This window comes from Odontesthes bonariensis, chromosome 10 (assembly GCF_027942865.1).
Source record: "Odontesthes bonariensis isolate fOdoBon6 chromosome 10, fOdoBon6.hap1, whole genome shotgun sequence".
Lineage (NCBI taxonomy): Eukaryota > Metazoa > Chordata > Actinopteri > Atheriniformes > Atherinopsidae > Odontesthes > Odontesthes bonariensis.
Window position 1 is genome coordinate 34,068,512 of NC_134515.1, and position 72,089 is coordinate 34,140,600.

At 42.8% G+C, this 72,089-nt stretch overlaps 1 long non-coding RNA gene across 1 annotated transcript; it reads left to right on the forward strand.

The window, feature by feature from the left end:
• Window positions 1-10,214: 10,214 nt before the first annotated feature.
• Window positions 10,215-10,590, forward strand: LOC142390398 (uncharacterized). Its single transcript, XR_012770457.1, has 3 exons — window positions 10,215-10,254; window positions 10,336-10,451; window positions 10,540-10,590. It is a non-coding gene; the product is annotated as an uncharacterized LOC142390398 (long non-coding RNA).
• Window positions 10,591-72,089: the final 61,499 nt, after the last annotated feature.

Sequence of the window (72,089 nt, forward strand, 5' to 3'; positions counted from 1 at the left end):
TATTAAATGCAAATAAAGCACTTTTCTTCCCCAAATCAACACATTTTGAAGGAAACATACAATAATTAATCGCAACTTCATGGGGGCCCAGTTATGGGCCCCCCCCCCATTCCTGGGCCCGGGACAAAATATCCGTTTGTCCCCCCCTATAGGCGGGCCTGCATATACAGACACAAAAGCAATTTTTCTGTCACCTATGGTGGTGCATATATAAGATATTCTTCCAGTGGTGTCTTTGCTACATTTATCTATGGTAAGGCCGCATTTCCTTGATATCAGTATAGTGGAGCCCTTGGTCTTAGTATTATCACTAGATGAAGCCGCTACTTTGTAATATTTATTTTGTAGACGATTCACATCTTTCTGGCGCAGGTGTGTTTCTTGTATGAGCGCTGAGTCTATGCGCTTTCTTTTTAGAAAATCCAAAAACTTGTGACGTTTGACTGGGCTATTGAGACCTCTAATATTAACTGACATAACAGAAAGTTCAGCCATTTTCTAAATGTTGCTGTAGATTGACATGTACTCTACCTGACTTTTCTACTAAAAAGATTATCTTACCAGACTGTATAGCTAGAAAAATAAGCAAGGTGTGACAAAAACATAAAATATAAAATCCCCCTTTCTCCTCAAGACCGCAACACCCCCATACAAGAATAAGATACGTGGCCACATCAAACGCAGTTAACGCTATTCCCAGCCCACCCCTCCCTCCACCACGTAACAGAAAAAAACACAAAAGACAGGTTTTGTGGTTTCCACATGTTAAACAAGCAGAGCAGTTAGGTAACATTCTCTGCTATTTAAGTTGCAAAAGTAGGTCTACCATTTACAGAATAGTGTTAAGCCCTCTACGGGGAGTAACTGAAGTGAATAAAGTCTGTAGGCATATTAAAGCATAGCCTGATGATCGCCGTTTACTTGCTATTTGTCCATTCAGCTCGGAACGTTAGTATTACGTCTGTACTTACATAATCCTCTCCAATCACTTCACCACAAACGTTCAGTTCTCATTCCACACTAGGTGAGCCTGGTCGAGATGTTTCTGACGGCTCTTGTTGCAGCATCTCTGATAAGTTCATCTCTCCCTCCGGGCGTCCGCTCACACTCGGCTGATGATCCGGGCACAGTTGCTCCTGCATGTCTGTGTCGCTTGCGTAGTCCTCCTCGCCCAAGTCTACACAGAAGTCTTCAGCTTTTTTGGCCGTCTCGAATAATAGCTGTTGTCCTCTGTGGGTCACTTTTAATGTGGCAGGATAGATGGGAAGTTTGAGATCCCTTTCGCATGCAGCTTACTTTGTACCTCCACAAACTGTTGACGTCTCTGCATGGTGTATGCACTGTAGTCTGCTTTAAAGCGGATCGTTGCCGTTGTATTGTCCTTAATTGGCCCGGTTCTCTGTGCCTGTCTTGCCCCATTAAGAATTGCTTGGCGATCTTGGTATCTCAGGACCCCGAGTTTCTCCCCTTTCCTTTCGCATAAATTCGGTGTGGCCTCTCCAGTTCAATGATGGGTCTGTTCTGTAGAGTGGGTATCCACGCGGGTAGCTGTCGTTGCAGGAATCCGATGGGATCGTTTGCCTCTCGACCTTCCTTGAGCCCTGTGATGCGAATATTATTGCGACGAGACCGGTCTTCCAACTCAGCTAGCTTCTGCTCAAGTTTTTTCTGGTCGCTAACGCAGGCTTTGACAGATGTGTTCATCTCCCTATTTTTTCTCTTAGTGTCATCCACTTGTTGCTTAAGATCCTGCACAGTGGAGTCCTGTCTCTCGAGTTCAGCTCTGATATGTTGCAAAGAGGTGTTAATTCCTTGTAATGCTCCCTTCACTGCATTTTGGACAACAGATTCGAGCATACCCTTTTGCTGCTGCAGGACATGAGCAATGATGGCTTCCATGTTTAGCTCCGCGTTGTCGTTAGCCATATTCGCTAATCTTTCTTTCTCTGCTGCTAATTTAGACGATAAATATGCCGTTTTCTTCGCTGAACGTTGCATTTTTACTGGCTGTGGTGGTAGTTGAAACACTTTCAACCGCTGATGTATCGAATAGACCTGATTATTTAGCAAAAAGTGGAGGTTTGTGAGGAGCTCTAGTCTTCAGTGTCCATCACGATTGTTGGTCACGTGACCTCTTCCCGTTTTAATGAATCTTTAGAATAATTCCATCCAGATTTGAGCAGTCTAAGTAATGTAGTTTCCATACAGGACCCCTTTAGTCTCCAAATTAATTCAACAATCAAAATCTTCAACTTGTCAACTAGATCCTCTTCCAACTATTCTTGTCAAGGCTTCTCTTCCTTCCTTGTCTCCTTTGATTACAGACATTATCAGACATCCCAAGTCTCCCGGAAGTTCCGGGAGTCTCCCTGATATTGATAGTTAATCACGGATGCCCGCGAGTCGGATAAAATATCCCGGATTTTAGACTATGCGAGGGAGTTTTTTTTTATTTTTTTCAATGCGAGTGAGAGCGTGCAGGCGACACAATAACTCGTGCACCATGCGCGTTTCGACTGCGCGGGCACGAGAGAGAGAGGGGTGTGGGGAGGGGTTGCTTGTGAAACCTGTGCGTATTTGTCCAAAGCGACGCTCTGTTCAACAAACGTTCAAGTCGACTGCTTGTCAGAAGGAGCGCTGATTGGTTTAGTCAGCAAAATAAGCCAATAACGTTCGGTGTGGGAGGGCTTCGATTTACTCTCTGACAGTCACCTAAGTTACCACTCAAAACTGTGCATCCTGCCAAATGGCAGAGGGTGAATCCTTGAGTAAAAAACGAAAATATAAGACTCATTTTACAGCAGAATATACTAAAGTATATCAATGTCTAGTGAAGGTGAAGAATGATGACACCGTGACGAGGTGCACTGTATGCAGCAGTGACTTCAGTATTGCCCACAGCAGACATTGAAAGGGACAACAAAAGGTGTCGACATTTTTATGGCAGTCGAGCGAGTTCTGGACAATAACGGTTTGAAGTGGGAAACCCTATCTGGCATCACGACTGATGGAGCCCCCGCCATGGTTGGTAAGCGAGCAGGCCTAACTGCACTTGTGTCGGACAAGGTCTCCGAGTTTGGTGGCTCGATTTTAAAGGAGCAACTGTGCGCTAAAAACATGGGCTTGAAAAACATAATGCAGGATGTCGTCGCCATTGTCAACAATATTCGCTCCAAGGCCCTCTCACACCGTCAATTCAAAGCTCTGCTTGATGAGATGGATGCCCAGTATGATGATGTATTGTACAACCAGGAGGTGCGGTGGTTGAGCCGTGCGAAAGTTTTAAGACGTTTCTTTGATCTGTGCGAGGAAATAAGGGAGTTTCAAGCCACGAAGACAAACAACATCCAAGTGCCCACGGACAGTCACTGGCTTGCAGACCTGGCTTTTCTTGTGCCTCACAGAGCTGCTGAATATCCTCAACCTTCAACTTCAAGGGAGAGACCAGATGATCACGCAGATGTATGACCATGTCAAAGCCTTCAAGCAAAAGCTCCAGCTGCTTAGCAGACATCTCTCAACAGGTGAGATACTTTAATATTTTATTGAACATAAAACAATGTATTAGGCTTGTTGTCACAACATGTTATTATAAATGTATTGTTTGTGATGCATGCATACTTTGTGTTGGTGGAAAATAGATGTTCTTTTTAAATCCAGGCATTAAATCAGAAACAGTAGTAGTATTGCTTTTCATAGTCTACTGCAGCCATAAACAAAACAAAATCAAAACAAAATACCCCCACACACACCCACATGGTGGGTGTCACCATTTGATTGATGATTGGTATTTCATTTCTGCCTTTGTCTTTATGTCTGTATTTTCAGGAAATTTGGAACATTTCCCCAGCCTCAGAGAAGTTGGATTGATGGAGGAAGACACACCAAAATACCTCAACATTCTCAGCAATCTGGAGGTGGAGTTTGACCATTGCTTTGAAGATTTTCGTGGAAACACAACAGCATTTGAGCTGTTTTCTCAACCTTTTTCTGTGAATGTGGATGCAGTCAGTGAGGAGCTTCAAATGGAACTTTTGGAGCTTCAGTCTGATTCAGACCTCCATAGCAGGTTCAAGAGCTGTCCTTACAAGACTTTTACAGATGTATTCCCGCACTCAGATATGGCAAGATCCGCAAACATGCTCAGGTCATGTTATCCCTCTTTGGAAGTACTTACGTCTGTGAACAGGCTTTCAGCCTTATGAATCTTAACAAGTCCAAACTGCGGAATGCTTGATCTGACTCTCACTTACATGACATTCTCACTTTGTCAGTTAGTCAGCTTGAACATGATATTGAAAGGCTTTTAAAAACCAAGGACAGGCTTCATGTTTCCCACTGATTGGCCTTCAGGCAGAATGTGTAGGCCTGCCCTAGGCCCAAGGCCTGGTAATGTTCTATACCTGTCCACAAATATTTCATAGTGCTTCAGTTATTGCTCTAATTTAAAGAAGCCAGATCGATGTTCTGTCATTTTATTGACATAAATGTGAAGCACAATAAACAGTGTCATTAATTTTTCAAGATGACTTTGTGATATAGTGTTTATTTTGCACACGTATGCTTAACTTCATCTACGCATGTAATGTACTGCACTCATATATTTACTGCACACGTATATTAACTTAATGTACTGCAAAATGATCATTTTGGCCCTCAGCCCTCCCCTCACGTTCAATTTTGGCTCTCCACTGGGAAGTATTTGGGCACCCCTGAGCTAGAAGGTTAGTAAATAACTAATCCTTGCACCATGCACCAATTTGCAATTTATACTTTAGCCTTGTTTCCATGTCTATTTTTTGTCTATTTTTTGTACTTGTTGCACTAAAGAGAGCAAGGTGTAACTGGAGTCAAATTCCTTGTGTGTCCACATACCTGGCAATAAAAAGCGATTCTGATTCTGATAAATAATAAGTAATAATAGCTGTGCTGATCTACCTCACCAGTTTTGCCATCTTTTTTTATTTTATATATATGATATACTGTATATCATATATATAAAATAATATATAAAAAAATTATGGTTCTACTCCGTTTATTTTTTTATCAGTTACAGGGTCGAACAGCGTCCTGGATCCTCCTGCCACCACCAGCACCCCCCTTGCCGCCCTCGACCAGGTAAAGAAAACACTCTTAATGCATATGAAAATGTTCACTGTCTGCTCTCAATTTAATGGAGTTGACAAAAGCCAAATGTAAACGGACCATGTATGCTACTCAAATACATATGTATGGGAGAATGCCCTCCCAGGTGTCCATTATCAGAAAGCAATGGACTACATGGAGGGGTGAACTGCATTGGACGGTTGTTTTCGCGTCGTCCATTAATTTCTGGTAATGGGCACCTCGGAGGCCATTATCACGCTTAAACCATGGTCACTTACGAAATATTCTTAGAACTGCTCTGTCCGAATGCGGCTATTGTTTTACTATAGGTGTCAGACAAGCTACTCCTCCCAAGGATTGATGGTCACTTGTCTCCAGAGACGGGCAACCATTTTATTCTTTGGGTGAGCCTCCATTAAAAAAAAATTTTATTCTGTGATTGGACTACTAATATAAATTTGGTAAATATGATTTAGCAACAAAGTTAATGATGCAGAAAGAACAAAAGCACAACCTAAACCATTAACTGTATTTAATTTAATCACTGTTGGGAAATAGAATTGGTTCGATACAGACGTGACGCTGTGACGCTTTGCTTTGCGGTAAGACGTATTGCATCACTTCCTGTTACCTTGCTTGTGTACTGTGGAATTTCTTGCTCTGCTTGGACTACTGATAATCACTTTATTTCTATCTATAACTTACACAATTTTGCATAGTTAACTCTTTAGCCTACCGTTCTGTTCTAACACACTCCTACAGATCTTTAATCTTTATTCTCACTTTTTAGCGGTGTGTCTGGTTCTCTAGCTTAGCATGGCTACCAGTTCTCTCCCTCCATCTCCTGCTTTCACCTGCTCCGTGTGTCAGATGTTTAGTTACTCCTCTGCCTCCTTTAGCGATAATGGTACATGTAACAAATGTAGTCTTTTTGTAGTTTTGGAGGCGAGGTTATCTGAATTGGAAGCTCGGCTCTGCACTGTTGAAAATCAACTGATAGTGAGCCAGGTCCGTTTAGCCAGTGTGGAGCCACCTAGCGTAGCTAGCTCAATTAGCCTCCCCCTAGCAGAACCTGAGCAGCCAGGATTGCAAGGTGGCTGGGTGACTGTCAGGAAGAGGCATAGCTCTAAAGTCATGCCCGTTGTTCACCATCGACCTGTCCACGCTTCAAATAGATTTTCCCCACTCAGCAACACACCCGCTCAGGACAAAACCCTGGTAATTGGCAGCTCCATAGTCAGAAACGTGGCATTAGCGACACCAGCGGCCATAGTCAAATGCATTCCAGGGGCCAGAGCGGGCGACATCGAATCCTATACGGTAAAATAGTTACTCACGTCGGCGTTAATGACACCCGGTTACGCCAATCGGAGGTCACTAAAATTAATGTTGCATCGGTGTGTAATTTTACCAAAACAATGTCGGACTCTGTAGTTTTCTCTGGACCCCTGCCAAATCTGACCAGTGATGACATGTTTAGTCGCATGTCGTCTTACAATCGCTGGTTGTCTAGATGGTGTCCAGCAAACAACGTGGGCTACATAGATAATTGGCAATCTTTCTGGAGAAAACCTGGTCTGATGAGGAGAGACGACATCCATCCCACTTTGGAAGGAGCAGCTCTCATTTCTAGGAATATGGACGAATTTATTTGTCACCCTAAAACATGACAACCCAGGGCTCAGACCAGGATGCAGAGTTGTCTTACACACTTCTCTGCAGCTTCCCACCTGCTGCTACCCACCCAATCAATTAACACAAAAGGAGCAAATCATCTTGTGCAAAAAAAAATTAAAACAAAAACTTTAACTGAACAAAAACATCAAACTATTAAATGTGGTTTGCTGAATATCAGATCTCTCCTTTCGAAGTCTCTGTTAGTGAATGAGTTGATTTGTGATCATCATATTGATATATTTTGTCTTACAGAAACCTGGCTGCAGCAGGAGGATCATGTTAGCATTAATGAATCAACTCCTTCAGTGTTCCCTCATAATCCTGTCTTATCTGACCATTTTTTGATAACCTTTGCTTTGAGTTTACATTACTTGACTATACAGTTTCTGAGAAGGAATTTACATATAGAAGGTGTCTATCAGAGGATGCTGTAACCAGATTTAAAGAATTAATTCCATCATCCTTTTCTTCACTGCCATGTGCAGATATGACAGAGGACGACTACCTAAACTTTACTCCAGCAACTCTTGACTCTCTTGTTGACAGCACTATAGTTTCAATGCGTACAGCACTGGACAATGTTGCCCCTCTGAAAAGGAAGGTAATCAGTCAGAAGAGGTTGGCTCCTTGGTATAATTCACAGCTGCGTGCTTTAAAGCAGACTGCAAGAAAGCTGGAGAGACAGTGGCGTTCCTCTAATTTAGAAGAGTCTCAATTAGTCTGGAAAGATAGTTTAATAACGTATAAGAAAGCCCTTCGTAAAGCTAGAACTGCTTATTATTCATCATTGATAGAAGAGAATAAGAATAATCCCAGGTTTCTTTTCAGCACTGTAGCCAGTCTGACTAAGAGTCCGAGCTCTGTTGAGCCAGGTATTCCTTTAACTCTCAGCAGTGATGATTTCATGAGCTTCTTTATCAATAAAATTGTTTCTATTAGAGAGAAGATTGATGGAGTCCTTCCCACTATTATCAGTGATGTATCATCAAGTACAGCAGCTTTAGAAGTATCTTTAGAACCTGATTTGTATTTAGACGGCTTCTGTCCAGTTGATCTCTCTGAACTAACAACAGCAATAGTCTCTTCTAAACCATCAACTTGTGTTTTAGACCCAATCCCAACCAGACTGTTCAAGGAGGTTTTCCCATTAATTTACACTTCCATATTGGATTTGATCAATCTGTCTTTGTTGACAGGATATGTACCTCAGCCTTTTAAGGTTGCTGTAATTAAACCTTTACTTAAAAAACCTACTCTTGATTCAGAAGTGTTAGCTCATTATAGACCTATATCCAATCTCCCTTTTATGTCTAAAGTTCTTGAAAAAATAGTTGCAGCTCAGCTTTGTGATCATTTACACAGAAATAATCTCATAATTTCAGTCAGGATTCAGAGTGCATCATAGCACAGAAACTGCACTGCTGAAAGTTACCAATGATCTCCTCTTAGGCTCTGATAGCAGACTTGTGTCTGTGCTTGTCCTGTTGGATCTCAGTGCTGCATTTGTACTGGATGTTCGTTGATATTACTCCGCCACCGCTAAGAAAATAGTGCGAGCATGAACGAGCTGCTAAATAAAACACGACAGAAGCAACTTTTCGCGACGAAATTTGATATGGATTATCAGTGCACACCAGTAACCACTCCGGTGAGTTGATGATTTTGAAAACGGACGTTTATTGTGCTTTTACGGACCTTTTTGCACATGCGCATGACTTGCCATTCTGAAGCAGGTTGAGAAGAATCAAAATTAGACAAATACAGGAGACAGCAGTAAACATCAAAAAAGCGGTGAGGGGGGTTCTAAAACATTGCAGACGACTCATAAAAGAGGCTTAATGTTGAAAATACCGCAGTTCCCCTTTAACAAACTTAAACTATCAAGTTTTACCTCAGGCCACAGTGCTGCCCTGTTGTGATTGGCTCAAAACTCAAGACAAATCTGTGCTTGTCCGTTGGCTACAGAGAAATTTGCCCCAATTTTTTTTTTTTTTAAATTTACACAGAGCACTTTAAGGTCTTTGCACTTTGCATGCTCCATGGACAATACATGCCTGCATTTTTCTGTTTTTAGCAAGTTAGGACGCTTTTAAAGGACATTTGCCTGCTGTGAAGAGGATATCGTTTCTAGCTGAATGAGGTCAGTTTAGGTCAATTTTGAGCGTTTGACAATTGCAATTGTGATTTTTGAGTAGCTCTCTACTTGTGTGTTTTCTACATACAGTTTTGCAACAGTAGTGTAAAATTCAAATTATTCAATGTAGTTTTTGAAAAAAATTTCAGTGCCCACTTTTAACATTAGCCTCATTTGTCTCACAGGAGATTTTTTTAACATTATAGGCTAAAACATGGGACTTGTGCAAGAACTGAGCCCTTTCCTTGCTTGCATCAGGAATGTATGTGTACATTCAAGTCTCTCAATGCACTCCATAGCCTTTTATCCTGCTTTCACACTAGAAGTGTGGATCAACCGCAAACTGTAGACTCTCAAATTAAGTTTTGCTGTTTGTCATGTGAATTTCGTGAACCCTGCACTGAAACTGAATACTTTGCTCATCTGCGGAGTAGGGCTGTCGCGCAACTGTAACCGCAAAAATGAAATATCGCAATATGAAGAAGCCCACCGCGCTTCAAGATGGGCCACTGCCATCACCGCACGTGACCTGATTGCAACATTTTAAAAAGTTGCAGGTTTTTTTTGTTTTGATACCAAATATGTTCCTCACTGCATAATTGTTCTTAATGCCTGCTTTATTGTGAAGCACGCCGTTTTCCCTTTTACACTTGTACTACCTGCTGCTACATGACCAGTGTTTTTTATTTTTATTTTTACACATTTATGCACATGCTACAATTCTCCATGTCCATACCCCTTATTCATGTGTGAATAATGAGAAAGAAAAAGATGGCGCCAGTGTGCTTACCTGGCCGCCTGCTGCTCCTACAATGTTTTGTGTTTTTGGTGTTCATATTAGTACACAGTTCAGGGGCCCGTTGCACAATAGTAGGATTTAGACATCCAGGATGAATTACTTAGCCAGGTTCAATACCAAGCCAGGATGAGCAGACACGGATTCATCAAGCCAGGTGAAACCGATCCTGGATAAGTGCTGCACACGGCTTGCTTAAATAGACCCCACGATCGATCATAGATTCACTGATTCACCATGGCAACAAGGGCGGCGGATTTCTCCCCAGCGGAGCAAGAACTATTAATGGAAGCATATGAAGAGGTGACGGAGAAAATAAAAACAAAAAGGAAATATAAGAACATCCTGCAGAATGGTAAGTCCCCTGACAAATACTTAACAAGTGTACTTTTTATTAAGAATGTGCCTGCCCACACATTGCCTGTACTGTTTTAGCAGTGAAAAAAAAAAAACGCAATTAAAGGACTTGCAAGCATCTTCATCTCCTTCCCTGGGCATATAAGACTCTGTGACATCAAGGAGGAGTTCTATAGGATTGCAGGTAAGAAATTTTTTTTAAAAGTTACAGTTACAATTACAATGTCAACATTAAGAGTAAGATACTCATTGCATCGTATTACAGGTTTCCCCAATGTCATTGGTGCAGTGGACTGCACACACATCAAAATAAAACCCCCCTCAGGTGGCCATGAGGGGGATTTTGTGAACAGGAAAAACTTCCACAGCATCAATGTACAGGTGAACATGACTTTTGATAAAGTTAATTAATGAACACTGTACATTGCCTGTGATGTGCATTAATTGGTTTAACATCTTATCATTTCAGATGGTCTGCAATGCTGACTATTTGATCAGTAATGTTGTGGCAAAGTGGCCCGGCTCGGTCCACGAAACCCGAGTGTTTCGGAACTCAGAGATCTATCACAAGGTGAGCCACAGAACCTCTATTGATAACCACTTTTAACATCATGGCTGTGTTAAGAATCTCACTACTTGGTGATCGAGGGTATGCCTGCTAGCCTTTTCTGCTCACTCCATTTGCAGACCCTCTGGAGGCACAACTGGCATACAACCATGCCCATGCCAGAACAAGGGCCCGGATAGAAATTACATTTGGCCTATTGAAGGCACGCTCTCAGTGTCTGAACCACCTGAGAGTCAGCCCAGAAAGGGCATGTGATATCATTGTGTCCTGTGCTGTCCTCCACAATGTGGAATGTGCGATGCCTGCCTGAGAAAGGAGAGGGCCCCCAGAGTGCCAGCTCTCATAGACTGGGACATTCCTGCCATCTTCCCAGATGACGACTGTGGTCGGCTGGTCAGAGACAATATGTGTTAAATTGTTTTAATTAATATGCATGTTGATTTAAGTTGGGCCTGCAATGGCAGAGGAATTTTTGTTAGGTTTTTGTGCTGTATAGGCAAGGCAATTTTATTTGTTTAGCCCATTTTTACAAACCGTTTGTCTCAAACTGCATGCTTTGATTCTGTGCTTTTCGTCTTGTAGAGCACTGTGTGACTTCAGTTTTGAAAGGAGCTGATGGTTTACTTGCTTTGATTCATCCTTGTTCAACAAAGGAACATCATGGTACTCTCTAATGTGTATTTATATTTATATGGTGATGTACTTTATGTGTAGTCTGTGGGAAACTAAATTATCTAATTATTGCAAGTTCATCTAAAATCATCAGTTATCTAAAATGATTGCAATTGATGATCACAAATTTTTCATTAATGATAGTGGGTATAGTTAAATGTTTTAACAATATGTTCTAGGCAGTGGAATAAATATTGGTTTCCATTTGTGGCGACCGCTGACTGAGATAAGGAATGAGATTAAATAGATCCTGGAACTTAGCCTGGTCTGGAGCAGGCTAGCTTCACAGAATAAATCTCCATGGTAACTTAGGTCTGAACATATCCCACTTCCCTCTATCCCACTTTTGTGCAACTGGATCACGGATAAGTTGAGCCAGGATAGCCAACATATCCCGGCTTAATCCCTTATCTTAGTTTTGTGCAACGGGCCCCTGGTCTCTGCCTGTGTATGATCGCCAATTTCTTTTAGATCTTCGAGATAATGTCAGTTCTTTGGGTGCGTTTGAGCATGGTGGGCAGAAAACTGTGCCCCCGCTACTGGCGGGGATTCCGACTCACCTATACCGGGCCTTGGCCCTACCCTCTCGGCGGAAGCGTCTCCGTCGCCGCGGCAAACACGGCGGTCGGCTGGTGAAGCTTAAAGCCTGGCTGGCAGGATCTTCGACCATTTCCCGAACAGGACTTGGATTAATCCACCCTTTTGTTGTGCACCGCCATTTCCTGGATCCCATAGATCCCTGCCTAGTACCTGTCACCGGATCGTTCGAGGTACTCAAGCGCCGCGGTCCTCCTCGGCTTTTCCAACGTGGAGTAAACCTTCAGTTTCTGAAGACGCTGCCACGGTCTTGCAGATCTGCCGAACCACAGCCCCCGAAGCCCGCCAGGATCGGCCTGGTGAACGCCAGATCACTGGCAAACAAAACGTTTATCCGTGGAGGAGGAACAGCGACTGTTTTTAAAAATGCTTTTAAATGCAAGCAGCGCGCCGTCTCATCCTCCTCTTCCAGTTTTGAGGCAAATTTCTTTGAGGTGGATCGTCCCGATCCGGTGCTGTGTGCCGTCATCTACCGGCCCCCCAAATACAATAAGGACTTTTTAAATGACTTCTCTGGTCTGCTGGCTGAAATTATGCCCAAGTATGACCGTGTTATCCTTGTGGGGGATTTTAACATCCATGTGTGTTGTCCTGACAAGCCGTTGGTGAAGGACTTTTTAAGCCTCATTGACTCTTTTAATTTGGTGCAGTGTGTGTCTGGTCCCACACACAAACATGGACACACATTAGACCTTGTCCTCTCTCATGGTTTGTCTGTGTCCAACCTGGAAATCTGTGACAATGTGTTTTCGGACCATTTGCCTGTGCTGTTTGAAGCTGCCTTTTCTTGCGCTGCAGTTAAATCTGGCGCTCCTGCTCGGAGCCGTCGGATTTTTAACCCTGTCACTTAGTCAGGTTCCTTATGTATTTTCACTGGATTTTTTTTGGAGAGTTGGAAAACTATATATTTTTGAAAAGTAGATTGTATAAGCAATCAGAAAAACAATGTTTACATTTGCACAGGTGTCTGCATGGTGGCCATCTTGGATTTTGCAAAATTTTGTCATTTCTCAGCTTCTGAATAAGCTAGAACATTGCTAAACCTACATTTTCAGGGACAAGGAATGTAGACTGTACATACAAATGTAGCCAGTGTTGAAAGCATTTCCTCTGTCACGTCTGCTTCCTCCAGAAGCATCTGCAGAGCATTGATGACATCCTCATCAGCTTTGAGGTACACCTGGAACCATGTTGTCTTGCCTATGCGAGAGAACCTCCCAGTGTTGTCAGCCCCTGTGAAAGCATGGAAGGGAGGCAAAGCCTTTGCTCTTTCTGGACTTAGAGCTCTCCACAGTGGTTCAATTTGCACAACACCAGATGCCATAGAAATGGAAGTGTTCTTCAGCAGGACATCATAGTTTGCTGTGACCAGCACCAAGACATCTGTGTCTGGTGAGAAGAACACCAGCTGTGCATCAGGTGGGTTTCGCTGTGATGCCAGCACTGCCTGGTGGATCAGCAGTGTCTGCTTCTTCGTGGTTGTTGTCCTCAAAGAGCAGGTCTGTTGATCAGCTTAGTGGATTCTATGTTGTACTATGTAGGATTTTGGCAGCAAGGTAGCTGGTCAAGTCAGCCTTTATTTTCTCATGAGAGAGGAACCTGCTCATTGGGATGTGCTTGATGTTGGTGTCATCTCTGACTTGGTGCTTTGCCTTGTCTTCATTTGTCTCTGGTAGCACTCTTCAGAGAGTCTTCTCTGTAGGTGTCAAACACGAGAATGATCTCATCATAATCTCATGTTAGAGACATCAGGCGGTCATTGAAATAGCCACTCAGATCCTTGACTGTCACTAAAGTCACTGGTTTCTTGGTCAGCTTCTGCACAAGTACCATCCCATCCACAAGTGCAATCTTCCGGCTTGGGGGATCGGTAGATGTGGAGTTTGTGATTCCCATGTCCATTGCATCTTGGCTTGTGGCATTCTGAGCTTGAGACTCCTGAGAGTCTTTCTCAGGCATGTCTATTCTTGCCAGCTTATCCAGCAGATGGATTAACTTCGACTTGTCATGGCATGGCAGGACTGCTCCATCAGGGGCAAAGAGTGCCCTTGGTGTTAGAGTGAATTCATAGTTCCCAAAGTCGCTATTGGCTCGCTGAAAAGTCGCTAGAAGTCGCTAGATGACGTCATGATGTTAAGTATGCAGATCTCTAGAAAACGTGCACACATGGCTACGTTCGTAAAACAAAAGGGCAGTGCTAGCTACTTTTTGGAGATCAGAGCTAATCTGCAGCCCTGCTTAACTGTGGGAAACGCTTCTGACGGCGGCGCAGAGTTGTTGAAAAACAATGATTTTGTCACTGAAAAGATGAGTTTTTAAAAGTCGCCAGATTCACCAAAAAGTCGCTTAAGTCGCTAGAAGAGGTTTTTGCGTCACCAGAGACGGCCAAAAGTTGCTAAATCTAGCGACTAAGTCACTAAATTGGCAACACTGATTGAACACCTGTCGACACTCAATACATTCACTATGTGGTACTGCTCCTGAATACTGGGTACACTGTAGCAGTGAGCTTTGCACAGGCAAGCCTAGACATGAAAAGCAAAATGATGGACATGTAAACTGCACCAGTTGTGGATATTCCAGCAGGGATGTTTTGTATGGTGGGCTTGACAGACATGCATCGACTTGTAAATACTATAAATCACCAGGTCAAATAAATTAGTGTGGTAACAAAATGTCTGAGAACATTAAAACTACCACCATTATATTCAGTGACCCTGAAAATGTAGGTTTAGCAGTTAAAATCAATGTTCTAGCTTATTCAGAAGCTGAGAAATTACAAAATTTAGTTTTTTTGGGACACCATTTTGAAAAATCCAAGATGGCCGCCATGCAGACACCTGTGCAAATGTAAACATTGTTTTTCTGATTGCTTATACATTACAGTTTTCAAAAATGTATAGTTTTCCAACTCTCCAAAAAAATCCAGCAAAAGTTAAAATCCAAACATAATGAACCTGACTAACTGCCGGTCTGTTCTCGTCTGCTTTTAACCAGCTGTGTGTCCCCTCTAGTTCAATATCTGCAAACACGGAGGAGCTCAGTTCTCGGTTTCAGTCCTCCTGTCGGACCATACTGGACTCTGTGGCGCCATTAAAAACTGTGCAGCCCAAAGATAAAACTGAACCCTGGCTTAATGGGATAACTTGCGCAGCTCGACAGGAGTGCCGAAAAGATGAACGCAGGTGGAAGAAGGACAAGCTGCAGATTTCCCACCAAATCCTAAAAGACTGTTGGCGCTGCTACCAGAGCACTGTCAAAGAAGCCAGAAGAGAATACCTGTCTAACCATATCGACTCTAATCGTCACAACCCCCGTGTGCTATTTAAAACAATTGAATCTAGAATTTTTCCAGAATTCTGGAAAAATGTACATGAAACGGTGAAGAAGATTTTGGGATATGATATTCCCTTGAGTAGCAGGGTACTATATTTGTGCATTTTTCACGGTGCCAATATAAGGGGAAAGGACAGGTATCTGATTAAGATAATGTTAATAGCTTGCAAGAAAGCTATTACGAGGAACTGGGGAAAGACTGACCCCCCTTGTCAAGACCAATGGATTGACATAATAGAAGAAATCTACATTATGGAGAAACTAACGCATCGACTGAGACTTCAGCAGGCACAAATGGACAAAAAATGGCCAATATTTAAGGCGAAAGATAGTAACAACAAATAGAGAATAACCTACTTATACCAGATAAGTCAAAAATTGATCAGAATAACGGCTCCCAAGTGAAAGTTCTGTGTAAAGCGACGTTCAGTGTGTAATGTTCATGTATGTAAAAACGTGAAAAATTCCAATAAACAGAAAATAAAAAAATAAAAAAACAACTGAATCTGTTCTTCCCCCCTGGCAAATGACTCTGGAGACCATTTGACTCTTATCCTCCTGGACTTAACTGCGGCCTTCGATACTGTGGACCACAACATTTTGGTGCTTCGGTTGCAGTACCTAGTGGGCATCTCTGGTATCGCCCTGGACTGGTTCAAGTCCTACCTGGCAGTGTTAGACTTAATAAACACGACGTTTATATATCTTTTGTAACTTTATTCCAGTACAGAACAGGACAACTCTGTGGCTACCATTGCCACTGCGACAGGTCTACTCGCATTCCAACCAACACACCATGCATGCGCACAAGCGTTCCCAGGGTCAAAGGGTAAAACACACAGAGGGAAAATACAAGTTTACAAGTTATCTCCCTATCCTTTTTTATGTGAAATGATAAAACAATAAATAATAATAAAACAATAAAACAATGTACAAGTAATACTTGTCACAAGATTTCAAATAAACATAGAAAATCATCCAATGACCATAAACAAAAAAAAAACGACATCCCGGTGACATCCTGGTACATTGCATTTTGACAAAAGATGAACATATTAACAATGCAAACAGAATTTTCAGTGCTTTGAATTGTCTGTGCAATAAAGTTTTCACCACAGATTCCACAGTCCTTCACTTAGAGCACCAGAGCCGAAGCTCCCTTTTTGGTGAGACAGTCAGCGAGTTGGCCTTTTGTGTCTGACCAGAGCATCTCTTTTATTTTCTTGCTTTGTATGAGCTCCTTAATTCCACTTATATCAAACCTGAGTCTCTTTTCTGTGACCTGTTTAGTTGACTTGAGGGCATCGAACAGGGACCGATTGTCGGTCACACAGACCAGTGAAGGAGCATTCAGTTCAGCCTTACCCGTGGTGAGCTCAGAAAAAAGAGTTGCAAGGAAAATAGCATTGTCTAAACCATCTGACATAGCAAGTGTTTCTCCTGCAAGGGTGCTTCGTACAACACGTCGAATTCTTTTGGACTGCCAACATAGAGGAGAAAATTTCCCTCTTTCTCCCATAAGAACAATCAATGTCCCCCCCTGTGTACCTCCATCTGGAAGATTACCCAGAGAAGCATCACTGAAAACCACCAAGTGAAGAGCATCGTTTCCCAAATGCTGGAACTTGAGGGTCACCTTGTCTGCCTTAAGCTTACGGATGAGTTTATTTACCTCATGCATAGACTGCACCGTAGCATTTTTGATATTAGATGCCAAACTACATGAGTCAAACATAACATCTGGTCTGGTCTGTTTGGCAACCCATAGGACTTGTCCTATTTTTGACCTAAGCTGCTCTTTTTCAGTGTCATTAAGGGGGGCATCCCTCAGTATAGCACGTGCTGGTTGCATGTGAAGAGGTTGTAAATTCTCAATGTAACTGTGCTGATGTACCTGAACTACACCATCAACAGTAGCAAAATCCATTCCTACATAGGAGAAATGCTCATGCTCCTCACGCCCTACATGGAACGCAGACTTCAGTAGGGGAATCACATCTATTGAAAAATCTTGCAAGCCTGCCCAAAGAAAATCATCTACATGGCATGCAAGTACTCCAGTAACCTTAAACTGCTCGTCTAGCCAATAAAAGACTGCTGGATCCACCTGCGACATTTGACCACCTGTACCCAGCATGATTTCTTTGACTTTGTTATACCAAAATAAAGATGCATCAGCAAGACCATATACGCATTTCTTCAGTTTCCATATAACATTTGCACTGCCTGCCTCAGGAGGGGGCCGGATATAAATATCCCTAGACAGCTCCATGCCCTGCAAGAAAGCAGATTTGATGTCCATTGAATGGACTTGCCACTGGTTCTGACAGATTACTGATAATAATAGCCTAAGAGATTCTGAAGCACAGGTTGGAGAATCTTTCTGTAACTCTTGCATATTAAGCTCTTCAAAACCTCTGGCTACGAGTTGTGCTTTAGGTACAATACCATTGGGAGTGTCTTTGAGAGTACAGACCCATCTGGTGGAGACACATTTTTGGCCTGCATTTTCAACCTCCTCAAACACATGATTGTTGTGCCAATTCTTTATCTCTTCCTGCTTTGCTGCATCAAATGAAATGTCTTTTGCTATGAGTACATCAGCCTCCCTGTCTTCTGACTCAACGTTAAGACTACCAACAGATGACATATCAACTGACTCCTTTTGTCCCTCATTGCCATCAGGTTCAAGATGTTGTAAGTTATACCAGTTTTTATGCTGTCCAGTGGCTTTTCCTCCTCTGCCTAAAACTCTGGCTGTTTGTTGAATGCCATCATCTCTGCTCACATATGTTACAGTCTGACCGGTTCTTAACCTTACACCTGCAAAACGGGGAGGGTTACCACAGGCCCTGTTCTCTGTATCAGTTTGTGTCACATTAGTTTGTGTGAGGGGTGAGTGCAACACTTCTCCTGTATTCACCTCCATGTCACTGATGCTCTTCTGTTCATTGTCAGTATTCTGGTCACTTTCTGAGCTATCTACTGTAGTGTTTGTCACGCCTTCCTCACTTTCTGCTTTTCTGTTAACACCATCTTGAGCAATCTGCTGATCCTGTTCCTCTGTGTTCACCTTACAAAGCCTGGAATGATGCACTCTAACAAGAATCCCACCATGTCTTACAAATACAACAGCCCCATCCTGACCAATAAACACCCCTGGTCCCTTCCACTCAGGAGACAGAGTATACTACAAACGAGCAGACTGCACTGTCACATATTTGTCATCTGTAGGTCTGAGCTGCTTGCGAAGTGCCCTCCTAATTCTCTCTGAGCATTCGGCTTCAGTGAATGTTTTCCTGGAAGCATGCAAAGCTGATATGTGTTCTCCTACCTTAGCACTTACAGTGGTGCCCTCTAAGGCAGGTAGCTTATCAACTAACACAGAGGGGAGGTTAGGATTCTGTCCAAATACTAATTGCTGCGGCCTGTAACCATGAACACTGAGCATACTGTTCTTGGCCATAAGGGCCCAGTCAAGAGCAGTGTGCCAGTCACATCCATTTTCCCGTTTCACTTTCTGGATGATTTCGGTGAGTGTCTGATTGTGTCTTTCCAGTAGGCCGTTGCTCCTGGGACTGTATGATGCTGTTGTTCTTGTCTCAAAATTGAAGTTTTCTGCCATGTCTCTGATTTCCTGATTATTGAATTCCCCACCGTTGTCACTGTAGAGTCTCCGGGGGGGGGGCATGTACACTTATCCATGTGTGAATGAAGGAGTTGACGATTTCACAGGGTTTCTTTGTTTTCACAATGTTTCCAGCACTGAAACGCGTAAAATGGTCGATGATATGGAGATACCATACACCTGGTTCCAACTCATGCAGGTCCACTGCTACCGTTTCATTGTACTCTGAGGCCAAGGGCAAACCTGCAGCAGGCTTTGGTTTGGTCTTGCTGTACCTCTTGCATATGTCACAGTCATGTACTATTTGTTGCAAAATAGGGATACAGTCTTTGTCCTTATTTCCTGCGCTTTGAATGAGCCTTTGTAGACGATCTGCTGAGGCATGGCCACACTGTTTGTGAAGCTTCAGAAGAACTTTGTGTTTCTCATCAGTTGACATGTTTTCTGTCACAGTAAGGACTTCATCCTCAAGCTCACTCTTTTCCGTATCTTTGTCTATGATGTCTACACAGTAGTGGCCAGAGCTAGTGAATTCAAGAGGCACAGGTTGTCTGAACATCACAGCTCGGTCGTTTTCCATGTCCAAAATGGTTCCTGCTTTCTTCAAAGATGTTTTGCTCAGCAGCAGTGGGAGATCAGCTTTGACCACTTCAGCTTCAACATGACATTTTGTCTTAGCAGGTAGTTTTACTTTTCTGGTGGAATACACTAAGTTTCCATCTCCAAATCGAAATGGCCTGCAACTGGGGATTTCTGTTTGCAGCACCTGGTTCACTTGGTCTGGGCTGAGGTCTTTCACATAGTTTTCCAGCCATTTCTCCCCACATACAGTACGAGTACAAGCAGTGTCAATAATAGCTGACCCCAGGGATTCAGCCAGGAAGATTTCTGAGTCAGACATGGAGGCTTTTGTAAACAGCGTGATGTTACATTCCTCAACATTTTCTTCTTCAATTAGTTTTACATGTTCACTCTTCTTATGAGGACAGTCTTTAGCCCAATGAAACGTGCTCTGACAGATGGCACATCTTGACCTCTTACCGAATTTATCCATTGGATTGGTACCCTGTAACGGCTGCCTCTGTTGTCCAGTCTGTCCCGTGTATCGTTGTCCTCGTCCTTCCGGTCTTTGCTCTGTAAAGAACGCCACGTCCTGCTGGTTCACTTGTATTCCGCTTGACGTGCCTGGCGCTTTTCCTCCGAAAATCCTCTGAAGTGCCGATTTCATATCAACGAACTTTAAGTCCGTGCACGCAGTCAGTGCAAGTTGTCTGCTTTTCGCGTCCAGACAAGCCGTGTCCAAGAGCTTAAATGCTAACACAGCATCGGGTAGCGTCATGTTGTACTTTTTCATCTGATTATATCTTTGCTCAAAGTCAATTATATAGTCCGACATGGATAGAGAACTATCTTTTGTGATGCTATCAAAATGGGAATACGCTTCATATGCCCGGTCTTTTTCCTCTTTTAGGAACACACTATCCAATTTTGCCAACAACGTTTCCATACCGGTATCACTGTCCAAATCAGCTGCAGGTATTTCCATTGGTGTTTCCCGGGCTCTTCCTTGGAGCCCCAAGGCGACAGCGAGTGCATGTTTCTTTGCATCGAGTTCTGTAACCAGCGTCCAGACGTTAATTTCATTTTTCCAACTCTCGTACGGCCTGGTCTCGTCAAACTTTGGCGAAACTCTGTAACTAGCAGCCATCCTCTGCTACCAATGTTAGACTTAATAAACACAACATTTATATATCTTTTGTAACTTTATTCCAGTACAGAACAGGACAACTCTGTGGCTACCATTGCCACTGCGACAGGTCTACTCGCATTCCAACCAACACACCACGCATGCGCACAAGTGTTCCCAGGGTCAAAGGGTAAAACACAAAGAGGGAAAATACAAGTTAACAGGCAGAACCATGTGTGTAAGCCTTGGTGCTTCTGAGTCCCGCTCTGCTCCGCTGTCATATGGAGTTCCGCAGGGTTCAATTTTAGGGCCTCTGCTTTTTTCCCTGTACTTGCTGCCCCTGAGTTCCATCCTGAGAAAGCATGGTATCTCTTTCCATTGCTATGCTGATGACAGCCAAATCTATGTGCCCCTAAAGAAGAAGAATGCTTTCTCTATTAAACCACTTCTGTTATGTCTTGAAGACATTAAAGCCTGTATGTCAGAGGTCTTCAACAGGGGGTCCGCGACCCCCAGGGGGTCCGCGGAGGTACTGCAGGGGGGGTCGCGAAATATTTGGTTGTTTAGATGATTTAAAAAAAAAATATATATATATTTTTTTTTAAATTAATTTTTTTTTTTTTTTTAAACAGTTTTTTCTCACAAATTGTGTGCAAACGTGTGCCATCCACACGGGGCCGCTCAAGCATTTATGGGGCCTTAAGCAGAATTTCATTTGGGGCTGCCCTACCATCACCTCAGCTCCAGATGCCTCATTATTCCATAGGCTACACTGTTATGTGTGTAACGGACCCACAATCATTAGCATTATTTGTAATCATCTTACATTATACAGGTGTCAGCAAACTCATAAATATGGTTTAATTAACTTCTACATAAAGAGTGATGTATAAGTATGGCTCTTTAATTTAACTATTTGAAAGTAACATCAGCAGGCTGGACACTGCATTTATAGTAAACACATTCAATAGTTTAATTTCTTTCAGATGTGCAATGGTGTGCAAAATGTTCAAAATCCAAATACAAAATAGAATCAAATGACATTCACATTATCTTACAGAAAAATAAAGTTGTAATCAAAATTAAATTCAAAATTGTTCTCGGGGCCCCCTGGTGGCGTGGGGGCCCTAAGCGACCGTATAGTTGGCATATGCATCCACAGATGGTTTGAGGATTCATTGTCCCATCTACATGCATGTTTAAAGTTAAAATCTGTGGATTATTTGAATAGCTCATTGTCGTATGCAAGATGTTTGTTTATAAATGGCAGTGGCACGGCAACCTTGTACCTTGCACATGTTTAAAATAAAAACATGAATATATTAACCTGTGTATCATTTGAATAGCTTTGTATTGATTGTACAATAACAGAGTAGCTATGTTTATACACGGCACTAGGCCCCGTTAAATAGAAAACACAATTGTATGCCATATAAAAAGTAGGGGGGTCCCTGCTCCAACTCTCCATCAGTTTGGAGGTCCCTGGCCTGAAAAACGTTGAAGACCCCTGCTGTATGTCCTTAAACTTTTTAAAATTCAATGAGAAGAAGACAGAAGTGATGGTGTTTGGTCCCGGTGGCTCTTGCGAACCCCCTCCTGTTGACTTGGGCCCCTTGGTGCAATACAGGAAGCCAACAGTCACAAACTTGGGTTTTAAGATGGACAGTGATTTTAAATTGGACCGGCAAATTTGTGCAGTAGTGAAGTCCAGCTTTTTTTTATCTTAGGCAGCTGGCAAAGGTGAAGCCCTTCCTCGCACGCACACACTTTGAAACAGTAATCCACGCCTTCATCACATCTCGACTGGATTACTGCAATGCACTTTATCTTGGAGTCAGCCAGTCCTCCCTCACACGGACTTAGTCCAAAATGCTGCCGCTCGCCTCCTAACTGGAACACCTAAGAGGGAGCACATCACTCCCATTTTAGCCTCCCTCCACTGGCTGCTTGTGCATTTTAGAATCCATTTTAAGATTCTTTTATTTGTTTTTAAATCTTTAAATGGACTCCCCCTGCCTTACCTCTCTGAGCTGCTCCATCCGTATGCTCCTGCCCGGTACCTCAGGTCAGCTGATCAGCTGCTCCTGGAGGTACCGAGGACTAAACGGAAGCTCAGAGGAGACAGAGCCTTTTCCGCTGCCGGTCCAAAACTTTGGAACGACCTCCCATTTTATATCAGACAAGCCCCTTTACTGCCCATTTTTAAAACTCATCTTAAAACCCATTTTTATTCCCTGGCTTTTAACCCAGCATGAGACTCTTTTTCTGTTATTGTTTTATTGTTTTTATTATTTTTAATATTGTTGTTGTTTGTTGTTGTTTTTACATTGTTCTTGTGTTTTATGCCTTGTTTTATTTTGTGTTGTACAGCACTTTGTTTCAGCCACGGCTGTGTTAAAAGGCTATATAAATAAAGTTGATGATGATGATAATGATGTCCGTGTCTGGATTGTTGCAATACATTGCACTCAATGGAGTAAATATTCTTGCAGTTGACTATTTTGTATGTGATACTTCTTGTATTGTATGTGTCTAGTGTTGCTTGTTTTACTGAAATAATTCTACAGCGGACACAAGTTAGAAAGTTGCAGGTTTTTTTGGTTTTTTTTTTTTTTTTTAACCCTGGTCCTCACTGCATTGTTGTCTGGCACACATAGCATACAGTTTTTACTTTTGCACTCGCAGTATCTGCTACATGGCCAGCGTTGTTTTTTGTTCATACTTGAAAATTGTTCACAGGGGCGACTGTGACCGGGGCGACCGTGGTTAGAGTCGGTTGTCCAATAACCGGAAGGTTGGTGGTTCGATTCCCACTCTCGCCACTCAAAAAAGATTGGTGGAACTGATAGCTGGAGGGGTGTCTAGTCCACCTCCTTGTCATGGCTGAGGTGCCCTTGAGCAAGCCACTGTGCTCCCCAGGCGCTTCATGGGTGCTCACTGCTCCAGGTTGGCAATTGTCTCTGAGCGTGTGACCATGTGTGTGTCAAAAGGTGCCAACCTGGATGGGTTAAAAGCGGAGGACAAATTTTGTGTGTATGCATGACCAAGAAATTAAAAAACCATGCTGTGATTGTATTTGGAAGGAAATCATGTACTAATTCAATACACTATACAATCTGTTTTCTGTATCATAGAAGGGTACTGTAAGGTAATATCTGCAGCAAAAAGTAAGAATATACTGTTGGCAAAGACCCATTTTGAAAATTTTATGAAAACAAGGTCTTACTGTTTTGAATTTGCATCTGGTATTTCACAAAGCATCATTGTTAATACATATTTGTTGCTTTGATGTGTGTCTAAACAGAATAAATAAAATGTACGGCATTGTGTGGTCATTGACAAAAGAATAATTTAATTGGAATTTATTATTCAAAATCTAATATTGTAAAATTTAATATATTCATATTTTTAATAAAACTAGAATTTTAAGTGTATTCTACTTACAATAAGTTTTGACGATTGTACATTTAAGTTGACCATACTTAAACAGATTAATTAAACCATTTGAGGCAATCACTTGACACAAATGGTTTAAGTACAATCAACTTATCTGGGTTTACAGTGCAGGAAATATGAAAAATGATTTGAGACCCAATTGAACTGGACTAACTTGATAGTAGACCAAAAGTTATTAAAGGGATAATCCGGAGTAAAATGCACTTTAGATCAATTTACGGGATGTTGGGAGTACATACGTTGAGTTGACATCAAAATCATGTCATTCGGATATGTTTTGAGAATTTCGATTTGACCGTTTTTAGCCAAAAGTCGTTAGCCTGAAGAGGGCATATCGTATCGCCGCTACAAAAAGCTATTTTTATACCTCTTCTACAGCTCCAAACAACATAACACTTACGTGGTAGTGAGTAGAGGGTCCCTAAAGCCAAACCGAAGTGTCCCGAGGTCTTCATGTGGTCGGATATAGAGTCCAGAATGAATTTAATCAAGCCAGTACCTTTCCGGAAATGTTGCTGCTGCACCTGCCGCTGAAGACCGTGGTGGTTTGATTCACTAAAAAACGGTTTTACTCGCTCCTTCTGAAAAAGGGAGGGTCACTCCTAGTTACATACACATACTACGCTTCCAAGTGGTGCGTCACCTCCACAGGCTGTGTTCCCGAATTTACATAAACAATGCAGAGCCAGGAGCGAATCAGAACGAGCCTATACAATTTACGTCACTCTGAAAAAAGGCGTTGCCCACTTGTGATTATGCCCGCCCATAGGAAACCCGCTCCCCTCGGACGGAATGGATAATTAGAAGTAGTAATGAAGACACACGCGACTCGCTGCCTGCGGAGTTGAGAAGCTAATCAGCTAACTGTTTATTAGCATGGCGGAACATACTCGTTCGTGTGCGATCTGTGGCAATAAAGCATCGTCGATGCATATGTTGCCCAAGAATGAGGATGATAGGAAGAGATGGCTGGAGTTCATCTACGGAACATCACAACTAGCGAAGTATAACAAGACGCTTGTGTTGTGTTCCACACATTTCCTGGACAGCGACTTCACAAACTTGGGCGAGTACAGCAGGGGTTTTGCTACTAAGCTGTATCTACGACCTGGTGCGATACTAGTGTTGCGCGGGCCGATGATTTTTACGGCCCGCCCCAACCCGACCCATCACGCAGCCAACCCAGCCCGCCCGACCCGAAAGATTACACAATGATTTTTAACCCGACCCCATTCGACCTGCTTAAAAAAAAAAAATTTAATGAATAAGTATTTATTTATGTAGGCCTATTAAACACAAATGAACTGTCTGTGGCCGTGCAAGGGGGTGCGTAATGTCATAGGCTGCCAAAAGCTGCGTGCATTCACCCTTAATTTCCCTTGGATCAATACAGTTGCTACTCTAAAGTCTTGACCACAGCACATCCATCTGACGATTATGGTTGTAATTCCACTTTTCGTTGCCACATCAGACACCCAAGCTCTGTGCATGTCATATGAATTTAGAGAGAGAGAGCTTCACGTGAGTACGCTGCCTGTTTGCTTGCTTTCTGCGGTCTTCAGCATTGGTGCCGTGCGCAGGGGGAGAGAGAGCAAGCGCACAAGTGCAAACGCTGTCAATTGGCATTCTGCTGTCTCGGATGTGCGTAGGTGTGATTTTAACGGTGTAATTATGATAACTGTCTGTGATCGGACCCGATCGGACCCGACCCGACCCGACCGCAACCCGTGGATTCTGAGAAAATAATGGCCCGACCCCACCCGGCCCGCGGGCTAGCCCGAGGGTCCCACCGGGCTCGGGCCGGCCCGCGCATCACTAGTCTATACCATCACGAAGAACAGGCACCAGCTCACAGGCGGTAAGTCGTTGATTGTTAACTTTTGCATCCAAGTTTTTGTTACAAACACAGCATGTTAATTTCATTCCGTGGCAGCCTATGTTATGGGTACAGATGGCTATCACAGCCACAGTGACTGGTGTGTATGTTTACACCAGCCTGCTAGTTGTTTTACAAAGCTAGGTTAAGAAAAACAAAAAAAACGACAATGTTTTATGCAACTGAGCCTTTTTTGAGCAACTGCACCCCGATAACTCCATGCACTAGTCTATTAGGCTAATGGCCTATTCAAATACAACAATTAGGTTTATTTTTCGTCTTATTGTTATTCGCTTCGTCTTTGCAAGTGTTGCTTGCTCTCTCTAACATGTCTTACTTACTTACTTAGAATGTTTACCCCCTCCTTTCGTTTATGGTTCAATTTAACAAAATAGTGGCAAAGCTTTGGTTAGTGTGGGCATTTGGGCTACTCGGGTGATTGGCTTTAGTCTGCTGTACAACGACAGAACATTAACTGATACACTTTAGAAGGCCAATGCTTTCAACATGGCCGCATAGCACTACCGCCTCAGAGACGGACGCAGTGGTTTTCATCTCAAGGATGGTCATTTCCAAATAACACACGTGTACCCTTTCTAAACCTGTGTTTGAACTGTTCCAAAACGACCACTACAGCTCATCTAGGTGTTGTTATTGCCGTTTACACTCTACATTGTTATTCCTATTCATGTGTAGGCCCTACTTGTTTTCTTTGTTGTCTTCCAGAGCACATCCCAGGCGCTATTGACACCATCCTTGAGCCATGTTGCCACTCAGACAGACCCACCTCGACGTTCAACTCGAACCACACAGGTTTCCATGGGTACATTAGGTCCTCACATGAGAAGTAAAGATTTGTAGTTTATACATTACATTTCTTTTGTGCCAGTTACTGGATATTTAATTTCTTGTGAGACAGATCATTATGTTGTGAAGCAAAATGCTATTCCAGAATTTGTGGCCACTTGTACTTGCTATGCTACATGCCTCACCTTTCTGTATGTTATGTCATTGCATTATGTGAAATTGTGTAGTGTCTACTGACAGTAACACACATTTTATTGACTTTAAGTTTCCAATTTGATTGTGTCAGAGACACAAAAATGTATGAAAGTAGAAGAGTAGACACTTCTGATGAACCATGGGGCCCTCAGTCCTCTACACCAGGGGTCTTCAACGTTTTTCAGGCCAGGGACCCCCAAACTGATGGAGAGTTGGAGCAGGGACCCCCCTACTATTAATATGGCATACAATTGTGTTTTATATTTAACGGGGCCCAGTGCCGTGTATAAACATAGCTACTCTGTTATTGTACATTCAATACTAAGCTATTCAAATAATACACAGGTTAATATATTCATGTTTTTATTTTAAACATGTGCAAGGCACAGGGTTGCCGTGCCACTGCCATTTATAAACAAACATCTTGCATACAACACTGAGCTATTCAAATAATCCACCGATTTTAACTTTAAACATGGATGTAGATGGGACAATGAATCCTCAAAGCATCTGTGGATGGCACACGTTTGCACACAATTTGTGGGAAAAAACTGTTTGAAAAAAAAAAATTTTTTTTTTTTTTTAAATGTTAAAAATCGTCTAATCAACCAAAGATTTCGGGACCCCCCTGCAGTACCTCCGCGGACCCCCTGTTGAAGACCTCTGCTCTACACCCATCGGCCATCTAAAAGACCTCGGTTGGAGGAGGAGGAGGAGGCTCCCGCCGCCGCATCCACATCCGCCGCCAACATCACTGACACCCTCTCAATGACTGATCCTCTTGACTCCACATATGACCCTGCACAGTCGAGGACCACGCTAACAGAATCATCACAGCTTTCGTATGTGCTTCGGCATGTTATCTCATCAGATATTAATACTCACATTTGTTTTGATCGATTTATTGTCAAACTAATCTTGTCTCTATATATATATATATATCTTTTGATTTGTCATTTTATCTGTAATAGTGACAACTCATCTCCAACTGGACACACGGACAAAAAATACATTGTTTTTGAGAAGAACCTCATGGAACTCTTCCAGCACTGTCCAGACTGTACTAGGTCGACAGAGGTGAAGAGGTACAGGCGAGGAACATTATTGTCCATTGACCAGAAATGTCACCACTGCAAGTTTTTCAGGCAATGGAAGAGCCAGCCATTCATTAAGAGCTCACCAGTAGGCAACATCCAACTGTCAGCAGCCATATATTTCAGCGGATCATCATTTTATCAAGTACAAAAGGTAAAGCATACTATTCATTTCAACACCATGTCTTATAGAATATTTGTAACGGTTCTGGTCTAGTTGTTGCTGAATAGCTTATTCTTAATTAACCGATTGCTTTTGAAGTGCAATAATAAACCTTCTAAATGATTGACAAAACTTCTACAACCTCTACTGATAAAGACATGTTTCTGTGGCAGGGGTAATAGCAGCCTACACCAGTAAAATGGGCACTAGGGGGGCAACAGGAGCATAGATGGCAACCAACACTAGCTGCTACAGTCTTGTATTACTTTTTCATGTACATTTTTGTTTGTAGATGTTTCAAGCCATGTGCCTCCAAAACATCAGTTACACAGCATTCCGGAGGCATGCAAATCGTTTCCTCGAGCCGGCAGTTATTCACTCATGGCACCAGCTTCAAGACACTGAAATGGAGTCTCTGAGGCACAAAAAAGTCAAGCTTGGTGGGGACATGAGAGCAGATTCACCTGGTTAGAGTTCTATCCATCTGTCTATCTACTTGTATCTGCACACATGTTGTATAACAGTTGCAAAACAAACTACAGATGCTAAGTTTGACCCAAATGTGTGATATAATTCTAATACCAACACTGTTGTATTTGTATTTGAAGGACACTCGGCCAAGTATGGAACTTAGACTGATGAATCTGGAGACCAACACCATCATCGACCTTCAACTAGTACAGGTTAGTGGGCACACATCTATAGAATGATTGCCATTTTTACTCAATGCACTGCTCATCCTCTCCTTTACTTTCACTCTCACTGACAATTGTTTCTCTACAGCTCAACACAAAGCTTATATTTCTTGCCCTGGAAGTAGTTTAAAGTCAATATATACTTCCTTTCTATGTTTTCACAGAGCAATGAAGTCGGTGGGAGCCACAATATGGAGAAAGAGGGACTCACGAGAAACCTGCAGCTGTTGGAATCGAAGGATGTGACTGTGGACTACATTGTCACCGACCGTCACCCCCAGATCCAGAAGTTCCTCAGAGACCGCAAGATAACACACTATTACGATGTGTGGCATTTGGAGAAAGGTCAGTGCCTTATGGATTACAAAGTGCATTTCAATTCCGCATAGCATTCCCATATGCATGATCATGACCAATGTGAAATCAGCTAATCCCTTTTGTGACTCTCAGGTCTGTCCAAGAAGGTGGGAAAAGTGGCTAAAGAGAAGGACTGCGAGGTGGTGAAAAAGTGGCAGCGAGGGATCAGGAACCACGTGTACTGGTGTGCAACATCCTCCTCCTCCGGGCCAGAGAAGGTCGCAAAGTGGAAATCTGTGATGAACCACATGCAAAACAAGCACGTCCACGACAACCCTATCTTCCCAAAATGCCTACACCCTGACCGCACCAGTAGAGACCGCAAGAAGTGGTTTAAACCAGGTACCAGAGTATTGTTATACTGGACTCGCTGCATGTTGTGACAACGGCTTTCGAATAGATATTTACATTGCGCTTCATCTTTTCAGGTACCAAAGCCATACAGAGGATGTAGAAGATTCTTGTGAACAAGAGGGTTCTCAATGACGTGGAGAGACTAAGCTCCCAGTACCAAACGTCAACACTGGAGGCATTCCACAGCCTGATGTTGCGGTTCACACTCAAGAATGTGGTCTTTCCTTTCATCCGAATGCTGTGCAGGTATGTTTGTACACATTTGCCTTTTTACCATGTTTACCATGATTATATTGCTTTGGTTTTGGCTAAAACGGTTAAACGGTGACTTGTAACCAAAACCTTTTTTTTTTTTTTTTTATTTACAGACACTATCTGGCAGTGCTTCACTATAATGAAAATTCAGGGCGCACCCAGGCAAGAACTACCAAAGGAACCCTGAGATACAGCATCCACTACCCCAAGGCCAAAAAGGGAGGATATACTGTGAAGCCAGTGAAGACAAAACCAACATACCGTAAGAAATTTCACAATTATTTTAATCTTTTTACTGAAAACAGTTAAATTTGTTACAAAATAAGTTTTAAAAAGGATATACATATTTACACTGAACAATATTTCCCAGGTTACGTGAACAAGATGATGAGTCTGGTGTTCGAGGAGGTCATCCCAAACCCAAGCCGTACTTGGAGGAGCTGGAAAAGATTCCTGTTCCGGATTCCCTGTCTTCAGCATTCCACCACCCTCCACTGCCCGAAGCTGTCGGATCCTACCGATCTCGCCACTAAGAAGCTAATATGGAGAGCGGGGAGGCCACTGTGTTCATGGTCTGCATGATGGTGATATTAATCATGGAAGATCACATCAGGCATCTAATATCGAGGCTGGAAGAGCTCACAGAGAGAGTCAGGAGATACTTTTTCATTTCATGAAGGAAGAAAGGAGAGCAGAGCGCCGCAGACATTAGAGACCAGTGTAAGTTTAACTTATTAAACACGTGCCGGTTGTGTGTGTGTCATATGAGGAAACATTTCAGCCGTGATAGCATGACAAGGGGCGTAGCTACCGACTACCAAACACCTCCGTCAGATGCGTTCTATAGAACCATGAAAAGACCCGACCTCGGAGAAGGAGCTAAATAGTTATAGGAACTGAGGGAGATAGCCCCAAGTTCCTGTATGTCCGAACACGGGAGAAAACGGCCCCGCGGATTAAAAGGTTATTAGAACTGCCAAAGGTTCCTACAGTCCGAAAGCGGCTAAAGCAACCATAACGTTTTTTTTAAACAGAACCGAAGCAGGTGAGATCGCGTGTGATGCTGTGAACTCTCGCGAGCCCAGTGCGGAATCCAACATGGCGTCCTCTATCTAGCTCTAAAAACAGCGCTAATATCCACAGCAAACGCCAGATAACAAGACCAAAAACTTAAAAATATAGGTCTGAAACCTCTACGTGGACTGCCCAACATATCGTCCACCCTGGAAGAGACGATCGAGTCACTTCAGGATTTTGTGGAGGAAAGCTTCCAATGCGTCGTCATGGGGAAGCCATCGCAGGCGACCAAACGCAGCCGCGAAGCCGAGTCCCAGACAGCTGCCGCCTCGCCACAGAAGGAATTTGTGGCCATCCTAGACTCCATAAACGAGCGATTGGCGAGCTTTGATGCCAGGCTTGCTCTGGTGGAGATCCTCCACAGGGAATTCCAGTCCCTGCGTGAATCCCTGGAGTTTAGCCAGAATCACCTAACCATGCTAACCGAAGAAAACAAAACATTGAAAGACTCGGTAAAGCAACTTTTCCGAGGGGATGACAAGCCTCAACAAGGAGAATAAACAAATAAAGGAGTCCCTTCTCGACATTCAGGCCCGTAGCATGAGAGACAACCCGGTTTTGCCGGGCTTCCGGAACGTGAGGAGGAGAACCCGGAGACCACCATCAAAAGCTTCCTTCACAAACAACTGAAGCTCCCGAAAGAAGCCGTGGACACGATCACCTTCCACCGGATTCATCGCCTCGGAGGGAGGAGACCGGACCACCAGTGACCCAGGCCGATCGTCGCCAAATTCGAACACTTCAAGCAGAAGGAACTGGTAAAGAGCCGAGGACGAGAGCTGCGCGGAACGGACTTTAGCGTCAACGACCAGTTCCCGAAGGAGATCCTGGATCGTCGCAGACGTCTGTTCCCGCTGAGGAAGAAGTTCATCGAAGAAAACTCCCGAGCTGTCATCGCCGTGGATAAACTCAATGTGAACGGTCAACTCTTCAGAGACCCAAACATCACCCCCTGGCTTTATTAAGCATACTACTTTCTCCACCGATATAATATCTTGTCAGGTAACCACACTGAACAGTAAACACGAACACTTCAATTCAATTCAATTCAATTCATTTTTATTTATATAGCGCCAAATACAACAAATGTCATCTCAAGGCACTTAGATAGTAAGTCCAATTCAAGCCAATTGGAATTCAATTAATTAATAATAATCATAATTCATAAAATAATCCAATTCGTTCATATAGAGCCACTTACGCATACTGGCTTAAAATAAAACTTAGGACTATGCATATATAGGTAACACTAGTATACATAATACACATAGCCGCACAAAGGTAGGTCACTGCTTTATGGCTGTGAACATTTCACCCCCCATCACCTCCATATTCTTTTTCGTTGTTGTTGTTGTTGTTGTAGCTGTTGTTGTTGCTGCTGTTGTTGTTGATGATCTTGTGGTTGTGGTTATGGTTGTTGCGTCTATTTGGGTTTGTTTTGGGCTTTTTTTCTATCTCACACTTCTACTCTTTTACACTGTTTTTCTCTTCTCTCTCTCTTCCCCAACCTGCTGCGTTTCCACCTCAGTATGTCATTTTAATGTTAACATGCACGGCACAGAAGGAGATTTGAGTAGCACACGTAATCAAACACCACGCTTACACAGCACTGACAGCACACAAGCACTCATAGCAGAAGCACAATCAGTCGCCTGCAAGCATAAATGCTCACGCATGCAAGGGATGCTCTTAGCGAGCATCCAGGACTCACTACGTTAATCTGAGCATGTCCACGCTAAGGTTTATTTCATGGAATGTGCATGGAGCTGGGTCCAGGGAGAAGAGACTAAAAATCTCCAATAGATTGAAGGACCTACAGGCAGACATTGTCTTACTACAGGAGATTCATTTATCAAAGACTGCAGCTGATGTTCTCACAACAGCACAGTTTGCTCATGTGTACTCAGCCTGTACTCCAGAAAAAGAGGTGTAGCCATTTTGATAAGTAGAAGAGTAAATTTCACGGTAAACAACACAGTTATTGATCCAGAAGGCAGATTTATAATTGTTAAAGCAATACTATGTAACATTTCTACCTTAAAATAACAGCTTGAAAAAATTTGTGTGGCTAGAATGAGTTTTAATATTACGATTGGCCTGTCTCCTATGCCCTTCGGGGGTCTGAGTTGGAAAAACTGCGCTATGTAACTTTGCTGGAGCGGCCCGGTGGCGGCCCGGGAGCTGAGCGGAAGTACTTTGACTTGCTTTCTGGCACACCTACCGCAAAAACAAATAGACCCCTCTCACGCTCCCAGGTACATTTGATTACTCTTACCTTCTTGGTCGACATAGCTTGCACCTTCTAACTCCTCGCCGGTTCGTCAACAAACGTGAAAAGTGAAAGTGAAAGGGTGTTGTATTTACGACAGTGTAACCGTACATTACCTCCAAGCCTGTAGGGGGAGCTCCAGAGTGGGCTTTTTGAGAAGTTACATTGTATCGCTTTAACTTATTGATCCAAAATATGAGTTTATGCATTGCTAATATATATGGCCCAAATGTTGATGACCCCTCATTTTTTCACTCCTTTTTCACTTCACTCTCTGATCGCTCAGATAACACACTCATCATAGGAGGGGACTTTAACATGGTATCTGAGTGGACAGGTGCAGTACTACAGGAAGTCAGCGGAACTGGCAGTCCACAAATGTTGTTAAACAATATATGAATGATTTTGGTCTTTGTGATGCTTGGCGCTCCCAACACCCCACTCTCAGAGAGTACACCTTCTTCTCAGCAGTACACCACTCATATTCAAGAATAGATTATTTCTTAGTTAGCAGTTCTCTGATGAGTAATATTTCAGACACCAAAATCCACCCCATCACCATCAGTGATCACGCTCCAGAATAACAGAGTTACACCACCAGTTAGAAATTGGAGATTTAATACATCATTACTTAAAGACCCTGATTTTATTGATTATTTCAAAAGGGAATTGTCTATATATCTGGAAAATAATGACCTGCCAGGAATGTCAGCTTGTGTTCTCTGGGAAGCGGGAAAAGCAGTTATGAGAGGCAAAATAATCTCTTTTTCATCAAATAAGAAAAAGAGGGAAAGTTCAAGAATATCAAATTTAGAACTCAGGATTAAATCATTAGAAGTTGTCTACAGTGCCTCCAAAGAGGAACACATACTGAATTAATTAAGGAAAGCTAAACTTGAACTAAATTAAATTATTGATAAACAAACACAGTTCCTGATACAAAGACTTCGCTTGCAGAATTTTGAGCATGGCAATAAATCTGGAAGGTTCCTAACAAATCAATTAAAGATAAAAAAAGAGAAAACAACAATCTCTTCGGTTAGGGATTCGGAAGGAAATATTACCCATGACCCTGATGTAATCACCAATGCTTTTAGGGACTTCTATAAAGCCTTATTTTCATCACAAAATGATCCACCAGACAGAAACATAGATCAGTTTCTTAGTAACATCAACCTCCCAAAATTACAACTCGAACAGGCCACGGCTCTGGATTCACCCCTCTCAACAGGAGAACTCCATGAAGCCCTTCAACATATGCCTAGTAACAAAGCCCCAGGACCAGATGGTTTTCCAGCTGAGTTATACAAAGAATTTTGGACTGTTTTGGAACCTACATTTCACAAAATGGTTTTACAAGTCAAGGAGAATGGCAGATTATCCCCTAACATGAACTCTGCTAACATTATCCTTCTACAGAAACCAGGAAAAGACCCTGTACTTCCATCTAGCTACCGCCCAATATCACTAATAAATGCAGACCTCAAAATAATCTGCAAAGCTCTCGCCAAAAGAATAGAAAAAATAACTCCCCTTATAGAACATCCTGACTAGACAGGTTTTATAAAGGGTAGACACTCATCCACTAACACACGCAGGCTAATTAATCTCATAGATTATTCTACCATCAACAACTTGGAAACCACAATTGTCTCTCTAGATGCTGAAAAAGCATTTGATAAAGTTAACTGGAAATTTTTATTTGCAGCATTAAACAAATTCAGGTTTGGGTTGTACTTCATTAACTGGATAAGGATACTATATAGCTCCACAAATGATCAAATTTCTCCAAGCTTCAGTCTGCAGAGAGGTACCAGACAGGGTTGCCCACTTAGGTTACAATATATATCAAAATGGTTTAAATCTAGCCCACTAGATTTAAACCACATGGATAAATATAGAACAAGCTTTATGTGATAATATGGAAATCTCGGACCTGCCACTTATTAGTCCAAATGTAAAACATCACAAATGCTTCAAAAGCATTAACATCAGCACCTCTCTGACAGCCTGTTAGGAATTTCTTAAAATTACAAAGTCCTCACTTCTCCCGTGTAAACTTACACCCATCTGGAACAATCCTGACATCCTGCAAAACAAAAAAATGCTAAACTTTACTCTATGGAAGAACAAAGGAATAAAACATCTGGAACATGTTGTCCAAAATGGAAATTTTATTTCATTCGATGCGCTCTTATCACAACATGGGTTAGGAAGCAATAAATTTCTAGAATACCAACAACTTAAATCTATAATAACTAAGAAATATATCCTCCAACAACCAGACTTACAACTCCCCATTAGGGTAGCAGAATTTTTAAGCTTCTGCACACCAAAACTGCTATCAAAAATATATAAATTACTGTCTAAGATGGATGATACAATTTTTTTTACCATTCTCAAAGTGGGAGGCAGATCTATCCCTCAGTTCTAATTCTAACCATAACTTCTGGCCACAAATATGTTTGAACACCTTCAGAATGACTCGAAATCCTAATTTGCAGCTCATACAATACAAAATCCTTCACAGAACACATTATACAGGACAAAAGATGTTCAGGATGGGTCTAACACTCAAATATCTGCTCAAATTGCACAGATAACACACCTGATAATTATGCACACGCTTTATGGTTTTGTGCGCCTGTCCAGAAGTTTTGGCTTGAGGTCTGTGAGGACCTATCAACATGGCTAAAGTGTAGTATTCCTGCATGCCCCACACTGTGCATACTGGGTGACTTGGACAACATCAACATGGAAATTAACTTCGCACACATGGTCCTCACAGTGCTATGTATCGCAAAGAAAACTATTCTCATGAACTGGAAAGCAAAGAGGAATCTGTGTATTAACCAGTTAGAAATTTTCTTTTAGATTATATTAGCATGGAAACAATGGGCCTCATGCAAGAACCGTTCGTACGCAGAGATTTGTTCTTAAATCGTCCGTATGAGTGATTTAAGAGAATTTGCGCATTCACCAATCTTTTCGTATTTTACGTTTTCTTTCAGGTACGAACAGAATTTACGAGTGATCCAGACCTGTCGTAGGAGTTTCGTAAAATAGTCCGCTGTTATTCAAATCAAGTTTGCTGGACTAATGGATTGTATATTTAATTACTTTGAAGAAAACATAAATAAATAAATATATACATTGTACCCCATAATTATGCTGGTGTCCCAGTCCTCTGTGAGTCGTGCGCTTCCCTTGGTCATCAAAACTCTCATCAGTTTATCACCCCTGGTACATCAAATTCCCACACACCGCTGTCCAACAAGTACAAATTAAGAGGGACTTTCATCCCGTGGCTGGACTGCCAATCATAATTGGAGCAAGAGACATATATACGCACCAAAGCACCCGTGCTGTCGTGGAGCGCACTGAGCTGAAGGCCAGGTGGGTGTGTCTCGATACCTCGTTCATGGCGCAATATTGCCATGAACGAGGGTCTCCACCTGAACCAGCCCAGGCAGACAAGAAGCTGCGGTGCCAGAAGACCCCCCTCATGGACCACCCCATCAAAGTGCCATCATGATGAGGCAACAACTGATTGCACGGCTTTAGTTGCAGTCATCGATCGCCTGGCCATGGCGAGACGTTTTTTTCTAAGCCATTTTCATATCAAACCATTTATTTTTTTATTACGGTGACATAGTATTAACAGCACTCGTAATTGCTTCCCATTTCTTTGCTTTAGCAGGTCCCGTAATTCCACTGCTAAAAATGACAGATTTTCCTTTTTGGATCTCTGAAAGCAGAACTTCAGTCTCAGAGCCCCTAAAGTGTTTCTTTTTGCGCCTTGATGCCATTCTCATTACTCAACACTCAACACTTCCTGGCACAGGAGAGAGGAAGCACTGCCTAATATGGTATAATTTTGGGCGTGGAGTATGCAAATCTACTATCCTCGTGCACGTGAACTTACGCACGAGTGTGATTTATCATTTAGCAGGTCGTTTACACACTTTTTCCGAAGTTAAGAGCGTTTGTTGAATCTGACGTGGCGTGTTCGTACGAGACCTTCTTACGAAAAAATTTAGAGAAATTTAGAATAAAAATACAAAAATGTTCTTGCATGAGGCCCAATGTCTGCGTCCTCAAAAGATCAACTAGCTGAATTTCATTCTCTCTGGTCCCCGCTGATTAGCTTTATCACATAGTGGGGGTGGTGTGTTGCTGTCCCGCCGCTCTGCGCGGTCGGTTGTGTGCTGGGGGGGGGCTGTGTGGCTTCGGGTTTCTGGTGGTCTCTCGGGTCGTGGGGGCCGGGTTGATCATTGCTGGGGGGCACTGTGTGTCTGGCCTGGTTGAAAGTTTGGGGGACTTGTGGGTGGAGCTGTCTTGCGGTGTTGGGCGTGGTCTCTAGGTGGGCATGGGGGGTTGGTCGCTGGCTCTGGGTCGGGTGGCCACGCCGCTCTGGCATGGGGTGTAGTGCTGGGCCTGGGCCCTGGTGTCAGGGCGCTGCCTTGCGCCCCGGGGGGTGCCCTGCCTGTGCCCGGAGGGGTCTGGTTGCCCTGGGCACGTTGCCGTGAAGGTGGGTCGGTGCGGGTCCAGGGGGGTATTCCTAGAAAGTAGCTAAAGTAAGCCAGGCTATAGCCGGTAAGCGTCGCTTGAACTAGCGGCATCTCCCAATTAAGCCTCAAGTCGTTCCCCGAAGCCATTCCAGCTGCATCTCGTTGAAGCTAATCCAAGCGAGGCTTACATAGCCTAGCTTAGTGCGAGTGCACGAGCAACGTAAGTAGCCCTGACGAGTGGATGGTGGAAAAACGGAGATCTGTGTGAAAATGAGAGCGAGACAAGCGCTGTTATTTTTTCGGCAGCTGAACAAATAATGCTTATGGAGCTGTATGAGGATTTTAAAAGTGTCATCACCAGAAATGGTAATACAGCTGCGGTCAATAAAGCGAAGAAACGTCATGGCAAACAACTGCAGACAGACTAAATGCGTAAGTTATGAAAGTTTCATACCATTGTCAATTGTTAGACATTTATTTTACTGTCCTCATGTATTTATGCTCTCCTCTTTGTGTTATAATTCGTTTACATAAAGCATGCTGAATTGTCTCTGTATGTGATGTACAGCACAAATATACTGGCCCTGCTCACTTTATTAATAACCCAATAATCGACACGCATCATCATACTTTGTGACTATAATATCGTGAGTGTGAGACCCACATATTAATTTTTCACTGTTACATCTCAACAGGATCAATCTTAACAGCCAAAAGCTTACCTGGCAGCAGGTGAAGGTAAAGTACAGGAAAATATTTCAGAGTGGTAAGTAGCCTTTGAAGAAATGTGTTTGTCCAATAAAGAGAGATATGGAAGAAACTGAAAATAAAAAAGATCAAGCCAGAGATCATGAAACTGGAGAGGGATGTTAGTATAAATTCAGATAAAGGAGAATTTGGTGTTGTGAACTGTATTTAATTCTGTTTTCTCTCCACAGCTTGAGAAACATGTAATAATAATTAAACAATTCAACTCAACTTGAACTCAAACTTGTCATTATTGTACGGTTCATGCAACGTGTTAAAAATGTGTTTTTTACATTTATATTCACAGTGGGGTGCCATGACCTAAACGTGTGGAAAGTTATAAATCATCTCTGTCCATTTGGCGAGCATTAAAGAGAAACAAATAAAATCATTTAAATTAGTTTAAAAACAAGCAACAGTCTAGATAAATTAAAAGATAGCGTGCAGATTTCATGCATAGACACATGAGAAAAGAAATGTTTTTAACCTGGATTTAAAAATGTCTCCATTTGGTGAAAGTTTAATCTCCACTGGCAGTTTGTTCCACTTGTTTGCAGCATAACAGCTAAATGCTGCTTCTCCATGTTTAGTCTGGACTCTGGACTGGACCAGCTGGCCTGAGTCCTTAGATCTAAGAGCTCTGCTGGCTTTATATTCTCTGAACAGATCACAGATGTATTTTGGGCCTAAACCGTTCTGGGATTTGTAAACCATCAGCAGGCTTTTAAAATCTATTCTGTGACTGACTGGAAGCCAGAGTAAAGATTTTAAAGCTGCTGTGATGTGTTCAGATCTCTTAGTCCGGGTTAAAACTCCAGCAGCAGCGTTCTGGATGAGCTGCAGATGTTTAATGCTCTTTTTGGGGGACTCAACGAAGAAAAGACTTCAGCCTGAAAAGTTATCCACAAGACAAAATGTATAAAATATGAAGTATACTATTAATTTAAGATGGCTCTGTCAGAAGTCAGCCATGCTGCCTGAGAAGTTTAAGCAATGAACCTGTATTTAATTTGGCCAAAGGTAATTTCTATCCGTGCCCTAGTTTTAGCATGTGCATGTGGATGTGCATGCCCTTGTTCCTGGATCAGGATATGGCGTGAGGAGGTACGGCCAGCATGCATATCCTCTGTCCCCAAGCAGGACACCATTGAACTCTCCTGCAGAACAAGAGAAATGTTGGATGGATATACATGTGTTAAGACTTGGCAATTTGATGCAATATGTGCCTTATATGGCTATCTATAATAAAGTATGACGAGCACTTTAAATTCCTTAAGATGACCTCTACACCTGACCTCTCATTACATTACCAAAATTCTGCCTATGCTACACCTTACTTCAAAAGTACACTCCTTCGGGTAAGTAAAATTCTCGCGCCTTGTGCAAACCTCTGTGCCAGTGAGGATGCTCGTAAGATCCTAGAATCATCTGATCCCGGCCATTTAGCCTCAATGTTGGAAATGAAATGACCTCCATCACAGATCATCTGTATGCACGGAGGATAGGAGTCAATGATGAGGTTTCACAGGGCATAAATGTAACATTGCTCAGCATTACTCAAAGGGGTTGATGTGGTATTTTTCAAAATGAGAAATCCAGTTCAGAGTCTATGGACAATTATCCCCAAGTGTACCTGTACATTTAGGATATGGAAAAATGTTCGGTTTACATAGTCAGCCTCCATGGGTCCAGCAGGGACCTGGACAATGTGACAATGTTTAAATCCAGACTGAAAACAGTTCTATGACACCTGAAAGTATTTTATCTGCACTCTTCACTTTTAAATTAATTAATTAATGATTTTTTTGTTTTTTGGAATGATTTTATTGCCTTCTTGTGATTGTATGTAGCTGTAAAGCACTTAGAATTGCCTTGTGTACGAATTGTGCTCTACAAATTGCCTTGGATGCGTACATGGGTAAAGTACGCCCCCCCCCGACATTCGCAATAATGACACTCTCCCTCTGTTCAAGTCTAAACTCAAAACCCATCCGTTTAACTTTGCTTACCTACAGTGATTGCTCCGTTTTGTGTATTTTTAATATGGTAAGATGTTTTAATTCCTGCGTTTTATCTAATATCTTATTTGTACAGTGTCTTTGACTGTTTTGAAAGGAGCTTTCAATAATTTGTATCATTAACATTATTACCTGTCCCCCATTTTTCTGAGTCTGGTCCTACGTGGGTGTAGATCGGATGTTTGTTAGGTATTTATTAGTTTTAATGAATACCATGTTCTCTCTCATTTAATTTCATGCTCACGTGTGTATAGTTGCGTTTCTTTAGTTGCACTGGCACCGACTGATTGATTTTTCGAGACAGTGAAAGTGGTGATATGATAACCACAGTTTTTGCTTCGTTTTTTAGATAAGACATGAGTTGCGGGAGCGCAGAATTCTTGGTGAACATTTCTTTCCGGAGTCCGTTTCAGCCGGTCGGACATTTTTTGAGTTGCAGCTAAGCTAAGCTTCAACTTTAGCCTGCCCGCGACCAGGCTAGTTCAGCAGCATAAATTACCATGGTTACTCAGCGGGAGTTCAAATAAGCCACCTTTATGGAACGGAACTCTCGCTAACTTTAGCCAGAAGTAGCGAAATAAGCTGTAGCGTTATTGGTTATCAAATATAAGGATTTATCTTAAACCTCGAATTTAGGGCACCACCTACCGTTATTTTAACTTTACGTTACAGTCAGGTAGGAAACTGTTAAAATCTTACGATCCTGGTATGTTAAATTAATAATCAGTTAATAATCAATTAATAATCAGTCTCATATCTCGCTACTTTCGTGAAGTTCTCGTTTGGTTGGACAGACATTACGTAAAGAAAGCATACGACACAATCTGTGATTATAACATATATATATAGATATATGAACTGTTTATTAAAATGATATGACCAAAACATGAACCTTTAAAACAAACAGGAGATGCATTGAATATGGGTGATTATATAAAACACTTAGTGAATGGAAAATAAAATATGGGGAATGGGGAGATACTGGATGTATTCAAATAGTTGAGGTTGGCTGACTATTTGACGCTAAATACTGACATTTCGGATTAATGTATCATTCTGTGAAAGCCTCGAGACATCCATCAAACCCACTTTAAGGTGAAAACGGGTCGGTCTTACTGTGCTGAAGTTCTGCTTAGTCAGCTCGGAACACGGCAGCAGCCACGCGGGGTCCGAGGGGATTTCTCTTCCGCTCTCTGGGCCTTCCTGGTTGTGGTGGCTGACTTTAGCGGACTTCTCAGTTGCTTCTTTCACCGGGAAACGGGAACGATGGTGCCGAGGGCTGTGGTTAGATGATCGAATCTTCTGAGTGTCAGTGGGTCCGTTGCTTCTCTGATGAAGTGAACTTAAGTTCACAGAAGATTAATAAAAGGTTGCTTGGAGTTGGCTTTCTGGGTAGGAAAACTTCATTCTGTTCTTATCTTTGTTCGGGTCTTTCTTTCTCGTCTCACTGGAGGGTTTCCTCCGGTCATCCTCACGGCCTTCCGCTCTCTCCTGAGATTCTGGGAAAACTCCCAAACTCTGGTGAGCTCTTCTCTTCTGCTCAAACCATCTCCAAAACTCTCTGAGCAGCTGTTCTCTGCTCAAATCTCCTTCTGAAACTCTGGGTTGAAACTCTTCTGGAACAAGAGGCAAGAAGCAAGAGACAAGACGCCTGAAGCGAGAGCCAGAAAACGAGAGAACTAGAGAGAGAGTGTTTTTCGCGGGCTCCGGGTTTTGACTCTCGGAGGCGGGGCATGACGTAAGCTTACACTACTCTTTCAGCCAATGATATGCTTGAACTGTGTGCATGTCTGCCTGGGTGTCTGTGTAAGGTGATCTGTGCTATATGGGGATTTCTGGATTAGACAAAGAAACGTTTATTTCTCCATTACTCCGTCTCATAGAACATTTGTCTCGGTGATTCTGAAAACACCACATCTTGTAAAGATATGCAGATTAAAGATATAACATAGACTTGCAATATAAAGACATCAAAATAACACACAACGTAATTGATGATTATGACTTTCAAAATTCAGATGAATATCTATGAAATCGTGACATATGAATAGTGAACCACACAATGTTAATTTTCTGTGTTAACAATGGGGATACCAAACAAATACCAAATAGATACCGAAGGGACATCGTTAGAGGTTAATAGTTGCATATATCTTGTCCATTTGTCCTCTGGGATTTAAATGTTCAACTAATCAACACTGCAGACCACTAGGGGGCAATGTGGTTCCATCAGGCAGGTTGGGCATTTTCAACCAAGATCAGTTCTTTGTCAATATTTAAGCCAGAATCGTACAAATTGTCTCTATATGCGTCTTGTGATCAAGCTGGAAACCTGAAAGAAATTGTATACAGTTATCAAACACATTTAATATAGTTTTAAGATTCGACTAAAAGTGAGTCTTAGTGAAGTCTTCTCAGTTCGTATGTAGCCATCTGGTCTCTTTCTCTGGGGGAAGAGGGTGTTAACATGGTGAAGATAAGATAGTGAGGTCTCCAACATCTCCAACAGAAAGGTCCTTTGTTCATTCGAGTTTTCCAATTTTTATGGCAAGTGTCTGTTGCTTATTTTTCACTCCCACAAGCTCTTAAGAGGGTAGAAGGTTAACGTAAATTAGGCAGTTTCTGTCTCTTTTTCCTTTGTGGAAAGAAAATGAAGATCTGGTTTATATCCACATACGTAAACATCCCCCACAGGAATGTTGGTTTTGTCAAAGTTTGAAAACTCTTAATCCACACGGCACTGTGACTGCTACAAAGCCAGGCTTACCGCTAAGCCAGCTTCTAGTAATAACCCCCTGGGGTCGGGCTGGTTGCTCTGGGGTCTCTGATGTGCCTGCAGGCTGTTCTTTGTTAGGGTGGGGTGGCGTGCGGTGGGGTGTGGCGGTGCTTCTCCCCTGTTGGGGGCGGCTTGGGTGGGCCTGGGTGATGGTGGGTCTCAGGCCCGGGCTGTTATGACTGGAGTGATTGTGTGGTTTGTTTTTTGTTTGTTGTGTTCTGTTTTGTTTGTTTTGTTTTGTTCTTTTCTCTATTTGTAGGGGCCGTCTGGGGTGGGGCGGGTGGGTGCCTTCGGGTTGCCAAGTGGCTCCCCGAATACGCTGCGGGCCCCGGACCTGGTGAGCCCTCCTGCTCTGTGGCGGATCCCAGGAAACAGGGGTGCCTGTTGCAGCCATTCCTTAGCTGCCCTCTCCGGGGGAGCCTCTCTCCCCCGGTCTTCTAGATCCGCATACCCCTCTCCCTTCTGGCTCCTGTACACAGCACACATTCACACACGTAGGGTTCGAGGGCGGGTGTGTTCTGTGGGGGGCAGCGGATGGGTCCACGTAGGTGGTCCCCTTTGCTGCACTCTGCAGCCCCCCGCCCTTTTTTTAATTACACCTTAGACATTACTAATCATGAGACACACACACACACACACACACACACACACACACACACACATATACAGTGGAAACCGCTTATAGTGGTCACGGATATAGTAATCAACCGCTTATAGAGATCAAAAGGCTTGGGACGGAATCATTTCTATACAAATGCTGTTTAAATAATTCGTTTATAGTGATCAAGAAATCCGCTTATAATGTTCATTTTAGGCCATTTTATGAATGTAAACATGTGCAAAAATAATTTTAAAACTACGTGTAGCTATTTTATGTTTTATGTTTTTTGATTCCTTTCTGGACGTCTGCTTCTGCCTCGCTAGCCAACGTAACGAGTTGACATCGGGCAGCAAGCGCGCGAATCATGGCTGGAAAAAGGAAGTCATGGAGGAGCATGTGTCCGAGGATGGGTGCTGGAGAGCGGATTGAATGCGCGTGTGACCGCTGGAAGCTCCAGGCTGGTTCTTGTAAGATGGGAGGCCGGTGTTCATTCGATTTCTCCTACTTGTCGAGAATTGCTACTTTGTGGTTTTGCGCATGCGCCGAGCCGATTTTCTAAGTTTCGTTTTCACGCCAAGTAGCACAAATCGACAGAACACCGGCACGGAGGAGCATAGATCCGAGCAGGGGTGCTGAAAGGCGGATTGAATTCAAACTTTATTTTCTGACTTGTAAGAAAAAAAATGCACCGGCGGCACAGCAGAGAATAAGTAACGTACTGTATTTGAGTTAGCCTACAGTATGTCTGCGCACTGCGCAGTACTGTAATTAAACTTGCATGATAATAAAATTCAGTAAATGCTGAAGCTATCCGTTTCATTTAATTTTTCTCATTGAAAAACGATACAAATGGCATTTAGATGATATTCTGCATAAAAAAACAAGTGAAATACCTGTACTGTAATACAAATTCGGTTTTAGTAATCAACCGCTTATAGTGTTCAAATTGGCTCTGGACCAACGTGATCACTATAAGCGGTTTCCACTGTATTAGGTTTTGAGGGGCGATAGCACTGAGTGGTATCTGGTGGGCGGGGCTCTTTGGGTATGTAGGCTGCCCAGAGGGCCACGCTCCCAGTTCTACAAGGTTGCTTGCCCCTCAATTTTAAATGATCACTATTAGAAAATATCAAAGAGCCAGAGGGGAGAGGGGAGGGGTCTTCCCGCACCCCTGTTGCCTGGTTGCTGCCTGGGGCGGGGGGGCCAGGAGGAGGAGTTGTCCTGCTGGTTCGGGGTCTGTGGTGGCTGGGGGGCTGCTGGCCCCCGGATGTGCCCGCTACGCCACACTCCAGCGGAGGTGGGGCATGGATGCATGTGCTGTGCGAGTGTTTGTGGATGTGTTTTTTTTTCTTTATGTATGTATGTATTTATTTATTTATTTATTTTGTATTATTATTATTTATTTATTTTAATTTTTTTCTCTTATATGATTTATGGGGTGACAGGGTCTGGGTCTGGGTCCTGCTGTCCTCTGGCCTGCTTGTGCTGTTCCTGATGGGGGTGGGGGGGGGGGGCATTGCTTCTCCCCGCTGACAGGCGGATCGGTGTGGCGTCCGCAGTGATGCGGGCTCTGCACCGGCCCGTCGTGGTAAAGAAGGAGCTTAGCCAGAAGGCGAAGCTCTCGATTTACCGGTCAATCTATGTTCTTACCCTCACCTATGGTCACGAGCTGTGGGTAGTGACCCAAAGAACGAGATCACGAATACAAGCGGCCGAAATGAGTTTCCTCCGCAGGGTGTCTGGGCTCTCCCTTAGAGATAGGGTGAGAAGCTCGGTCATCCGGGAGGGGCTCGGAGTAGAACCGCTGCTCCTCCGCATCGAGAGAAGTCAGATGAGGTGGCTCGGGCATCTGGTTAGGATGCCTCCTGGACGCCTCCCTGGTGAGGTGTTTTGAGCCTGTCCCACTGGGAGGAGGCCCCGGGGAAGACCCAGGACACGTTATAGAGACTATGTTTCTCGGCTGGCCTGGGAACGCCTCGGGGTCCCCCCAGAAGAGCTGGAGGAAGTGGCCGGGGACAGGGATCTCTGCTCAGGCTGCTGCCCCCGCGACCCGACCCCCGGACAAGCGGAAGATAATGGATGGATGGATGGACATTCAGTTAATGCTTTTCTTTAACCCTCCTGTTGTCTTCGGGTCAAAATGACCCGTCACAGTGTTAAACCCCCCCCCAAAAAAAACACTAAATGCTATTTTTTCAACTTGAAATTTTATGACTTTTCCTAGATTGGCCCCAACAGTAGAAAAAGTGAAATGTTGCTTTATTCACATTTCCATGTAAGTGGTACAAAAAAATGTACAAAGGTGGTCTTCGGGTCAAAATGACCCGTGAGGCAAATAGAGTTCAAATCAAGGTCACAGAGTTATTTACAAACAACAAAATGTTACAATGTTTTAGTTGTGTCTCAGATCAATCAGTAGCAGAAGCAAACAAGGCAAATCTCAGACTGCAGAATACCACCTGTTTATTTCCAGAGGTTATAAAGGTGTTGCAGATAACAGGACCCCGAATTCTGTCTGTGCTGAAGCCATGAGTGTGTGTTATAACATTGAAGAGGCTGTAGAGCTGATTTTCTCAGATGTCCAGCAAGACAACTCTGATTCAGAACAGGAAGTGGAGGATGTATCCGAAGAAGAAGATGGGGAGGAATACAACCCACAGCATGATGAATCATCTTCAGAAGAAGAAGAAAACCCTGAAGCTGAAAGAGAGACTTTCCTTTCAAAAATGGCAAAATAACATGGTCTTCAACAGAATATGACCAACACGGCAGGCATGCAGAACAAAACGTCATAAAGATGACCCCAGGACCCACAAGGTATGCCGTTTCTCATGCCCATGACATTGTCTCTACATTCTACCTGTTTATTCAATTCAATTCATTTTTATTTATATAGCGCCAAAAACAACAAATGTCATCTCAAGGCACTTATATAGTAAGTCCAATTCAAGCCAATTGGAATTCAATTAATTAATAATAATCATAATTCATAAAATAATCCAATTCGTTCATATAGAGCCAATTCAAAAACAATTTCCTAGCTAAGAAAACCAACAGATTGCACTGAAAACTTTTTGTTTTTCGGTCCAATCTCCCGGCCTGAGCGGCGTGCCTGAGGCGACTGTGGAGAGAAACGACTCCCTTTTAACAGGAAGAAACCTCTGGCAGAACCAGACTCAGGAAGGGTGGCCATCCGCCTCGACCAGCTGGGGTTTGAGAAGACAGAAAGGGGGGGAGGGCCGCAGCGGCGGCGGCACTGTAACACCATTCAAAGGATATCTGTTGGAACAGGGAAACACGAGTTAATGACCACAATAATATCACATATACATAAAGAGAGTAAAGTGAGGAAAGGTGTGTCAGATGAGGCCCCCCAGCAGTCTAGGCCTATAGCAGCTTAACTATGGGATGTTTCAGGATCACCTGAGCCATCCCTAACTATAAGCTTTATCAAAAAGGAAAGTTTTAAGCTTGGTCTTAAAAGTGGAAAGGGTGTCTGCTTCCCGGACATTTACTGGCAGCTTATTCCACAATAGAGGGGCCTGATAACTGAAGGCTCTGCCTCCCATTCTACTTTTAGAAACTCTGGGAACCTCAAGTAAACCTGCAGTTTGGGAACGAAGTGCTCTGTTAGGAAAATATCTTACAATGAGATCTTTAAGATATGATGGAGCTCGGTCATTAAGAGCTTTATATGTAAGGAGAAGAATCTTAAATTCTATTCTGAATTTAACAGGGAGCCAATGAAGAGAAGCTAAAACTGGAGAAATATGATCTCTCCTGTTAGTTCTCGTCAAAACTCTGGCTGCAGCATTTTGGATCAACTGAAGGCTTTTCAGAGAATATGTGGGACAGCCCAATAATAAAGAATTACAGTAGTCCAATCTTGAAGTAACAAATGCATGAATTAATTTTTCTGCATCACTCTGAGACAGGATGTTCCTGATTTTAACAATATTACGAAGGTGAAAGAAGGCAGTCCTAGAAACCTGTTTTATATGCGAGTCAAATGATAAGTTCTGGTCAAAAATAACTCCAAGGTTCCTCACTGTAGAACTAGAAGCCAAGGAAATACCATCTAGAGTAACTATATAGCTAGACAATTTCTCCCTGAAAAGCTCAGGTCCAAAGATAACGACTTCAGTTTTGTCTGAATTTAGCAGCAGACAGTTCTGAGTCATCCAGGTCTTTATGTCTTTAAGACATGCTTGTAGTCTGACCAACCTATTGGTTTCATCTGGTTTTATAGATAAGTACAGCTGAGTATCATCAGCATAGCAATGGAAATTTATGCCATGCTGTCTAATAATGTTACCTAATGGAAGCATGTATAAAGTAAAAAGAATCGGTCCAAGCACAGAACCCTGGGGAACTCCATGACTTACTCTGGTGTGTGAGGAAGATTCTTCATTTACAAGAACAAACTGAAATCTATCAGATAAATATGACTTAAACCAGCCTAATGCAGTTCCTTTAATCCCAATAACATGTTCAAGTCTGTGTAATAAGATACTGTGATCGACAGTATCAAATGCAGCACTGAGATCCAACAGGACAAGCACAGACACAAGTCCGCTATCAGAGGCTAAGAGGAGATCATTGGTAACTTTCAGCAGTGCAGTTTCTGTGCTATGATGCACTCTGAATCCTGACTGAAACTCTTCAAACAGATTATTTCTGTGTAAATGATCACAAAGCTGAGCTGCAACTATTTTTTCAAGAACTTTAGACATAAAAGGGAGATTGGATATAGGTCTATAATGAGCCAACACTTCTGAATCAAGAGTAGGTTTTTTAAGTAAAGGTTTAATTACAGCAACCTTAAAAGTCTGAGGTACATATCCTGTCAACAAAGACAGATTGATCAAATCCAATATGGAAGTGTCAATTAATGGGAAAACCTCCTTGAACAGTCTGGTTGGGATTGGGTCTAAAACACAAGTTGATGGTTTAGAAGAGACTATTGCTGTTGTTAGTTCAGAGAGATCAACTGGGCAGAAGCCGTCTAAATACAAATCAGGTTCTAAAGATACTTCTAAAGCTGCTGTACTTGATGATACATCACTAATAATAGTGGGAAGGACTCCATCAATCTTCTCTCTGATAGAAACAATTTTATTAATAAAGAAGCTCATGAAATCATCACTGCTGAGAGTTAAAGGAATAACTGGCTCAGCAGAGCTCGGACTCTTAGTCAGACTGGCTACAGTGCTGAAAAGAAACCTGGGATTATTCTTATTCTCTTCTATCAATGATGAATAATAAGCAGTTCTAGCTTTACGAAGGGCTTTCTTATACATTGTTAAACTATCTTTCCAGACTAACTGAGACTCTTCTAAATTAGAGGAACGCCACTGTCTCTCCAGCTTTCTTGCGGTCTGCTTTAAAGCACGCAGCTGTGAATTATACCAAGGAGCCAGCCTCTTCTGACTGATTACCTTCCTTTTCAGAGGGGCAACATTGTCCAGTGCTGTACGCATTGAAACTATAGTGCTGTCAACAAGAGAGTCAAGTGCTGCTGGAGTAAAGTTTATGTAGTCGTCCTCTGTCATATCTGCACATGGCAGTGAAGAAAAGGATGATGGAATTAATTCTTTAAATCTGGTTACAGCATCCTCTGATAGACACCTTCTATACGTAAATTTCTTCTCAGAAACTGTATAATCAAGTAATGTAAACTCAAAGGTTATCAGAAAATGGTCAGATAAGACAGGGTTATGAGGGAATACTGTTAACTGTTCACTCTCAATGCCATAAGTCAGAACAAGATCAAGGGTGTGATTAAGGCAGTGAGTCGGTCTGTGTACACTCTGAGAAAATCCAATAGAGTCCAATATAGAATTAAAGTTCATATTCAGGCTGTCATTTTCAACATCTACATGAATATTAAAGTCACCCACTACAATGACTTTATCTGTACTCAGCACTAACTGGGATAAAAACTCTGAGAATTCAGACAGAAACTCAGAATAAGGGCCAGGTGGACGATACACAACAACAAACACAAGAGGTTTCTGGGATTTCCACTTTGCGTGGGAAAAACTGAGAATCAGAGATTCAAAAGAGCTAAAACTAATCTTGGGTCTGGGACTGATGAGTAACCCTGATCTGAAAATAGCTGCCACTCCTCCTCCTCTGCCTGTGGTTCGAGGAACGTGAACATTTAAACAGTCAGAGGGAGTTGCTTCATTAATGCTAACATGATCCTCCTGTTGCAGCCAGGTTTCTGTAAGACAAAATATATCAATATGATGATCACAAATCAACTCATTCACTAACAGAGACTTCGAAAGGAGAGATCTGATATTCAGCAAACCACATTTAATAGTTTGATGTTTTTGTTCAGTTAAAGTTTTTGTTTTAATAATTTCTTTTTGCACAAGAGGATTTGCTCCTTTTGTGTTCATTGATTGGGTGGGTAGCAGCAGGTGGGAAGCTGCAGAGAAGTGTGTAAGACTACAACTCTGCATCCTGGTCTGAGCCCTGGGTTGTCATGTTTTAGGGTGGCAAATAAATTCATCCATATTTCTAGAAATGAGAGCTGCTCCTTCCAAAGTGGGATGGATGCCGTCTCTCCTCATCAGACCAGGTTTTCTCCAGAAAGATTGCCAATTATCTATGTAGCCCACGTTGTTTGCTGGACACCATCTAGACAACCAGCGATTGTAGGACGACATGCGGCTAAACACCAGCAATAGAAAAAATAATCCTGGAGATGACAAATCTGGAGGGTTTGGCCCAGCAAGCCAGCAAAATATGGCATCAAGTCATGGGTGGCTTGCGATGCCAAATCAAGCTATGCTTGAAAAATGCAAGTCTATACTGGGAAGCCGACCAGTAGATCCCCAGAGAAGAACCAGGGGATGTGAGTTGTGCTTGATGTGACAGAGGGACTGAGAGGTCACAATGTGACGTGACAATTTCTTCACCTCTTATAAACTCGGACAGCAGCTCCTGAAGAGGAAGATCACCATGGTTGGTACAGTTCGAAAGAAAGAGCCTGAGCTCCCACCTGCACTGCTTGCGTCAAAGGAGAGAGAGGTCTTCTCCTCAAAGTTTGCCTTCATGCCCACCACCACTCTAGTTTCCTACCTCCCAAAGAAAAATAAGAATGTAGTTCTTCTGAGCACACTGCACACAGACGGTGACATTAGCAATCGTGAGGACAGGAAGCCAATCATCATCCTAGACTACAACCGCAACAAAGGAGGTGTGGGCAACCTAGATAAGGTGATTGGAACATACAGCTGCAGAAGAATGACTGCCCGCTGGCCCCTGGTCATCTTCCACAACATCATTGATGTTTCCTCCTACAATGCCTTTGTGATTTGGAGAGAGATCAACCCAACCTGGATGTCTCGTAAGCAGAACAAGAGGAGGGTGTTCCTGGAGCACCTAGGAAAGGCACTTTCCACTCATTGAAAGAAGGAAGCATGTCCCCCGCACAGAAGCCTCAGCAGCTGTTGTGAAAGCTATTCAGAGTGCAGGAGCTCCTGATCAACCTGAGGATCCAGCTACCACAGCCACTTCCCCACCTGGCGCAAGTAAGAGGAAGTCAGTTCTGCCATCAAAAGAGGGACTGTAAAACACATACTGTATAAAAATATATCTGCAAAGGCTGTGCACTTGTATACTGCCCTACATGTGCTAATTAGTTGAATGGGTTATGTTATTTTTCATATTTTTGTATTGTACATTGTCTTAAATTATTCACTGGAGAAAAAAAAGTGAAGAGGGAAAACTCAGGTATTAACACATTTTGTGGTGAATGACAATATGCAAGATGAAATTTGGTGTTTAAAATTCAATTAAGCTGCTTATATTGGGGGTTTAGTGAAGGCGGGTCATTTTGACCCGGAGGACACAGGGTGTATACAGAAAATGAGGACAACAAGAGGGTTAAAGAGAGATGACATTCTGGAGTCTGTTAAAGCAGAAGACATTCTTACGGATGGAGAAATAAAGGTAATAACATGTCATCTCCTGTGAGCTGTACTGCATTTCCTCTACTAAAGGCATTCAATAATTCTGTAAAAAGTCCATGGTGGTAAAACACTATCAACTGCTAAATATGTATGATTGCAGGATTTGGAAAGAAACCTCCAGAGTGGGAACATTCTGTCCAACAGAATGTATCTGTGGAAATACAGAGGACTAGATCCTGCCCTCCGGAAGCACTACAGTCAACATTTCACTTTATTCAATGACATGAAGGTATGTGGACTTTTAAATAGCATGTGGGAAAGGAGTAATAGAAAAAATGTGGCCTTAGTCACTTTAACACGACTAACAAGTCGTTTTTGTTAATAATTTCTGCTAGCATGTTTATCTAAATCTTTTTTTCCCCCATGTCCAGGGCTTAATTTGAGGGGGAGCAAGCCGGAGCGCGCTCCGGAACCTCTGACGTTGGCTCCGCCACCTCTCTTGACAAACAATATTTATTTAAAAAAAAAAAAAAACTAAACAAATAAATTAAAGTTTGTTTAGTGTCAATGTCTGGTTTTGATATCTGTCTTGTTGGTGATTTCTGTCATGAAACGAGATACTGAAAATATCTATATTACGGAAAAGGAGGGTGCACACTAGGGCTGGGCGATATATCGATATTTAAGATATATCGATACATTTTTAAATAAGATATGGAATTAGACTATATCGCATATATCGATATAGTTCAAATTTGCGCTGTAATACTTGCTTCAGGCAAGCCGTTGATCGGAGCTCTCTGCACTGCTTCCCTCACTCCGGCTCCGCCCCTCCTCTTTCATGTACAGAGGGGGGAGGGGGAGGGACACTCCGGCACTCTTAAACAAACATGGAGAAGGCAACAACGTCTGCGGAGCATACGGATGAGCCCCTTGGTTGGTAAAAGAAAAAGCAGTGGCTCAATCATTTGGAGATGGTTCGGATACAAATTGTCAGACGAGCAACAAAACCAAGCTATATGTAGGGAGTGCCATAAGCACATTGCAGCCAGTGGTGGAAGTGGCACTACGAATCTTTTTTATCACTTAAAAACGTGGCACAAAGTGCAATATGAAGAGTGTGAAACTGCGCTCTGCAGTAGCCACAGGCACAAGCCGTCCCCAACCTGACAAAGCTCCAGCCCCAAAACAAAGCTCACTGCAAGCTTAATTTTCCCGCTGTGTGCCTTATGAGAAGAAAAGCAACAAGTGGCGTGCAATAACAAAGGCGGTGTCCTTTCACATTGCCAAAGACATGGTCCCTGTTGCAACAGTGGAACAGGTTGGGTTCAAAGAGCTAATTAAAAAGCTGGACCCGAGATACGAGCTTCCCAGTCGCAACTATTTTGCACGAGAAGCACTGCCGCAAACGTATAGTGAAGTCAGACAGAACGTTGCGGACCGGCTCGCTAACGTCACCCATTTTGCGTTGACCAGCGATATGTGGTCAAGCAGGACGTGCAAACCTTATATGAGCGTGACAGTTCACTTCATGCAAGACTGGGAGATTGAAAACAGCTTGAAAACAGTCTCCAAACAAGTTACTTTGTGCAACTGGTTGAGACTATTCAGATAAGCTATTAAGTTAACAAAAAGAAACGGGTAGTCTCAAGCTGATGTTTAAAAACGTTTTTCTTAAACTGAGCACTTTATTTTGTTATCTCTTTATATATAAATGCTGCCCTCAGAAAAAGATTTACCTATTTTATTTTACAGGCTAATTTTATTTAAGATATTTATTTTATTTAGATGTGCACCTTACGGAGCTTTGTTATACAGTGTGTTATACAGTTATGTTTACATTTTATAGTGAGTTTTCAATAAAACTACTCGTATTTGGCTTTGCCTTTGATTGAGCATTTCATATCACAGCTCTCACTTTACGGAAAAAATATCGGGATATATATCGTATATCGATATTCAACCTAAATATATCGAGATATGACTTTTGGTCCCTATCGCCCAGCCCTAGTGCACACTTCCGTTCTATTGGACAGTTAGCCAGAGAGCTTGTAAAGCGGCGCCGGATTTGATGCGAATATCGTTATTATGCCCAGATTATTTTCGGTGTGGCGCACAGAGTTACTCAAAAGCGCCCCCCGCACGCTTGTTTTTCGCACCGGAGCCACTCATCCTCTGCGCTCCGGGACCTCCCACTTTACAAATTAAGCACTGCCCATGTCTATTACTCCCCCAGACAGAAGACATTATCCAGAGACTAGAAAAAGTTACTGAGAATTAGCTCTTCCTCACGGACGTAATTTTGCCTAAGGTGAGCTAGAGGACATGTAACAACTTACTTATCAGTACAAGTCTGAATAGCAGTGGGGTTGCTCTCTTACAGATACCACCAACTCTATGATACCGGTTCTTTAGCTACGAGGGCGAGCAGCATTCAATAACCCGAACACCAATTTTATACAGAGACAATTTATTACATTTGGTCTAAAAAGAATTAAGGAGTTTGGGCAATGTGTTTTCTTAAAAAGGGAAAGGACTCCTTTTAATCCTTTTAAAAGTCAACTTAAGAACGATATTAAAACTACAACAGTCAGAGCTCACGGCCACGCTCCAGTCCTTATACTCCGCCGTCCTCCACTCCAAGTAGCCTGAAGATCTTCCATGCTGCTCCCATCCGTCGCATGGCCTCCACTTTGGCTAAAAGTGAATTGGTCGTCGACTCACAGCTTTCGCATCGAAGCCCTCCAATACACAGATGCTGACAGCTCTCTCAGGACAGCTCTTTCAGGACGACTCTCGTAGTCTTCTGCGCAGCTGCGCTGCACTGCGCACCTTGTCTGGTGTTTCAGCGTCCTTTAAAGGAAACAGTCCACCCACATCCGGCTACCTGTCAATTAGTGTGTGGGCCCGCTGCAGCAGCCGATTGGCTGGTACAGCTCCTGGTCAGAGGATGCATTTGCTGCCTAAAATCACAATTGGCCTTTCCAAAACATGCACGTAAACTTAATTCAAAGGAAATAACCACACCAATAATAACCAAAACATGCAGTTAACAAAATATGGCACATAATAGAAAACCAATAAAACCAGCAGTAATGCATTCCACCTGACACGCCGTCTGACACAAGAATACAATTCACAGCATGAAATTCTGAGTAATGGTATCTGTGTCTTAAGGAGCTGAAAATGTCAGAGTTTGGAGATAGGTATAGAGATATAACTATACCTCTATGGTACTAAATTCTAATGTAATCAATCTCTAGCTGTTGGAATCAAAATTATTGTGCTTAAATCTATAAGGAAGAAACATATGTATACAAGGCTAAATTCAATATCTTTTAAGTTGACAGTGTTTCTCATTTCTTTGGTAGGTTTTGCTTCAGTGCCTGCAAAAGTCACAGCATGTCCCAATACCAAGCTGAATCTGTGCTTCTAAAGAGCACAGCATCTCCTAAGGATGACAAAAGGTAAAGGACATTGGGCCTCATGCAACAACCATTCGTACGAACAGATTTGTTCTTAAGTCGTGTGTACGAATTTGCGCATTCACCAATTCTTTCAGGTACGAACAGAATTTACGAGTGCTCCAGACCTGTTGTAGGAGTTTAGTAAAATAGTCCGCTGTTATTCAAATCAAGTTTGCTTGACTAATGGATTGTACATTTAATTACTTTGAAGCAATAATAAATAAATATATACATTGTACCCCATAATAATGCTGACATTATTTTTGACGTAAATTATGCAATAATTGAAGGTAAATTTGACTCCGGATATAACAAGGTCAATGGGAAGCGTAACCAGCGGCTAACAGAGCATGTGAACGGAGCGGACGAAGCCCACCAGATTACTCAGCTTAAATATGCATCACACGACACAGCAAAGAGAGAGCCCAGGCTGGGCTAGGCAGGAGGAGGGAGAGGCGTGCGTGTGTGTGCGTGTGTGTGTGTGTGGCCGTGAAAGCATCAGCAGAAACGGAAGCAAAGCAGAGGAAACGAGGGTCACGGTTAGAACTAGCACCTGAGCAGTCAGCTTAATTCAGACAATCAGAAAGGGGAATATGTCTTCACGGTACCTGACCTGTTCCGAGCGTTCCCGTGTCCCAAAACTCCAGACGAAATACACAATCCACGCTCGATAGCGTTTGTAGGCCCTACAGTTCGGGCGTTTCCCTGTTTATTATCCGCACTCTCTCTGCAACTAATGCTAGCTCCGCCACACATAGAACACACCGTTGTGCCCTCGACTTGAATTGCTCACTTCCTCATTTACTACGGGTGACAAGGCCCGTGTGGCTGCTTGTCCCCAGCTGTGAACATAACATCTCGCTCCATTCATGTTGCCCCGCGTTTCCTATTTAATTATTAATTTATTACACTAGACTACATTAAATCAAAAATGTTATTTTACAAATTTTATAATCCGACATTTTTAATTGACGTTGTGAGCGCATCGGAGCGAACTGGAGCGGAGCGAAATCCTCGCTCCGGCTTTTGAATTGAAAACTGCTCTCCGCTCTCACCATATTTCACCGCTCCACCATCCGCTCCGTTCACATACTCTGGCGGCTAACCTGCTACTTTTAGATGCCTTAGTGCGCCAGGCTCTTGGAAGAGAGTGTATGTGCTGAGACAGTAGATATCCTCGCGGAGACAGACGAATGGCTGACATTGCGATTTAGATTGCCAAGGACTGTGCTGCTGCAAATGTGCAGATTGCTAGAGCCACAACTCCAGAGAGAAACACGCCGATCAAACCCAATTCCACCACACGAAGGTCCACATGAACCTGTCAGAGGGAGATTGGAGATAGATAGGGTGTGTCCCACTCTGACAGTTGTACGCTCCCCTTGGTCATCAAAACTCTAATCGGAGCAATCGACTGCACACGTATACGCAGTGTTCGAATTATCACTCCAGCTTCGGTGGGGTCAGCATTTTGAAACCGATGGTTATGACGTCACAATGTTTTGTTTTTTCTTCTAAAGCGGCTCTGTACATGGGAAACTAGGTTATATAAAAAGCCTATCCATCCATATTGTGGCTTAGTACAACAATACCCTCCCCTTCCACCTGATGGCACTATACTACCGTCTACTGACTACTATAACCTTGACCTACCATCAGAACGATGTATGGAGAAGTTAGGTAAACAACACCTATGACTCAAAATAAAACGCATTGCTTTTCACGTATGGTGAAGCGGCAAACAATAGGCCTACACATTACGTAGTGTCTGTGTTCATGTCACAAGACGTGTGTTACATCAGCTTCCCCAACAAAGCAAACTACCAGAACGCAGCGCAGTACACTGGGAGCAAAGCACTGCGTTCAAACTTCAGATCGTCTTGGTCTACCACGCCAAAGACCAATTCCGTGTTAAATTGTATGCAAAAGAAAGACACTCCAATGCGGGCGCTTACACAACTCCCAACACAACGTGCGCATTATACGCCATGGCATGTCACACAACTGAATAGCCTACTGACCGTCCGTCAGCCATAAAGTTCAACTCGTCACAATTAGGTGATCCTCAATAACAAATGTTACAGTATGTGTTTAGATTCTGTTTTGGCCTGCAATTGATTAACCGTTTGGCGCACGGAAATAACTTTTTTGATAGCATGGACCGGACATATGAATCACTGCACAGCCCCGACAAACTATGAATAGTTGTTAGATATGTGAGCCAGTCGATACATAATATAAAAGCATTCCTTACCATAGCTAGTGTTTGCCCGAGCTGAAGTTGGTGCACGGAAAGAACCTTAAATCCACATGACTTTTTACCCTCAGACAACAGTACCATCTTCCGCTCTCTTTTAACAGATTTGGTGTCTCCATTCATTTTGCTAGTATTACATAGCCACGCATAACATTTTAAACGTGCAGCAAATGACATTTAGCTTTCAATACTGGCAGCTAGGCTAGCTACCTATGGATGGGTGGATGCGAAATGAGGGGGATCCTCTTGCCTACGTCAGAGTGCCACATGACTGTGCATTGAAACGAATTCATTGCAACATGAAATATAAAAGGATCAATTCCTTCTTCTGTCATATAATCATTTCATTGTATTGAAATATGTAATATAAATACATTTAGAGTAAACATATCTGTTGGTCAACATATAGATGTGCCATCTCTCAGCTAATGTACTACTCTGTTTTCCCACATAAAAAGGATAGCTGCACAAGGGGATTTGCCTAGAACATACATATCATGATTCATAGTTCATAGAAAGCCAAAATGATTTAAAAACACTCGCACACTGCTGTGGTCAAAACATCCCTCGTTTTATTTCCACACTCAGTACAGATTATTGGCTGCAATAATAAAAAATGACCAGCAGGGAGCAGCTGACACAAAGTAGGAGTTATTCCAAACAGGTGTATCTGCAAAGAACACAAGAACACATAATAAATCTTGTACCACAAACATGAATCTTGTAAGATAATACATTTGTGTCAAACTGAACATATTTTATCGAACTAAACATGTTACCTTGAACAATCAATCAATAGCCCTATATCAATGGTATGTGTAAAAAATTCAAAACATTGACCACACAGGCCTTGGTTGGCTTTGTTTGCCCTTCCTCCCTGGAACCCATGAGCTAGAGAGGCGATGCCCAGCCTTCACCCAAGATTCCACAAATGGTTTAAGGTCAACCATTGCTAGAGGTGGCCCATTAAGGTCCACAAACAGGAGGGCTGCCAAACTATTTACCCTTAGCCTGTTGCGGGCTTTCCTGTCTGTGTCGTTTAGTGCCGAAAACCCTCACTCACACTCAGCAGAGGTTGCAAGGTATGTTTTGTTCGCAATTATTAGTCGTTTCAGAGTATCCCCCTCTTTCTTCCCATTTAATTTATAGTCCCTGTACTCCTCAACAGCCTCTCTGCTTGGCTCACCAAGTAACTTAGCGAACCTGCTAGATTTCTCAAAGGGCTCCAGCATTTTCACCAACTCATCAGCGGGCATGCACGAGTTGAGGTTGTCTACAACTGACTGAATGAACTGTGGCTTTTTGATCTTGCCCGCCCCCTCCCCTATGAGGCTGACTCCTTTGAACAAGCCTGCATTAATGGCTTGTTCGGCCTTGTTTAAGGACTTGCCACCCTGTGTTTTAAGAGCAGTAAGGACTTCTACTGTCTGTTTTACAAAATGAAAGCTGTCTACAATTGAGGTCTCCCTCTGTTGAAATTTGAGAGACAGGCTCTGCAGCTTGCGAAGGACATCTTTCATTAATGCAAGATCACTGACAAAGTGGGCACTTGTGAAGTACTTTAATAACCCAAGATACTTCTTCCTGTTTCGGTCAGGCTGGGTCTCATCTTCACTTTCCCTTCTGAAGAACTGGGCAAGAGCGGGGTAGTTGCGCCAGACAGCCCTGACTGTCCTGAAGCTGCTTGCCACCCATCTAATTGTGAAAATTTGGCCAATTTTCAGGAGCTCAATGTTCAAATCTCCAGCTGCCTCGGACAGTAGTCGCAAAGCCTTCTGTGATTGGCTAAAAAGGCTGTACAATTTTGAGATGAATATTTCAAAATGGCTACAGTTCTGCACAACTTTGAGACTGTTGGACACTGCCAACTCTAGCCCGTGAGCCAGGCAGTGGATGAAACGCACCTTTGGGAAATCCGATTTTAGTCTAGCGATGACTCCAGATTTTGATCCTGTCAGTACAGAGGCACCGTCAGTGGCAACACTTAAAAGGTGTCTCTGCATGTACTCGTCATCAAACCCTGCTACTCTAAGGCTTTCCCTTAAAGCCTCATAAATGCATCTGGCATCAGTCCCCTCTGTCAACTCCACAAGGTCCAGGAAAACATTATCCACATCCCCATCCCCTGTCACATCACATCTGATGTACATAATCATGTATGCCAGGCCAAATAATGTGCTCTCATCAATAGTGATGGACAGATTGGTGTTGTTTTCTTTTCTTTTATTAACCATTTTTTTTTTATTTCTGTGGCAATATGCTGCACAATTTGGGCACAGGATTGGTCAGAACGGTGCACAGCTCCTACCTCAGCACCATTGAGCTCCTGGAGCGCCATTAAGGAAGGCATCTTCTTAAAAGCCAACCTTTCCTTGGCAACAACATATGCTGTTCGGAAAGCACTGACCGTTTCCCTCACCAAATTAGCATTGATTGTTAGCACATTTGTAGGCAGAATTTCCTTTTGCCTCTGGCATTGAATTTCCAAGGCCCTCAGGTGTGATGCGTATGAAAGCTGGCATAAAGAGCACCCAAAAAACGCGCACTTGGAAGGAGATCGCCGCGGCTGTCAACAGCGTTGGCGATGTAAATCGCAGACCGGACGAGGTATGTATTTTCCCCTACTGTGATGGTCAATAAAATGTGATAAACTCCAGATTAAATGAAATCTAAAATTGAACGATGTTTTTACTTTTTCTCCAATAAGATCAGGAAGAAGTGGTCCGAAATGAAATTGGCCACAAAAAAGAAGGTCGCAGCTCTCCGACGCAGCATGTCACAAACAGGGGGGGGAGCTCCGATCCAGGTTTGGATTTGAGTGCCTTGGAGGAGAGTGGCTGGCCTGATCGGAGCTAGGCCCTACGTCCTCATCGGGCGTGCCAGGGGGACTTGACACTGATGCGCCCATGCTAGAGCTCGAGAATGGTAAGAATGACTGCACACCCAAGACGTTTAAATAACACAGTTGCTTTAATTTTCAACACAAATGAGGTTCCTAATCAAACTAATATTTTTCATTAACAGATGAATCCGAAGTGGCATCCGGGCAACCTGACCCGCGCGACGAATACGCGCCTCTGCCTCTGCCCCCCGGTCTGCAGCGTCACATCGGCCAGCCGTGTTGACCACAGAGGTCCTAGAAAGACAAACAGAGATCGTGAAGTGGATGATGGCTTTAACACACACCATGCAATCTATCGACAGTACATTGAAAGACATAAATGAAACACTGAAGTCACAGAATAAATGCTGAAAGAAATCGTTGTTCTCCTTTCTTTTTTCCTTGAATAACAGAATGCTTACCAAAAGTCAGAATCGCTGAATAAGTTCCTCTCTCCTCCTGAGCACTCTTGGCTGTGCAGGCTGTTGGTAGGGATCTCTGAGCACGGGGTCCTCTGGATGTACATCTGGAAATGGCACTCCCTTTTTTTGGGCAATGTTATGGAGAACCCTGCATGCAATAATAATATTGCATACCTTTTCAGGCGTATATAGAAGGGTTCCCCCCGCACCCGAGAGACAGATCCAGCTTTAGGAGCCCTATACACCTCTCCACAGTGGCACGCGTGCGCGTATGCGCAGTGTTAAAGCGGCTCTCCTGTTCGGTGCAAGGGTGCGCGGTTGAATAATGAGCCATCACTCTTCCAATTACGGAGTTGTACTTGTTTAATTTTTTAATTTACGTTTATGTTTATATTTATGTTGAAGTCAAATAAAACATGGGCCTTCTTTGAAGTGATAAGTCTGTAATTTTAACCAAGGGATTTGTTGCGACTCATGAGGCACGCGCTAGTGACGCTGCTGTTTATGTATGCTATTGCAGTCACCGCAAGTCAAAATGGAAAAGTGCGTACACGGCCTCAGACCTGTCGTGGCGATTTCATCTTTCCTGCGCTCACAATGGATTTGATAAATGCCAACCTTTGCGCAGAAAAGAACGTACGCACGACCTACGCATGTTTTTCGTTTTACGCAAGTTTGATAAATAAGGGCCATTGTGTGTAGGTGTACATGCTAAATCTCTAAATCCATTCTGACGTCACTAATGATGGCAACTTTGATTTATTGGTCCAGATAAGATAGGGAATGGGTTAGTCTCCCATTTCTCCAAAAAGGGTTGTTTGTTTGTTCAGTTGAAGTTGTCAATGCATCCCTCAAGTTTATGGCAAATGTCTGTTGCTAAATCCACTCCCAAAAGCTTTCATAAGCCGAAGGTGGTTGTAAATTAGGCGATTTCAGTCCCTTTCCTTTGTGTAGACTTCCCACATCTGGTCTTTACCCAGAAAAACATCCCCCACAGGAATGCTTGTGTAGCGTGGTGCAGAGTGAAGACTGCCTCCACTACACATTTAATTTGTTGTATTTATTTTGTTCTGCAAAGAGCAAAAGTAGGTAAACTTATTTATTACAGTTCGCCACACACAGCTTCTTTCACATTCACGTGTGTGTTCTCGTTCTCTAATAACATCTGCACCAACATCAAAACAAATAATTATGTATGTTACATCACTATTCAAAAACCAGTTTCATCAAGTACATTCAATGTCATCTTGTTTCTGAAATACACAGTCAGTCAATCACGTCTCCCAAACATTGTCATATTAACCAAATTAATCATTTATTTATTTCTTAAACCATGAACTAAACATGAGCAGCGCGGGCTCTTAAGATCAACTTCTATTCCTCTCCAGCTTCACGCGCGTTCGAGGTTGCTAGGTGACCAACACTAACCACTGGCCAGCCATCCTCAGTACGTTACGTTCGCTGAACAAGTAACGTTCATAAACAAAATCACAAAGTCCAACTGGGATTATAAAGTACCACATAAACATTGTCATATTAACCAAATGAATCATGTATCTATTTTAAGTTATTTATTTCTTAAACCATGAACTACATATGAGCAGCGCAGATCGACTCCTACTATTCTCCAGCTTAACGGGCGTTCGAGGTTGCTAGGCGACCAACACTAACCACTGGCCAGCCATCCTCAGTACGTTACGTTCGCTGAACAAGTAACGTTCATAAACAAAATCACAAAGTCCAACTGGGATTATAAAGTACCACATAAACATTGCCATATTAACCAAATTAATCATGTATCTATTTTAAGTTATTTATTTCTTAAACCATGAACTACATATGAGCAGCGCAGATCGACTCCTACTATTCTCCAGCTTAACGGGCGCTCGAGGTTGCTAGGCGACCAACACTAACCACTGGCCAGCCATCCTCAGTATATTACGTTCGCTGAACAAGTAACGTTTATAAACAAAATCACATTAAGTCCAACTGGGATTATAAAATACCACATCACATATTCACACATCAATTACACCCTTCTAACCCTCCCTTCTTACCTGCAAAGAGCAAAAGTAGGTAAACTTATTTATTACAGTTCGCCACACACAGCTTCTTTCACATTCACGTGTGTGTTCTCGTTCTCGGAACGTATTCCCACGAGACTGCCTTTGTCCCTGCACACACAGTGTAGCGAACGAGCCTTCTGCTGGTAGGGGTTAGACACCGCATACCGATTGATTGATGACAATATTTTACACTAAATAATAACACTAAACTCATCTCCTATCATATCAGCAAACACCCAGACTATTTTCACCACCCTGAACATGAGCTGTCCAAAATGGGAAATCAGATTAACCATCAATAATAATCACTTAGGTGTATTAACCCACTGATGGCTCTGTATGCCACACTTGTATATTCCAAAGGTTTAAGGCAGAGGTTTTCAAAGTGTGTGGCGCGCCTCCCCTGGGAGGCGCCAGAGCACTGCAGGGGAGGCGCGAAAGAAACGGAAACAATTTTAGCTAACTAATTTATCTGAGGAGCATGGATCGATTTTTGGTACGCAAGGTGAGAGAAAAGAGTGAATCTGGAACAAGAAAACGGAGTAAGTATGACTATTTACAAGTTATTATTTACAGTTTGGATTTTCATGGATTAGTACTGAAGATGTTCCGCAGCCACAGTGTGTTATTTGCAAAGAGGTACTGGCTAATGACAGTATGAGACCATGCAAACTCCGGCGCCATATTGAAACAAAGCACCCAACTTTGGCGACCAAACCACGGGAGTTTTTTTGACAGGAAGCTAAGTGAATTGCAGTCTCAGAAAAAAGCAATTGCGACATTTAGCACTGTGAATACCAGGGCAACCGAAGCATCATATCATGTGGTATTACGTATAGCAAAGGCAGGTAAACCCCACAACATTGGAGAGACCTTACTCCTCCCTGCAGCTAAAGACATGTGTGCGGCAATGATAGGAGAAGCTGCTGCCGCCAAGCTAAATGCCATTCCCATGTCTGACAATACCATCCAGCGCCGCATCTCAGACATGGCCTCTGATGTGAAAGAGCAGGTTCTGGATAAAGTACGCAAGAGCCCTTTTTTCTCCATTCAGTTGGATGAGTCCACCGACGTGGTTGCGCTCAATTAATGGTGTATGTGTGCTGTATTAAAGAGCTCAGTGTCCAGGAAGAGTTCCTGTTTTGTCATCCTCTGCCAGCTCGCACTATAGCAGGAGAAATATTTAAGGTTTTTAATGATTTTGTTCAGGAGAGTCACATTGATTGGGGCCGCTGTTGTGGAATATGTACTGACGGCGCGAGGGCAATGACAGGCCGTCACAGCGCCCTGGTGAAACAGGTGCAACCGGTTGCCCCCGCCGCTGTTTGGAAGCACTGCATCATCCATCGTCAGGCTTTGGCAGCCAAAAATATGCCGCAGGAGCTGCGCAACGTCCTGGATGAGGCAGTAAAAATTATAAAATCGCACGCCATGAATGCCCGTCTCTTCTCCATCCTCTGCACTGAGATGGATGCTCAGTTCCAGCAGATGCTGCTGCACTCCGAGGTCAGGTGGCTGTACCGCGGCAAGATCCTCACCCGTCTGTGGGATTTGCGTGAGGAAGTGCTCCTCTTCCTCACTGAAATTAATTCCCCACTGGTGAAACACATGGAGGACATGAACTGGCTTGCAAAGTTGGCCTATCTTTCTGACATGTTTGACCGCATAAACACGCTGAACACCTCTCTTCAGGGCAAAGAGTGCAATGTGTTTACTGCTCAGGATCAAGTCGCTGCATTTAGAAAAAAGCTGGACCTGTGGTGTGCTCGGGTCGAACGGGGCTCGGTGGAAATGTTCCCGACACTGGAAGATGGCTTTATATACTCTCTAGGGCATGGGTCTCCAACGCGTCCCTCGCGAGCTACCAGTAGCTCGCCGCCCCTTTCCAAGTTGCTCGCCAAAGGGCCAATGAATCATACATTAATTTGAAAACTTGATTGGTCTCTCGGCAAATCTACTTAAATTTGTGTCCAATCAAAATTCACAGTGTCCCGCCCCTTCCAACACTCCCAATAGTTATTTGCCAGTCAGTGGTGATGTGAGAAGGTAGCCTAGAAATCTAGACGCCCTTAGCGACCGCAAATTGAATTTGCTCCCGGGCTGGTGTAGTCACTTGTGGTCGTTTTGCGAGGCTGAAAATCTAAACTTAATCGGGCCAATCAAATCGTGAGGAGCGGGGTCGGAGGCCGGGCTACCTAGTGACGACAGAGGTGCGACGTTTCAGTGAGAGGTAAACAATGGCTGCACCCAGCGAACAGTCTTTCGAGTTGGCTGACCGATGTAAATGAGAAAATGAACCACCTGAACCTACAGTTACAAGGCAAAGGTAAAAATATATGTGACATGATCAGTGCTGTCAAGGCCCCTCTATCTCAAAGATGCTGGACAGTCACACAGGTGTAGCCAGCGTTTTAGATGTGTCCAAGTATTGTGACCTCTTATCAAGGCTTGGACAGGAGTTTGCTGACAGATTCAGTGACTTTGAGAAACTTGAGCCCTGTGTGACATTTATGGCCAACCCTTTCATGAATGTGGACGTAAGTGAGATTTCAGGACAGATGGCTGAACTTTTCTGTGTCGATCCTATGGAAATGGAGGTTATAAACCTTCAAAACAATGTGCAGTTAAAGTCTCAGCAGCATTCACAGCATTTCTGGAGCTTGGTAGAGCCAGGTAATTATGAAAATCTTCACCAAGCAGCTCTGAAAATGTCTGCTTTGTTTGGGTCTACATACCTCTGTGAGTCAGCTTTTTCTGACATGAATGTCCTGAAATCAAAGCTCAGAACGAGACTGACTGATGAACATTTAAATGACTCCATAAGAGTGAACTTAAGTGGATACACTCCAGCATACACCTCTCTTGTTGACTCCTTGCAGTGTCAGTCATCTCACTGGCTAAAAAGGCTGAACTTCTGAACACATTCACACTCACACACACAGCTTCACTGCTCAATATTGAACTGAACTCAATGGTTTTTATTGTGAATGCAATTTTTGTTCTTTATTTTTGATGTTTTAATACAGAATGTGAGATGTGAACAGTAACATATTGTAAATGTTCAGGAAAAGAAGGCTTATTGAGTTTGTTTGTTCAAAATGAGCGATGATAATAAATGTTACAAAACACGAGTAGCTCTCGGCCATTTTTATTTTGTTAAAGTAGCTCTCGGAGGGAAAAAGGTTGGAGACCCCTGCTCTAGGGGGAGGCCCACTGTCTCAGACTTTGAAAACCCCTGGTTTAAGGTATATTAATTCTACACTGGAGCTTACTACAATATATACATACATACTCAGTCGTAGGGAACCATATGCAATCGTCAAATAAATACACATACAAAACAAACATCCTTTACCCTACACTAGAAATCCACAACCCCAATAACCATAAACACACTTGTTTAAGTGCTCCTTACATAAAGTACAATATTCATAAGCTTTCAAAGCGAACATAGACTAACATTAACATTAGCATTGACAATATCCAAACCAACAAGTAGCATAATTAGCAGCATCTAAGCTAAATTTAACCAAGCATTAAATTAGCATTGATTAGAGTTAGTTTAATTTAAATTGATTTTCAAGAATTGGGAAAATAATAATAATAAAATAAATAAGTAAATAAAAAAGTCAAAAGAAGGGAACTAATTAGGTGAAACAATGGGTGTAACACCAACAATAACCATCAGCGCCAAGCATCCTGAACATTCCAAAGATATTAAAAAGATCTCAAAAATGGGAAAAACGAACAAATTAAATAAGTTCTCACCCTGGCCAAAAGGTGGCACTTTCAATGAAACTGCCTGTAAGATTATGGAACAAAGGATTAAAGCTTACAAACCAAAGGACAAAAGCAAAAAGAGACAGGAAAAGAGAGAGCTTGAATTAAAAGTTTTACATTTCTTTGAAAATGCAGAGCTATATCCAACACTACCAGGAGCAGTAAACATAAAAGGAGATTCTGAAATGGAAAAAAAAAAAAAATAAAAATAAAAATAAAAATAAAAAATATCTCAGGAACATCCAGAACCACAAATAGCTACATCAAGCAGTCATGGAGCTCCTGAGCCAGACGCCGTCTGTAATTCAGATCAGGCAAGGGGACAGCTCCCACAATATCAAAAATCACCAGAACTGGCACCTCCAGTTCAAAAGGCATCTTCTGAAGAACACAAGTCCAACAGCGTCAGCAGCGAGTTTGATAGAAATGACGCAGGGACAGTATGTGCCGTGGCAGATGCTCGACCTAGTGGGGCTGGTTGCTCGATTGCCGGATGTTCACATAGGTGCAAGCAAATGGATAAGAGCTTTTGAACAAAGAACTGTGCATAAACTGTTGACTGTGGGACACATTAAGGCAGTGTGGGCACTGTGTTTTGGAACTTCTACCATGGAGGGCATTTTGAGACACAGTGAGAATGACTGGATGTTAAGCCACCGAGCTGATGGAACTGATTTTAATGCATATCGAGCTGCACTCTGGAGAGCGTTACGAGCTGAGTTTCCTGTAGGAGTGGACCTCGAAGCATTAAAGGGGGAGCCACTGTCAGAAACAGAGAGTCCAGCTGTGTACATTGCACAACAATTGAAGAAATGGTCACAAGAGACTGAAGAAGAAATTGAAAAGAGCCCAGCTTGGGTGACATTGTTCAGAGTTTCCATCAAAGAGGCTCTGCCTGCCCCAGTTCAGGGGAGGCTGGAGGATGTGGTGGGGTTGAATACAATGTCACATAGGCAATTCCGAGACCACGTGGTGCATGCAGTAGATCAATACAGAAAAGATGAACTAAAACGGAAGTTGCAGGAGAAGGATATTCAAAGGGAACTTGCACGGTTGCAGTTAGAAGAACTGCAGGTGAAGCAAGAAGTACAAAATGAGGCCATGACAGCGGGGGCCGCTGAACAGCCATCACACGCACAACGTTCACAGGGGCAAGTCCATCATCGACCCTGTCGAAGGTTAAGAAGAGGTGCATCTGGAGGATGAAGGTCCTCGGGAGCATGTTGGGCCTGTGGCTAGAGGGGACACTTTGCTTACAGCTGTCCGAGAGCACCGAGAAACCTGAATGTTCGGCAGTACCGTGGCCAGTCCCTGCGGGGCGGAGCAAGTGGCCCGGCAGGTCCATGGCATTCCTCTGGCAGAGGAATCCCAGTATTTGTTTGCATTGACATATAGAGGTAAGAAGTACACTTACACCAGACGTACTCCTGTGTTTAAAAACCGCCCTCATATGTGTCATTATTACAAGACAAGACTAAGCTTCTAAATTTAAATGTGTCGTTATTACAAAACTAAGTTTCTAAATTTAAATTTACATATCACTATTACAAAACAAAACAAAGTTTCTAAATTTAAAATTAAAGGTGCCACTATTACAATATTTCTAAAATTTGAACAAAACAAAGTTTCTAATTTAAATTTTAGCATTGTTAGCCTAAATTAGAGTATCTATCTATCCCATAGGGAACTACTGATATCTCTCCATCCCACTTGGAGGGAGTAAGTAAAGAGCCATGTCCAAATAAATAAATGAAATTAAAAATAAAACAATTATGATCTTTTTGGGGAGGATTATGCAATAAAATTTGCTTCCTCTGAAAGGAATCATGAAAAATCCAAAGGTCAAAGGTTAAAAGCACAACTGGAGAGGACAAACGAGGCTAAGTTAGCCTTTGAAAGTTTGAAACAAAATTTGCAAAAGTCATCCAGAACGGGCAACACTAGACTATGAGAAGCCATTTTTCTTATGTCTCCAATAGACATAAGATTTCAGAACTAATAAATCAGAGAAGGTATGTTGTGACTCGGACAGGATGTTTGCAGGTTGTGCATCTTTTGACACATCCAGATGTGAGAATACAGAAGTGTACTACATGGGATCCTGCAGATGTCATTCCACGTGAGTTTGAAGGAGAACCACATGAGCGTGTAGCAGAAGCTGTGAGATACATTAAACGGAGACCTGACTTAGAAGCCCTAACCCTAACCCTAACCCTTCTTGTGCTGAATTTAATCTTAGTACATCACAGGATGGGCCTCCAACTGATTATAGAGTAGACTACGATAGTGAGTTTGTATGCTTTACAAGTGATGGATTTAGTACTACTGTTAAATGCAATGTCGCATGGGTTTTATCTTGGTTTCCACACGCAAATATGAAACCAATATTTATTAGGATTTATTTATTTGGATCAATAATGTGAAAATATAGAAATGACAATTCTAACTATATCTTTTTGGGGATCAGACACACCCAATAGCTGAGAGTTACTGGATGTGTGGAGATGATGTTTTTTTAAATGTGTTACCCAACAGGTGGATAGGTCTTTGGGCACTGGTGAGGAGGAAGACATCGGTTGTGTTAGTGTATGACAAGGTAAACGAGATGCTAGGTTTGGATGTGGAAAAAGGGAGAGTTAAAACATATAGTGGTAACTACATCATGGATAAGCACGTTTACTTGGATGCAATAGGGCAGCCGAGAGGGATTCCTTTTGAGTTCAAAGCACGCAGTGAGATCGCAGCTGGATTTGAGTCTATTTTGCCGTGGATCACAATTAACAAAATGTGGAGTGGATTAATTACATATACTACAACCAACAGAGAATTCTTAAAGGGGAACTCCGGGGCATTTGAAGCGCGTTTCCATTGCTAGAGGTTGTCAAATACTGATAGTAGGACACAGAGAGGTGCAAACCGGAATATATATATATATATATATATATATATATATATATATATATTCCGGTTTAATCTTTTTTTTTTTTAAGGCGGATCAATTGCATGCCACCATCCGGTCTGCCCGGGTGACGTATTTATCCGGGTTGAAAACCGGATAACCCGGATTTTGTTACAGCTCTAGTGCAGACTGCTCCCTTTTTTGCTTGGCAGGTGGATGAGACCACTGACATCTCTTGTCATGCTCAAATGTCAGTCATTCTGAGATATGTAGATAGGGCAGGGCAAATTGAGGAGCGTTTTGTGGGATTCTTTGATCTTTCAGAGGGCCGTGATGCTCAATCTGTGTTTGAGGTCTTGCAGCAGAACATGCAAAAGTACAACTTTGAAGAAAAGCTGGTGGCCCAGACTTATGATGGGGCTGCAGTTATGGCCTCATCTCTGAATGGCCTGCAGGCCAAAGTCAGGGCAGTAGCGCTCAGCGCCTTGTTTGTGCATTATTATGCACATAGGCTGAATTTGGTGTCGTCTCAGGGGGCTAAGTGTATTGCTCCCGCCAGAATATTTTTTGCGACTTTGTCTGGTTTTACAACATTTTTTGCAAAGTCAACCAAGATAACATCTCTTCTTGAGTCTGCAGACTGTTCAAGGCTACCCAAAAACGCCACTACTAGGTGGAATTTCACATCCCGCATAGTGAGCTCCTTGAAAATTATGATGCCTTGCTCAGGATTTTTGACACCATAATTTCTGACAACAACATGGATGATAAGACAGCTGACTGTGCCAAGGGTTATCTCATGAGGATGGAAGACTTTGAGTTTGCATTCCTTTTGCACTCATATTACCAAATCTTCTCTGAGACAGATGTTGTTTTTGACATTGTTCAGCATAAGGCCTTGGATGTCCTTTTCTGCAAAAACAGAATAGAGGCCCTGCTTTCTTTAGCCCAGGAGAAAAGGTCAGAAGAGGCTTTCCAGGCCGTGCATTTCGAAGCTGCACAGAAGACAACAGACCCTCGAGATGGGCCCATGAGAAAGTGCCGTCCTACTATGTCAGATCCTCAGGAGCATTACAAAAATTTGTACATGGCTATCCTGGACAACATCATTGAGCAGATATCACGGCGCTTTACAAAAATGGAAAGTCTGTGCTTTTTAGAGCTAGTTAATCCAGGGAAGCTCGACGACAAGAAACAAGTGTTTCCAGAGGAAGCATTCCAGAGCCTAGTGAAAATGTATGGGAAGACTGCATTCGGAATTGAAAGTGTTTTATGCAGACACTGATTTGCAGAGCACAATCAGTGTCTGCCAATGTCCCAGCTTTATAAACTGTTGACTCTGGTTGCAACAATTGGTGCTACATCAGCTGGAGTAGAGCGTAGCTTCTCTTGCTTGAAAAGAGTCAAGTCTTTCACGCGCAATACAATGGGCCAACATCGTTTAAGTAGCCTTGCTCTGTTGGCCATTGAGAAGAAGCTTGTGAAGTGTTTGGAAAGTACAACCACCTGGTATGACAGGGTCACAGACCATTTTCTGGAAAAGGAGCGAAGGGCAGAATTTGTTTATAAATGGTTTAATAGTGTTAGTGAATATGAAGTCTGAAGTGTGCATTTGGTATCGATTGTAATATATCCACCTGGGAGTGTGTTCAAGGCTTAGCTTATAGTTTAAAGGTGCACTGTGTAATACTTTTAGTTGTTTCTTTCCAGAATTCATGCTGCCCATTCACAAATGTTACCTTTTTTAAGATTACTTACCACCACCAAACTCTAAGTATTCATTATGACAGGGAAAAATGCTCCACAGATTCTGATCCAGCCACAGATCCAGCCATTTACAGGCCTTAGATTCGATCGTACTTGATTTTGGCCTTGCTGTGTGAATTTTCAAAGTCTATACCCTCTTTCTGTGTGTTTGCTGGGGATACTTGTCATACTAGACACAGCTATGTTATAACTAATTCTTTTTTACTTTGCTATCTTCTGCTTTGGGATGGCACGAGCCACTACAACCCTGAACGCATAATATGGGCTTCCCCTGTTTTAAAAGTCAGCAGCCGCCACTGATGTAGGCCTACTGACCAGTCTATCACACCCTGTCATTCTGCTGTTAATGTAGGGTACCTGTAGATGGTGTTGTGGCCCGAGACCTCCTGGGGCCCGTTGAACAAAAGTAGGATTAAGACATCCACGAGGGGGTATTCCACGAAAGTAGCTAAAGAAAGCCAGGCTGTAGACAGAAAGCCTCGCTTGAACTAACACCATCTCCCAATTAAGCCTCAAGTCGTTCCACGAAGCCAGCTCAGCTGCATCTCATTGAAGCTAATCCAAGCGAGGCTTACCTTGCCTTGCTATGTGCGAGTACACGAGGAACGTAAAAAGCCCTGACGAGTGGATCTTCGAAAACAAGAGATCGCAGAAAATGAGACGAAAGCCAGAGCAGTAATATTCACTTCAACTGAACAGAAAATGCTCATGGAGCTCTTTGAGGAGTACAAAAGTGTCATCACCAAAAAAGGTAATACAGTGGCCATTAATAAAGCAAGGGAAACAGCGTGGCAAACAATTGCCGACAGGCTAAAT